At 37.2% G+C, this 72089-nt stretch overlaps 1 protein-coding gene and 1 pseudogene across 1 annotated transcript; one reads left to right on the forward strand and one right to left on the reverse strand.

Annotated features, from left to right (window-relative positions):
* Positions 1-6796: 6796 nt before the first annotated feature.
* On the reverse strand, positions 6797-44479 carry LOC118842062 (annotated as a pseudogene).
* Positions 44480-44490: 11 nt separating this feature from the next.
* On the forward strand, positions 44491-46114 carry LOC118844561 (protein RCC2-like). The gene is given in 2 exon segments (XM_036752465.1): positions 44491-45728; positions 45730-46114. Coding segments are annotated over 2 exon segments (1623 nt in total).
* The last annotated feature ends 25975 nt before the right edge of the window (positions 46115-72089 follow it).

Here is a 72089-nt window from a genome sequence, read left to right on the forward strand (position 1 = left end):
TAAACCATTTATCTATTAAGTTCAGAGTCTTACATGGACATGATTCATGGTGCCCCAGAACAATTACAATAGTAACATCAAAGATTATTGATCACAGATCACTGTAACAGATATTATAATAATGAAAAAAGTTTGAAATATTGTGAGAATTGCTGAAATGTGACACAGAGACCCAATGTGAGAACACACTCTTGGAAAAATGGTGCTTGATGCAAGGTTGCCACAAATTTTCAGTTTGTTTTAAAAATGCTTTATCTGTGAAGCACAATAAAGCAAAGTGCAATAAAATGAGGTATGCCTTTATTGTGGTCTATGAAATGATGAGCAGGATGGTTTCCAAAAAACCTGGGAAGACTTGTATGAATTGATAGAAAGTGAAGTAAGCAAAACCAGAAGAAAATTGTACACGATAATAGCAATATTGTAAGGATGAGCAATTGAGAAAGATTTATCTGTTCAGATTAAGACAGTATCCAAGATAATTCCAAAGGACTAATGATGAAAAATGCTATCTACCTCCAGAGAGAGAATGGGTGAACTCTGAATACAGATTTAAGCATACTTTTTTTCATTTTCTTTGTGTTTTTTTCTTTTTACTTAATTTATCTTTTGCATCATGGCTAATATGGAAATATGTTTTGCATGACTTCTCATGTATAATTGGTATTATATTTCTTGCCTTCTCAATGAATGGGGGAGGAGAGAAAAAAAGAAATTTGGAACTCAAAAACATATTAATGAATGTTAAAAATAAATAAAAAATTTAAAAAAAGAAAACCTTTATATATGTACAAGTGATCCCCTTTATCACCCCCACTTTCTTGCTTACCTTCAATCTCTCCATATATACTGGCTCTCTCTCTACTGCCTGCAAACATGTACATGTCTTCCCCATCTTTAAAAAGCTCTCATTGATCCATCCATCCTTACTAGCTATTGCCCCATCTTATTCCTCCTTATTGTGGCTAGACTCCTTGAGAACGCTCTCTACAATAAGATTTTTCTTTCCTCTTACTTTCTTTTCAATCCCCTCAGTCTGGCTTCAATCATCCCATTAAAACTGCTTTTCCCCAATTCACTAAAGATCTATTAGTTGCCAGATCTGATGGCCTTTTAAAATCCTAATCCTTCTTAGATTCTCTGTCACCTTTGATATTGTTGATTACCCTCTTCTCTTAGATACTTTTTTTAAAATTTCCGCCACATCCCCTACAAGTTCTATTTCTTCTTCTTACTCTCTTTTGCTGGATCTTCATGCAATTCAAATTTTGCAAGTCATTAGCCATGGGAGCTTCACAGAACTTTGTCCTAGGCCTATCTAAATTCTCTTGGTGATCTTTTCAGCTCCCATGGAATAAATTATCCTCTCCATGATGATAATCCTCAAATTTATTTATATAGCCCTAAACTCCCTGCTGACCTTCAATCATACATCTCCAAGTGTTTATTGACCATTTTGAACTAGACATCTCACAGTCATCTTAAACACAACAATTCCCTAAACTGATCTCATTTTCTTTCTTCTCAAACTCTCCCTGCTTCCAAACTTCCCTATTACTTTGGAGGGCACCACCATTTTCCCACTCAATTGGACTTGCAGTTAGGCGTCATCGTTGACTCCTCACTACCTGTCTGTCTCTCCTCACATATCCTATCTCTTACCAAGGCTTATGGATTTTCGCCTTCATTACCATATATATATATATATACCACACTTATCTCTCTGACACCGACATATCTCTGGAGTAGGCTCGCATCACCCCATGCCTAGACTACTGCAACAGCCTGCTTGTTGGTTTGCCTAGCACAAGTACTCCCCCACTTGAGTTCCTCTTATACTTCCCTGGCAAACTGATCTTCATCCAGTGCAGGTCTGACTATGTTCTCCTCCTACTCAACCAATTCCTACTGCTCCATATCCTCTCCAACATAATGTATGAAATCCTGTGACATTCCTTCCTGAAGTGCCTTCCTCCCACCTCTCCACTCCTTGCACCTTATACTCCTCCACATGCAATTCAGTGGCACTGGTCTCCTTGCTGTGCTCCATCTCCCAATTTTGGACATTTTCTCTATCTCGCATTTCTGGAATTCTCACCCTGATTTCCTTCAAGAAGTTCCACCTGAAATCTCACATTTTAAAGGAAGTTTTTCCAGATGCTTTTAAAATCTAGTGCCTTCCTTCTGTTGATTTCTTCCTATTTATCTTTATTTGTACATGGTTGTTTGCATATTGTCTCCATCATTAGATTATGAGCTCCTCAACGGCAAGGATTGCCTTTTTTCTATGTATCTCTAGCACTTAGTCCAGTGCCTGGCAAATAGAAGACACCTAGTAAATGTTTATTGAGTGAGTGAGTGAGAAGCATTGTGGGCAAGAAACAGCAAGAAGCCCAGCAGCACTTAGTTGCAGGAAGTGCATTTTCGTTTGGTCTCAGAGTACATATAAGGAACTAAGGTTTGGTTTTAGACATGTTGAGTGTAAGATGTTTGACATCTGGTTCTGTTGTGCCAAAAAAAGCGAGCAAGACCCGGATATAAATTTTGATGTGGATTTATTCAAGCACGCAACTGTTCGGAGTAAAGACTCAAATCTAACAGCCCTGAGCAGGGGTAGGGTCAGGTTATTTAAAGGGAAAAAACACAAACTGATTTCCATGGAGATGGGGGCACAAACTGCGGGCAAGCTGGGACAGAATTATTTCTGTGGATATGGGAGCACAAACTGTGGGGCGAGCTGGGGCAAGATGGAAGGTAAACTGGGGGACAGGGCACAACAGTTCAAGATATCCAAAAGGCAATTGGTGATGAGAGACTGGATGTCAGGATAAGTAGATTTGAGAATCATTAGCATAGGGAACTGTGGGACACCCATGGTTTGTGGCTACAGTAAAGATACAGTAAAGAAGACTTCATAGGAATACTTCATCAGGCAGGAGAACCAGGATAGAGTACTGTCAGAAAAACCTCAAGAGAATAGTGTGTCCAAGGATGCAGAGAGGTCAAGACTGATGAGAATTGAGTAAAGGTCATTAAGTTTCTCCATTAAGGGATCCTGGTTTTAGTTGAATGAGGAAGTCAGAACCTAGGCTATACAGTTAAGAAGAGAATCAGTCAATAAACATTTATAAAATGCCAAGTATGTCCCAGGTGTGGTGCTAAGCACTGGTAATATAAAGAAATATATTAAAAAAACTAACCCTTGCCCTCAAGGAGCTTAGAATCTAATAGAAGAATACACAAAAGGAACCTGAAAAGTAGGATTTGGGAGAAGGTAACTGTTGTGGAAGGGTTCATGATGGAGAAGTCCAGAGACATACCTCTGAATGAGAAATGAAGAGATGGCTTAAAGAAGTTCTGGGAGGAGTTCTCCACTGTCCAGGCTCTTATTAAAGTCAGGGGGGTCTCTAAAGGCATAGGGTAACAATGAGGTAAGAGTTATAGGGCTGAAGTAATTTTACAGATCAAAAGTTTCCTAGGGCATGACAGAGAAATTGAGAGTTCAGCTGTGTTGGAATTGAAGAGTGAGACAAAATGGTACGTATTATAAATGATCTTATAAAAAATTTTAGTCACCACAGGGATAAGAGATATCGGATGTTGGCTCTTGAGGATGTATAGATCAAATACAGTTGTTGTTGTTGTTGTTTTTGAGGGTAGGGAAGACGTGGAGGTGCTTGTAGGCAGTAGAGAAACAGCTATTACACAGGGAGAGATTGAAGATTAGTAAGAGCACAAATAATAGAAAACTGCTATACAAGACAGGATGAAATATGATTGCTTGTGCATGTGGAGGAGTTTGCTTTGGGGAGGAGAAGGGACATCTCTTCATTATGATATGGTTGAAGGAGGAAAAAAAGTGTTGGAAGGCATCTGAGTAATGTGGGATGAGGTAGGGGGGAGGAGGGAGCTCTCTCAGAAAATGGCCACAATTTTTTCAATATGAAACAGGGTTCTCAGCTGAGAGGGTGAAGAGAGGGAGCAATGAAAGTCTGAGGAGGGTTGGAAAGTTTTGGAAAAAAGTTCTTTGCTGAATGAAATAGTGAATCAATCAAAGAGGCTCAAAAGGATGTCATTGCTTTAGTTATGCATCAAAAATTTGTAGTGCATACATTTAGCAAAGTTTCATGATTTTTTTTCTTAATTTTTGTTTAGCAGCACATGAGTATGAGCAAAGACAGCGAATGATGAGTGTAATCCGAGACTGAGGCTTGTCAGGGAAAGATTGGCAATATTCTCCTTATCGGAGAATAGCACAGTGTAGAATTGAACTGGAGGAACTTAATAGTCAAACAGATATCATTTGCTTTTGGGATAGTCATATCATAAATCATACTGGAAGTGGATACAGGAATTGAAATCACTAAATATTCTTTTTGATTCTCCTCTCTATAAAGATTCACTATGTTTCTTGATACTTAATCTTACATTGCCTTGTGTTGTTCTCTGTTTCATGTCTATTGGTTAGTTGGTAAGCTTCTCATGGGCAGGTACTGTCTTATAATCCTTTTTTGGTGGTTTAATTGTACATTTATTTTGAAATGAAACCAAAAACAAATGCCTCACAAACACAAGTTTGTATAGAATATTAAACTTGAATCTTGCTGTCATGTCGGATACCATGATCTTCTATGTAAGCTTTTTAATTAAAGTTATTTCTTTATGCCTTTTGCAATGTGAATGTGATTAAAATAATAAATGATCCATACTATCACACTTACATAAGATATATAAAGCATCAAGGAAAAAATTTCAAAAAAGGAACATAGCTTGGTAGTACAATTTAATTTTCAATAGTTTTCTTTGTGAAATTTTGTCCTTATTGTTTCAAAATCTTCCTTTTCCTGCTTCTCAAAACACACAAAGAAAGCAAGATAGAATCCTATTTTAAAACAAAAAACTATGGACCTCATATATGCTGCAACCGCAGGCCCCACACCCTATTTATTCATTCAATGAACATCAAGTGTTTACAGTAAATATATCTTAATGAAAGACATAAAAATTCACATCTACCTAAGGATAAAGGTCTGCTGCTGCTGTTTTCTTGAAGTAGTCATTAGAGTTATTATCTAAATTTCTGATTAAGCACAGTAGTTATAAACTAAAGCTTTCATCAGTGATCCACTGGGTCATTACCACCATCTTCTTTAGAAGTGAAAGAACAAACACATGTGTCAGACATAGTCTTGCACGGACCTAGGTCCATACATTTAGGGCTGTGAAAGGTCCTGGAAGAGGACTTGGAGGTCAGCATCATATAAGTAATGTAAGTTGACCCCAGGTCCTAACTCCAGATCCCTGCACAGGTACCACTGTCTTTTACCTTAACTTACCGCTCTGTGCTTTAGTTTCCTCAGCTGTATAATGGAGACAGTAACTGTTCTGCTTCCTTTAAAGGTGCTAGATGAATTAAGTCAGATCTAGGATGCAAGAAGTATCCAAATGCTCCATTAAGATATAAGGATACTGCAGGGTCCTGTGCTAAATGAAATCATTCCTTACCCAAGTTGGCATTAGCACAACCAAATTATAAATTCTCTAAAGACGTGGTTGATTGGGGAAGCTAGGTAGAGCACAGGCCCTGGAGTCAGAAGGACCTGTGTTCAAATCTGGCCTCAGACACTTGACACACTTTCTAGCTGTGTGACCTTGGGCAGGTCACTTAACCCCAATTGCCCTGCCATCCCCCCCTCAAAAAAAGAATTGGTTGATTTAAGTCATTTGGAATAGTACCCAGTAGCTTTTTCCTTGTGACTAGCTGAGGCCAGTCCTCGAGAAAGACATGCTTACTCTTGTATTTTTGGACCCAGCCACCTGAAAGACCCTCTGAGGCCATACTTCTGAACCTCTGATCTGGAGAAACAGACATGTTGGCTTCTGTCCAAAAAGTATTGAACGTATTTTGCTATAGGCAGGAAATAGCCTGAAATAAATGTTTTTTTAAAATATATATAAAAATGAGCTCTCATAAACAATATTATCTTCAGTTGTCTTATAATTTTAGTTCAAAACTAGGTTGCTGTGGAAAGTGAAAGAAAACAAAGGGTAATGGTTTGTGCAATTTGGTCAACTAGGGAAAACACCAAATAGGGCTGTTAATCACATGAAAATATGGCCATGATAAGCATAAAGGGGGTGGCTGGGAGGGAGAGTGAGAAGGGATAAAGAAACTTCAAAAGGAATCATCTCATTCCACTAAAAGCATGGAGATTGTATTTGTCTCCCAAGAAACCAAGCCCAGTCACATAAATATATGCAAAAAATCAAATAATGACAGAAACAAAAGGATAACTGTGTTTTTTCTAAAGAAAGCTAATGAGCAAACCTTTTTTTATAATGATGCACAAGCATTTGAGAGTTCTCTAGGAGTAGCAGTATTACTCATTTTAGTCCTTTTTTAGTTAGCAGCTGCTGTTTTTTTTTCTTCTAACTTTGAGATGCAATTTGGCTTTTTAACCTCAGGACAAGACATCATAATATATGCCTTTTACAAAAATCAAGTCTTCCAGCAAAAACAGTGCATTTTTCCACATAAAAATTTAATTCTCCACTCTTAAAAACCTAGTAGTTGTCATATATGCACCCATTTCCTTCTCAGCATATCTGTGTCTATGTTGAAGTCAAAGAAATGAAGACTAACTGCTCAGGACAGACAGCGGTGCCACCCTGCAGTCACAGCAGCAGCAGCATGATTCTTGAGCTTGTGTTTTTGTGCACCAGGTGAAAATGATACTGAATAAGCTGGTCTAGGAGGAGGTAGCTTGGGCATGAGGAATAAAGTTCTCTGGAAATCTCATCTATCCAGAGAGCATTTCTAAGTGGCTTCTGAACAAACATTTCTCAAGAAATTAATTACAGATCTGGGGTCTTCTCTCCTCATGATGGCATTGTCAGACACAATCATATTAGCCCCTGCACATTTGTGAATTGGACCAGGACCTCTTCCACCATCTACCCCAATATCCAGAGAAAGGAACTAAGTCCTCATCCAATGAACCTTTGGCATCATGTCTTCTATCAACTTTTACCCCCCAAACCCAGGTTCCACTGTCATGACTAAGGCCATATCTATCTGACTGGCCCATGGTGCCAAATACTCAAGTCTAGTAGTAGGTTTAATAGCGAGATCAACTTTCATCCCATTCTCTTGAATATCTTTAATCAGTGCTCCAGGGTTCTCAGTAGCTTCCAGATGAAAGGTATATTGATTTGTTCCTGCTATAACCATTGGCTTTACCCACTGTTCAGGTCTAGAAACTACCTATCTATGAACATGCATGTCAAAGAAAAGGGTCTTGGCCAAGCTGCTTTCAAAATCTTTCTATCACAGTGTAACCAAAGGTGATTTTGGGAACAACATGCCCATCCATTACATCTAGATGCAGACAGTCAGCCCCGGAATACAAGCATCCAGGAGCACTTGGCCCCCAGGCAGGCCAAGTGTCTGTTGAGGATGGACGGGTGGATTTTGCAGCCGGATGCCACGGTGGGTGCAGGTGCCAGGGACAATCCTGGCACAGAGAACACAATGACCCTCTTCTACCACTCCTATAGTCCTTTTACAATCCACAACACTTTGTGCTCAAGGTAAATTGTATGTTCTCAAAAAACAGCAAATATAATGATGATGATGATGATGATAATTCATTTATATAGTACATGAAGGTTTAAAAAGTACCTTCCTCTCATCAAATCTTGAAGTTCTTCAATAATGTTATTGTGGTTCATTCTTCAATCTTGAAGAGGACCAATGACATCATGAGAGTTATATCTTGACTTGCATATAGACTGAATATGATTTGGGCAGAGCTGCATAAATTCATAAGCCTCACTTTATACCCCAGAGTCATTGAAATATATCTGTTCCATTTTAAAGATGAAGAAACTGAGCCTCACTATTTGCTGCTGAATAAAAATGTTAAGTATTCCTGTTTTTATTCTCATGGTTCCAGAACATCAATTTTGCAGGGTGAATATGCTTTTTCAGTATGATAATTAAATAAAGTCATCAGTCTAATAATCATATTTTTCTCACTGATGTCCCTGAGGAATATACTAAGGTTTTAATGAACTGTCACTGATAAAGTGGGATAAGCAGCTACATTTAAGGCTTAGGTTATCTTAAATGTATGTACTTGTATTAAAATACATATTTATATATCATATGCAATATATATATATATAGTGATGTATTTTACATAAAGACATATGCATATGTGTGTGTTATGAAATTCCTCGAAGCCAATCTTTCCTTACCATGAGGATCCAAAACCTGAAGTTGGAAATTGGGAAATATAATAGGACTTGAGACTCTTAGGAATCTGGTAACACTCCCACAAACCTGAACAAGATTATGTGTAGCATTATTTTCTAAATGGCATTCATATTTGAATTGACTTTTTTTTCTTTAAAGATAACTGCCTAGAGCTCTCAGTCACACTCATTTGCCAAGGTGATTTCATTTCACTCTTCATAACTGGAAAAACTAAAAGAGCTGCCAAAGAGAGAGATTTTATAGATTAAAGTAAGGGGCAACCTTATCTGGGTTAATATGTATGGCATCCAAGAATATTAAGATGAGTTATTTTTAAATGGAATGATATTCTATTCACTGTACATGTTTGTCAGAACTTAGAGTTACCAGATGTGTTTCCTACTGATGACTTTTGACTTTTATGTATCTCAAAATTACTTTCTCAGTTTAGAGTTTAGCAATTACTTGCGGAAATCTCATGGCTCAAGGAAAAGAGTATGACATTGGGAGTCAGGGGACTGAGATGACTTCTCCCTGGTCTGCCACTAAGGCATTTTATGATGGTATTACTCTGCAAAGAGTAATCTTAGACCTGAAAACCAGGTTGTGACTCCAAACACAAAATCATAGGATCATCACTGTAGAGGTGAAGCCTCCCAGAAGCTCTCTGATTCAGCTCTTTCACATTGCAGATGAGGAAATTCAGCTTCGTGGTAGTTAAATGACTTGCCTAAGGCCACACAGGGAGCAGGTGTGAAAGGTGAGCCATGAACCCAGGTCCTTTGATTCCTCAGTGTTCTTACCAGATACCACACTATAGCATTTCAAAATAACTTAAACTGCCTCCTCTGGGCCTTAGTTTCTTTATTTATAAATTGAAAAGACTAGTTATATTAAATAAGATCCATAGACTCCTTGGATTTCCATGAATAGATGTTAGTGTGTATGTGGGGATGAATTTGTTACTTTATTAAAAAAAGGGGGATATTTGCATTTCAATAAAATTGGTTTCCTTTGTAACCTTACATATCTTATTTTGTGCGTTTAAAAACATCATTCTGAGAAGGGATCCCCAGACTTTAATAGATGGACAAAGGGATCTATAACATACAAAAAAGATTAGGAACTCCCAGATAAGATGAGCTTTAAGGTCACTTATAGCTCTGACATGCTATGATTATCCTCCATAACTATATCATCTATATCTATATCTATACCTATATCTATACATCAAAATCTATATCTATAGATATAGATATATAGATGTGTGTGTATGTACATGCATATATATTTATACATACATACACATATAGATATATTCTTTAGCTTTAAGGCTATTTCTACATTTTTCAAAGTAAACATAGTTAGAAGTCAACATTTTGAAGAGATAGCTTTGAGGAAATTATCTCAGATAATCCCTTTCACATATTGCAGAAGCTAAGAATGTTGGAAATAGGTGACAGTGAGGAATGAATACAACTGAGAATGGACACCTCGAAAATAAATTCATATTGTTACAGGCAGAACAGCAAAGGGAAAAGGAGGAGTAAAAAAGGTAGAAAGAGTGAAAAAGATAGGAAGGAGACAGAATAAAATGGATGAGAAATAAGGAGAGCAGAAGAAGGGAAGAGATGAGAAAGGAAAGGTAGGAAAGAGGAAAAGTTAAAGTGAAAAGAAAAAAAATAATGATTAGGAGGGGGGAGGAGAAGAGAGAATTAATTCAAATATAGGAAAGAATGTCAGTTAATCAGAATTAAAGTAAGCAAGCAAGGAAGCACTTCCTGAAAACTTATGCTCTGCCCCAGTATGATAGGTACTGTGTTGGATACAAGAACATATAAATCCCTATATACCACACTTTCTTATCAGCTGCATAATTGCAGAGAATGGATTGTGTACAGCAGTGATACAGCACTGCAAGGGTATGTAATATATCTTCATTATCATGAAACACTGCTTCCTGCTATTCTAGGCACAGCAGATACATGTGACGTAAGTTAGAGCAGAAAGCTAGCTAAAAGGAAGGGCTCGCTTTAGATGGATCTGTGGTATTTAGGCTTGTAAGAACAGATTTTTCATAGAGATAGCTATTCACACAAGCTTTGCACAGCTGTTTTGGCTGGCAATCGATCAATCAATCAATCAGTCAATATATGTATATGTGTGTGTGTATATATATATATATATATATATATATATATATATATATATTTCTAGAGAAGGAACACTTTTTCAAAGTGAGCCCAGGTCTAAATAGAGAGAGGAGAGAAGAATTGGGCTTGGAATTTCATCAGTACAGGGAACTCCCAGATGAGAAAACTCCCTCTACCAATATGAGTTGCATCTTTCTCTTTTAAGTATAGTCTCAGAGAGTTGCCCAGGAACTATATAGGTCAATTGACACACCAGCATGTGTCAGAGGCAGGATTTGCATATAGGTCTTTCAAGGTCTGAGGCTAGCTCTCTATCGTGGTCTGCATAGCCACAGGCAAAAAGGAGTATTGGACCATGATCAATCAATCAACTAATAAACATTTGTTAAGTGTTGACTAAGTGCCAGGAGGGGCTGTTTCTATCCTCACTACATTAAACTAAAATAAGAATGAGATAGCAACAATAATTGGCTTTTTTAAAAAACCTACAACACTTTAGGGTTTCAAAGCACTTTTCATGCATTATCTCATTTGACAAGTCTTTATATGAATCTGGATGTGAAGATGGAAATCATATCCAAATTATGATTGCACTCTAGCTGTACTCCCACAGATGGAATAAAATATAAATAATATTGTACCCACTGCTCAGTCTGGAGACCAGAATGCTTGTTCCAATCCGTTCCCTGGCTAGGAATAGTCTATGTAGTTCTGTAATCCTGAAAAATTCCTTTCTCCCCCTGGGCCATAGATTCCTCATCTATACAATGACGGAGTTGGCCTACATAATCTCTGAGGTCCTTCCAGGCTTAAACTCATATTATGTCATAAATCACTGAATTAACTTTTTAAAGACTATTAAGTATTTTATTTTTCTTGAGTTACATTTAAAATAATTTTTAACATTTAACTTTGAGTTCCAAATTCTCTCCCTCCCCTCTTCCAAATTGCCCTCCCCCTCATTGAGAAGGCAAGCAATTCAATATAGTTTTATACATGTGTACTCAGGCAAAACATTTTCATATTAGTCATGCGGTGAAAGAGAACATAGAACACAAAAAACACCCTCAAGAAAAATCAAGTCGAAAAAATATGCTTCAATCTGTATTCAGACACCAGCAGTTCTTCTCTGGGGATGGAGAGCATTTTCATCATAAGTCCTTCAAAGTTTTCTTGAATCTGGATGCTGAGAATAGCTAAGTCATATACCGCTGATCATCATACAATATTGCTGTTACTGTGTACAGAGTACATTTTACTTTGTATCAGCTTGTGTAAGTCTTTCTGGGTTTTTCTGAGAGCAACCTGCTCATCATTTCTTATAGCATCATAATCTTATTCCATCATAATCACATAGCACAATTTGTTCAGCCATTCTTCAATTAATGAGCATACCTTCAATTTCCAGTCCTTTGCTGCCAGAGAAGAGTTGTTATAAATATTTTTGTCCATATTGATCCTTTTCTCTTTTTGCTTTTTTTTATCCTTTTGGGATACAGATCTAATAGTGGTATTGCTAGGTCGAAGGGTATGCCTGGTTTTGTAGCCCTTTGGGAATGGATCCAAATTGCTCTATAGAATGGTTGAATCAGTTCACAACTCCACCAACAGTATATTAATGTCTTAGTTTTCCCACATCCCCTCCAATATTTGTCAAATTCCTTTTCTGTCCTATCAGACAATCTAATAGGTATGAGGTATTGTTTTAATTTGCATTTCTCCAATCAATAGTGAGTTAGAGCATTTCTTCATGTGGCAATAGATAGCTTTGATTACTTCACCTGAAAACTTTCATATCCATTGATGATATATTAATTGTGGAATGACTCTTATTTTTTATGAATTTGACTCAGTTCTCCATAGGTTTGGGAAATGAGGCTTTTATCAGAGAAACTTGCTTCAATTTATTTTTAATAGTTACTATTGCTAACTGTATTTCCCTCCATTCTGTTCCTCCCTCCCATTTATTCTATTGTCTCTCTCCTTTCACCGTGTACCTCCTCAAAAGTGTTTTATTTCTGACAACCCTCTTCCAATCTGCCTTCCCTTCTATCACCACCCCCTTGTCTTATCCCCTTCCCCTCCTACTTTCCTGTAGGGTAAGATAGATTTCTATACACAATTGAGTGTGTACATTACTCCCTCTTTGAGCCAATTCTGAAAAGAGTAAGGTTCACTCCCTCCCGTCACCTATTTCCTCTTCCTCTGCATTGTAAAAGCTTTTCCTTGCCTCTTATATGGGAGATAATTTTTCCCATTCTGCCTTTCCCTTTCCAATTCTCCCAGTACACTCCTCTCTCTCACCTCTTAATTTTATTTTTTAACATATCATCTCTTCATATTGAACTCACAACTCTATCCATATATACTCTAACTGCCTTAATGAGAAATTTCCTATAAGTTATAAGTATCATCTTCCCATGTAGGAAGGTAAACAGTTTAACTTCATTAACATCCTTATGTTTTTGCTTTCTTAATTACCTTTTTATACTTTTCTAGGATCTTGTATTTGAAAGTCAGATTTTCTATTCAGCTCTGGTCTTTTCATCAAGAATGTTTGAAAGTTCTTTGTCTCATTGAATATCTAATTTTTCCTCTGAAGGATTATACTTAGTTTTGCTGGGTAGGTGATTTTTGGTCACTTGCAAACTTAGCTCTTCTGGCCTCCAGAATACCATATTCCAAGCTCTCCAATCCCTTAAAGTAGAAGCTGCTAAATCTTATGTTATTCTGATTATGGCTCCATGATACCTGAATTGTTTCTTTCTGACTGCTTGCAATGTTTTCCTTTTTACCTGGGAGCTCTGGAATTTGGCTATAATATTCCTGGGAATATTTATTGGGGGATCTCTTCCAGGAAGTAATCAGTGGATTCTTTCAATTTCTATTTTATCCTCTGGTTCTAGAATATCAAGGCAGTTTTTCTTGATAATTTCTTGAAAGATGATGTCTAGGCTTTTTTTGATCATGGCCTCCAAATAGCCCAATAATTTTTAAATCATATCTCCCAGATCTTTTCCCCAGGTCAGTTGTTTTTCCAGTGAGACATTTCACACTGTCTTCTATTTTTTCATTCTTTTGGTTTCATTTTTATTATTTCATGATTTCTTTTAAAGTCATTAGCTTCCATTTGCTCTATTTTAATTTGTAAGGAATTATTTTCTTCAGGAAGCCTTTGTACTTCCTTTTCCGTTTCGCCAATTCTACTTTTTAAGGAGTTTTTTTTTTTCCTTCAGTGATTTTTTTGTATATCTTTTTCCATTTGGGCACTTGTGTTTTTTAAGGCATTCTTTCCCTTATTGGCTTTTTGTATCTTTTTTACTATTTGGCCTAGTCTGTTTTTTAAGGTGTAGGTGTTATTTTCTTCAGGTTGGGTGTGTGTGTGTGTGTGTGTGTGTGTGTGTGTGTGTGTCTCCTTTACAAAGTTATTGACTTGTTTTTCATGATTTCCTTGCATTCCTCTCATTTCTCTTCCCAAATTTTCCTCTACTTCTCTTAATTTTCAAAATCCTTTTTGAGCTCTTCCATGGCCTGAGATCAATTTATATTTTTCTTGGATGCTCTGTATGTAGGAGTTTTGACTTTGTTATCTTCTTCTGAGTGTATGTTTTGATCTTCTTTGTCACCACAGTAACTTTTTATGGTCAGAATTTTTTTCTGTTCTTTGCTAAATTTCCCAGCCAATTTCTTGACTTTTAAGTCTTTTTTAAAAATAGGCCTTTCCTTCCAGGGTAAAGGGTACATTGTCCCAAGTTTTAGGGGTTTTGTCTAGCTGTTTTCAGAGATACTTCTAGGGACCTTTAAGCATTCAGCCCTTCCAAGGGGGTATAAACCAAGATGAAGTGTCTTTACTACTCTCTTGGTCTGTGTTCTGGTTTGTGAGTGACCACAAGCACTCTTTTCTGCCCTGAAAATGTGATGAGGGGCCCCCTCTATTGCAGCCACAAGCTCTGGTGTGCTAGTGCTCCTGCTCGCCCTGAGAATGCCACCCAGTACTGTAACCCTTAATCTGAGTAAGGGCAAAGCAGCAGAGTCCTGCCCTAATGACGGCAAAGAGACCTCTATAATCTCCTTCTGACCAGTTCTTTGATAACTTTACTATTGTGGGCTGAGAGCTCTGGAATCAGCTGCTGCCATTGCAGCTACAGATTCTGTCACTTCCAAGGCCTGCTTCTGGTTCACTGGGTCTGTGCTGGTGTGCTACTGCTGGCACAGGCTGTTCTGGACTGTGATCCTCTCTTACCCAGATGCCACAGACCTTTCTGGCTGACCTTTTAAGTTGTCTTTGGCTGTAATATTATTTCACCACATTCTTTTGTGGGTTCTGCTGCTTCAGGAATTGTTTTATGGCATTATTTAAATATGTCCAGAAGAGTTTTGGCAAGATGTCAGTGGAGTCACTGAATTTTATTTATCACCTTGGCTCCCCCCACCCAAGAAACTTTTTTGTAAAGATCATAGTGATCTATTGAACAGATTAAGGGAAATGAATTTTTGAAATAAATTTTCACTAGTAGTTATCCTAGGAAAAACTTTGGGAGAGAATAGGTTTCTTTTCAGATAGTTTCTTTAAGAGAAATACACACATATTATATATTTCCACAGTATATGTATATATGTTTATCCATACATACATTTACATACATGCATATATATATGTACACAAATATATGTTATGAGTTGGAGTGTGCATATACATACATAGATACGTGCTATAGCCCTTACTACTTCAGTAGTCACAGCTACTGAAGATACAGTACAGAAAATTTTTACCACCAAAGTGCATGGTAATGGGTCAGCATCAGAAATGTATGTAATCTAATTAATGGAAGTGCAATTAAAGAAGATATATGAACATCTTCTTTGCTGCCACACTCTAAGGACAACTATGGCATTCCATATTATTTGCAGCTAAAACCTCCAAATATGTTGTCTCTTCTTATTAGAATATGAACTACATGAGAGCAGGAGCTGTCTTTTCTTTTTATATTCCTAGCCTTTACCACAATGATTGCTGTATTGTAAGCAATGAATAAATACCTTGCCATTTATTCATTTATGTACATTTGTGTTTGCACATGTTACATACATATATGTCTGTATTAGTAAACATATTTTTGTATATGTTCAGTTGTTTTTCACTCAGGTCTGACTCTGTGACCCTATTTGAGGTTTTCTTGGCAAAGATACTAGAGTGTCTTGCCATTTATTTCTTTAGCTCATTTTACAGCAGAGGAAACTGAGGCAAACAGAATTGTGTGACTTGCCCAGGGTCACACAGCTAGTAGGTGTCTGAGACCAGATTTGAACTTATGAAGATGAGTCTTCCTCATTCCTAGTCCAATGCTCTATCCATTATGCCACCTACCTGCCCATGTATAGGCATACATAATAAAAAGAAAAATATGTCAGGGTTTTGGGAAGAACAATTTTTCAGAAGTGAATCAATCAATTCTTTTCTTTTTCTCCATAGAATCTGAGGGGCGGGGAGAAACAAGCAACTTGGCTGAGCTCTTTCTTGATCTGATTCTTGGTTCAGATGCTCGGTCAGAGAGCAGGGCAAAGCTGGTAGCCAAATGAAGTCATTATATTTTACAGTTGATTAATGAGAATCTAGTAGAGAAAGCTTTCTGCTCTGTAAATGTGCCACTTAAAGTCACATAACATATGGCTTAATAAAAGAGGCAAGCAGAAATGGTTACTGGATGAAAAAGGCCAGAAACTGCCAGAGAAAGGTATTTCAAGGAGAATGAGGGATGTTCTGACCCACTTCTTCCCTACTTGGCATTTTGTGTAATGAGGAGGAGGATGCTTTACCAATTGCTGATTGGTTTTACTTTGAATCTCTCAAAGAAGTCTCATAAATACAGATGTGGACTAAAATTCCCTAACACTCTAATGATACAAGCAGTATCCCTCCCAGCAGAGATGGGCTCCAGGATGGAAAGGGCCCATTTTTTTCTGACTGGCATTTTATAGCACTTAGCATGCCATGGATGTTTAATAAATAACAATTAGTGAGAAGGAAGAGCTATTAAAGCTTTCAATGACACTTCTGCACATGGGTACAGAGCTAACAGATCCTCCTGTGCTATCCTGAATACTGTCTTTATTGGTTTCAGCTTTTGATTGCCAACCCTGAAGGGGAGGACTCATCATTTAAAAACAGAAGATAATCCAAGAGTAATCACTGACTTAGGAATTAGTTTTGAGCCTGAGATTTAGAAATAATTCTGCCTGATGTTCTGATATTTCAGAACTACTCAAGCAAAATGAATTCTTTTCTTTTTTAAGTCTTTTTTTGGGGGTTTACAATCTCACTTTAATTAAACATGCCTATATCATTCACTTGGTTCAGGGGAAAAAGTCAGCACCCTGAACTTCACAGAAAACAAAAACAGAAATTACAAGCAGAGATTTTATAACACAAATCAGCAGACAGAGCTTCTAACTGTCTGTCCATAGAGAGAGAAGCACCAACATCTGAGTCTTCAAAGCCAGGAGGCTTCTTAACAGCTATCCAGAGTCTCATCTGGACAAATCACAGGAACTCTCTTCCAATAGTTAGCCCCCAAAGTGAAATGCTAACCTCAGAATATATATATATATGTGTCTTCAGGGTCAGCCCACAGAGGGTGTCACAACCATATGGCTTGAACTCTTGTGACTTGAGCTTTCTTGTGACTTAAGTGGGTCATCGAAGACTCTTGAGTAATCAAAGACTGTTAATTCAAACAGAGGCAAGTCTTTTTTTCCATTTAAATCTTTTTAATTCATTTCTTGGCTAAATTTACATACATGAGTTATAGCTATAGCTTTGTGGTACATTTTCTTTTTTTAAATAATTAAGATTTTTTATTTTTAGTTTACAACACCCAGTTCCACATAATTTTGAGTTCCAGATTTTCTTCTCCCCCATCCCCCTCCCTCCCCAAGATGGCATGGAATCTGACATATCTTCTACATATAACCTTGCATTGAACTTATTTACACAATAGTCAAGTTGTAAAGAAGAATTATGACCAACGGAATGGATCATGAGAAAGAAGAAACAAAACCAAAAAAAAAAAAAAAAACAAAGGGAAAAAAGGAGAGCTTACAGTGTGCCTCATTGTGCATTCAGACACCAAATTTCTTTCTCTGGATATAGATAGCTCTCTCTATGATGAGTCCTTTGGGGTTGTCTTTGCACCTTATATTGCTGAGAAGAGTGAAGCCTATCAGGGTTAGTCATCACAGAATCCACATACATGTGGTTGTGTATAATGTTCTCCTGGTTTTGCTCTGTTCACTAAGCATTATATCATGTAGGATTTCCCAGGTTATTATGAAGTCTGTAGCTTCCCCATTTGTTATACCACAATAATATTCCATTATCTTCATATGCCACAACTGGTTCAGTCATTCCCCAATTGATGGGCATCCCCTTGATTTCCAATTCTTTGCTACTACAAAAAGAGCTGCTATAAATATTTTTGTACATATGGGTCCTTTTCCCACTTGTGTGATCTCTTTGGGATGCAACCCTAGAAGTGGTATTGCTGGGTCAAAGGGTATGAACATTTTTATAGTCCTCTGGGCATAGTTCCAAATTGCTCTCCAGAATGGCTGGATCAGTTCACAACTCCACCAGCAATGTAACAATGTTCCAATTTTCCCACATCCTCTACAGCATTTATTATTTTCCTGTTTTGTCCTGTTAGTTAATCTGACAGGAGAGATGTGGTACCTAAGAGTTGTTTTGATTTGCATTTCTCTAATCAATAGTGATTTTGAGTGTTTTTTCATATGCTTATGGATATCTTTAATTTCTTCCCCTGAAAACAGCCTATTCATATCCTTTGACCATTTCTCAATTGGGGAATGACTTGTATTCCTACAAATTTGGCTTAGTTCCCTGTATATTTTAGAGATGAGGCCTTTATCAGAGACATTAGTCATAAAGATTTTCTCCCAATTTTTTGCTTGCCTCCTAATCTTTTTCGTACTGGCTTTTTTTGTACTAAAACATTTCAATTTAAAATAACCAAAATTATTCATTTTGCATTTTGTAATGCTCTCTATCTCTTGTTGTGTTATGAATTCTTTTCTTTTCCATAAGTCTGATAGGTAAACTATTCATTGCTTTCCCAAATTGCTTATAGTTTCAGCCTTTATTCCTAAATCATGAACCCATTTTGACTTTATTTTGGTATACAGTGTAAGATATTGGTCTATTCCCAGTTTGAGCCCTACCATTTTCCAATTTTCCTAGCAATTTTTGTGAAATAGTGAATTCATAGCCCGGAGCTAGATTCTTTGGGTTTATCAAAGAGTACCTTGCTATATTCATTGACTACTGCATCTTGTGTACCTATATTATTCCACTGATGCACAACTATGTTTCTTAGCCAGGACCAGGTAGTTTTGATGACTGCTGCTTTATAGTACAGTTTAATATCTGCTATGGCCAGGCCTCCTTCCCTAGCATTTCTTTTCATTAATTTCCTAGATATTTTAGACCTCTTGTTCTTTCAGATGAATTGTATTATTATTTTATCCAAATCTGTAAAACAAGTTTTTGGCAGTTCAGTTGGTATGGCACTGAATAGATAAATTAATTTAGGTAAAATTGTCATTTTTATTATATTGGTTTGGGCTAACCATGAGCAACTGATATTTTTCCATTTATTTAGATCTGACTTTATTCGTATGAAAAAATGTTTCATAATTCTGTTCATATAGGTCCTGGGTTTGTCTTGGCAGATAGAATCCCAAATATCTTATAGTGTCTACAGTAACTTTGAATGGAATTTCTCTTTCTATCTCTTGCTGTTGGGCTTTGTTAGCGATGTATAGGAATGTCGAGGATTTATGTGGGTTTATTTTATATCCTGCGACTTTGCTAAAGTTGTTTATTATTTCAAGTAGTGTTTTACTTGATTCTCTAGGATTCTCTAAGTAAATCATCATATCATCTGCAAAAAGTGATAATTTAGTTTCTTCTTTGCCTATTCTAATTCCTTCAATTTCTTTTTCTTCTCTTATTGCTACAGCTAACATTTCTAGTACCAAATTGAAAACTAGGGCTGAAAACAGACATACTTGTTTCACCCCTGATCTTATTGGGAATGCATCTAGCTCATCCCCATTACAAATAATGCTTGTTCATTGTTTTAGGTAGATGCTATTTATAATTTTAAACGAGGCTCTATTTATTCCTATGCTTTCTAGTGTTTTTAATAGGAATGGATGTTGTATTTTGTCAAAGGTTTTTATGCATCTATTGAAATGATCATATGGTTTCTGCTAGTTTTGTTGTTGATATGGTCAATTGTGCTGATAGTTTTCCTAATATTGAGACAGCCTTGCATTCCTGGAATAAATCCTACCTGGTGGTAGTGTATTATTCTCATGATAACTTCCTGCAATCTTTTTGATAATATTTTATTTAAAATTTTTGCATACATATTGATTAGGGAAATTGGTCTATAATTTTCTTTTTTTTTGTTTTGACTCTTCCTGGTTTGGGTATTACTACCATATTTGTGTCATAAAAAGAATTTGGTAGGACTCCTTCTTCACATATTTTCCCAAATAGTCTATAAAGTATAGGAATTAATTGTTCTTTAAATGTTTCATAAAATTTACATGTAAAACCATCTGGTCCAGGAGATTTTTTTCCTAGAGAGTTCATTGATAGCTTGCTTAATTTCTTTTTCCGAGATGGGGTTATTTAGGAATTTCACTTCCTCTTCTGTTAACCTGGGCAATTTATATTTTTGTACATAGTCATCCATATCCCTAAGATTGTCAAATTAAGGGGCATACAATTGGGCAAAATAATTCCTAACTATTGTTTTAATTTCCTCTTCGTTGGAGGTGAATCACCCTTTTCATTTTTGATACTGTTAATTTGATTTTCTTCTTTCTTTTTTTAAATCAAATTGACCAAAGTTTTATCAATTTTATTTTTTTTCCATAAAACCAGCTCTTGGTTTTATTTATTAATTGAATAGTTTTCTTGATTTCAATTTCATTCATCTCTCCTTTGATTTCCAGTAGTTCTAATTCGGTATTTAATGGGAGATTTTCAATTTGTTCTTTTTCTAGCTTTTTCAGTGGCATGCCCAATTCATTGATCTCCTTTTTCTGTATTTTACTCATGTAAGCATTTAACGATATAAAAATTCCCCTAAGAATGGCTTTTGCTGCATCCCATAAGTTTTGGTATGTTGTCTCATTATTGTCATTCTCTTGAATGAAGTTATTAATTGTTTCTATGATTTGTTCTTTGGCACACTCATTCTTGAGGATTACATTATTTAGTATACAATTAATTTTTAGTTTATTTTTCCATGGTCTTTTATTACAAATGATTTTTATTGTGTCACTATCTGAGAAGGATACATTGACTATTTCAGCCTTTCTGCCCTGGTTTGTGAGGTTTTTATTACCTAGTACATGGTCAATTTTTGAGCATGTGCCACATACCAGTGAGAAAAAAGTATATTCCTTTCTTATCTCCATGCAGTTTTCTCCAGAGATCTGTCATATCTGCCTTTTCTAAAATTTTATTTACCTCCTAAACTTCTTTCTTGTTTATTTTGAGGTTAGATTTATCAAGTTCAGAGAAGGGGAGGTTGGGGTCCCCCACTTGTATGATTTTGCTCTCTATTTCTTCCTGTAACTCCCTTAACTTCTCCTCTGAGAATCTGTGTACTATAACGCTTGGTGCACATATGTGAAATAATGTTATTGCTTCATTGTTTATGGTGCCTTTAAGCAGCATATAGTGTCCTTCCTTATCTCTTTTAATTAGATCTATCTTTGCTTTTGCTTTGTCTGAGATTAGGATTGCTACTCCTGCTTTTTTTTCTTACTTTAGCTGAAGCACAATATATTCTACTCCATCCTTTTATTTTTACCCTCTGTGTATCCCCCTTTTTCAAATGTGTTTCTTGTAAACAACATATTGTAGCATTATGGTCTTTAATCCATTCTGCTATCCTCCTCTGTTTTAGGGGAGAGCTCATCCCATTCTCATTCACAGCTATGATTACAAGCTGTGTCTTTTTCTCTATCCTGTTTTCCCCCCATTTATGCCATTATTTCTCCCTACCCCCTTCCATTCCTCAAAAGAGTTTTGCTTTTGATCACGGCCTTCCTCAATTTACCCTCCGTTTTAATTTCCCTCCCCTTGATACTTCTTACCTCCCTTCTAACCACCCCACCTTTTCTTTCCCCTTTCCTCTTCTACTGCCTGTAGGACAAATTTGATTTCTATACTTTTCAGAGTATGTTATTCTCTTCTTGGACCAAATCCAGTGAGGGTAAAGCTCACATACGACTTTTCTCCCTCCCATCTTTCACGCTACTATAATGTGTTTTTTTGCCTCTTCATTTGACATAATTTACCCTCTTCTGCTATTTCATTACGTCTTCACCCAGAACCCTCCCTTTACATCTCTTAATTATGTTTTGTATCATTATATCAGTTATTTTATATTGACAACCACAGTCTATGTGCATCCCTTTCAATTGTCATAATGGCTGTAGTATTCTCAAGATTGACATATATATGTTTTATACACACACACACACACACACACACACACACCACACACACACACACACACACACACACACACACACACACATACATATATATATATATATATATATATATATATATATATATATATATATATATATGAAACATATATAAAACAACATAATCCTATATAGGATGTAAACAATTTGCCCTTATCAATTTACAAGGTTTGTGGGGGTTTTCCCTCTGTTTCCCTTTTCATGTCTCTCTTGAATTTTGTATTTGAAGATCAAATTTTCCATTGAGTTTTGGCCTTTTCATCAATAAAGTCTGGCATTCCCTTATTTTGTTGAATGCCCATCTCCTTGCCACAAAAAGTATGCTCAATTTTGCTGGGTAGTTGATGCTTTGTTGTAGTCCAAGATCCTTTGCCTTTCGGAATATCATATTCCAATTTCTCCTGTCATTTAATGTAGAAGCTGAAAGATGATGCGAGATCCTGACTGTAGTTCCACGATATTAGAATTGTTTCTTTTTGGCTGCTTGCAGTATTTCCTCCTTGACTTTGTAATTCTGAAATTTGGCTATAATATTTCTTGGAGTTTTCAATTTGGGATCTCTTTCAGGAGGTGATTGGTGGATTCTTTTGATGACTATTTTACCTTCTGGTTCTAGGACCTCTGGGCAGTTATTTTGTTTGAAGATACTATCCAGGTTCTTTTTTCATCATGGCTTTCTGGTAGACCAATAATTCTTAAATTCTCTCTCCTGGATCTATCTTCCAGGTCAGTTGCTTTTCCAAGCAGATATTTCACGTTTTCTTCTATTTTTTTCATTGTTTACATTTTGTTTGACTATTTCTCAATGCCTCATACATTCATTAACTTCCACTTGCTCAATTCTAATTTTTAATGAGTTGCTGTCTTCATTTTGCTTTTGAATCTCCTGTTCCAATTGGTTGATTTTACCTTTCAGGGTGTCATTTTCTCTATTTAGATTCTCAATTTCCTTAGCCATTTTGCCAATTTTACTTTTTAAAGATTTGATCTCGTCTTTGATTTTTTCCCTTTTTTCTTTTACCTCCCTAATTTGGTTCTTAAAATCCTCCTTGAGTTCTTCCAGGAATGCTTTTTGGGCTTGAGACCAGTTCACATTCCATTTTGAGGTTTTAGATGTGGGTTTAGTGTCGATGCTGTCCTCTTCTGAATTGGTATTTTGATCTTCCCTGTCTCCATAAAAAGAATCAGTGGTCCTCAGTTTTTTCATGTTCTTCTTCATGTTGGTTAGCTTTTTCCTGGCTTTACAATAGATATCTGCTTTTGGGGCTCAGGAATCTCTGCCCCAGGTTTCTTGTTCTGGGAATTGTGAGCCTAGGTACTGGTTTTGTGTGTTATAGCCTTTAGTTTCCTGAGGTGTGGGGAAGGGGTCGTCTGGCTACTGGACATCTCCTCTTCCCCTGGGGCTGTTCTCCAGACCTGGGGTCTCAGCTGTTGGCTGTGCTGGAGTCTGCCACTTCTGCTGGCTCTGCAAAGGCACTTCTGGATTCCTGGTGTTGACCCTTGCTGGCTCTGCCCTTCTGGGATTCAGAAATTCCCACTGTTTGGCTACTGAAACCCCACTTCTGTCTCCTCTATTACAGCATTCTTCTTGAGGAATTCTCTGGGTCAGTGAGGGAGGGAGGGATGAGAGCCATTTACCTGGCCATTATGTCTCCCAGAAGCTCAAGAAGGTGTCAGTATGCACATTTTTACAGTCTTTTGGACAAAGTTCCAAATTGCTCTCCAAAATTGTTGGATCAGTTCACAGTTCCACCAACAACGAATTATAACTTTCCCACATTTTCTCTAACATTTATCAGTTTCCTGTTTCGTCATGTTAGCTAATCTGATAGGTGTGATATGGTACCTCAGAGTTGTTTTCACTTACATCTCTGTAATTAATAGTGTTTTAGAGCACTTTTCATAAGACGATAGATATCTTTAATTTCTTCCTCCAGAAACTTCCTGTTCATATCCTTTGACCATTTATTAATTGAGGAATGACTTATATTCTTGTAAATTTGACTCAGTTCTCTATATATTTTAGAAACGTCTTTATCAGAGACACTAGTTGTAATAATTCTTTCCCAGTTTTCTGTTTCCCTCCTAAATCTTCATTGCATTGGCTTTGTTTGTGCAAAAAATTTTCAATTTAATATAATCAAAATTATCCATTTTTCAAGAAAGACAGCTATTAAACATTTATCAGCATACCTCTATGTGTATCCCTAATCAAAATCCACTCACATTAATTCTTCAGGTAAATTTTTGCAGCAGGTTTTAGGATTCTCTGGCAGTGAAAGGAAAATATCAAGGATACTAGAAATAGGGGTGGGTGGATTCCTATGTGGAATTTATCCTTATTATTTACCTTCATAAAGAAAAACAGATTGAAAAAGTGATTAAAGGTGATATTGGTAAAAGACATGAAAACAATGGAACGTCATCCCCTCAACATTCTCTTCTGGGGGGAGTGAGGTGGGTTGGGAAGGAATCTGCCCTGAAGAGAATGAAAGTCTTGAATCATTTCTCTAAGGTTTAATACAGTTGGAGGCATTCTCTGGATGCCATATTTTAAGTGCAGACTCAGATGATTTGACTTATGGAACCATGGAATAATGAAGAACTTTAAAGATCATTGAATCCAATCTCTAATTTTACAGCTAAGGAAACTGAGAAACACAAAAGGCAAGGTCAACTAGCTGGTTTCTGCAAGGGCTAGTATCCCACTCTCCTGATGCGCAGCCCAAGCTCATGCTGTTGACCTACTCATTCTCCAAACTCAGAACCATTAGTAAATGTGAGAAATATCTCAAATTCTTTTGGCCACTCCAAAGGTACATTTTATATTCAGAGATCATTATTCCAGGTCTCCAGCTGCTGTAGAACAAGGCTGCTCTGCAAACTCCAGCATTAGCAGCTGTCTGTTAAACACTTTACTACAGCTAATTGAAATGGTAACAAAAGTACTGTAATTAGTCTACAAAGAAGACTTTTTTTTCAGTCCAACATCTTTTTGTAAGTACTTACACATGCTCATTGCACTCTGGAATTAAAGCAGTATTTTTAGAGAGTTAGTGGACAAATGAATCAAAAAGCAATCAAAACAGCATGTTTGGTTGGGGGAGAATAGTTTGATTCATTTAAGGGTCATTATCTTTTGTTCTTGGAATTTACATCAGTCCCCTACGGGAGAATATCTATAAATCTATCTATATCTGCACACACACACATATACGATATATGTGTGTATACATATATACACACATACACAAATTATATGCTTGTGTATAAATATATAAACATATATATGTGTATGTATATATGTGTGTGGGTATATGTGTACATATATATATACGCATACACATATATATATACATGCATATGTACATACATACATATGTGTGTGTGTGTGAAAACAGAGAAATAAAAGCAAGTTTTTTTTTTCCCAAAGTTACACAGGGAATAAGTAGTAAAACCAGGAGAAGTACATAGGTCTCCTGACTTTTTAACCCAATGCATTCTCCACCATACCATGTACTTTCATATAATCAAATCAAGTTAAAAATTAATTGCCATTTATTAGACAGAGAAGAGCCAAGTCATTGCTGTAACCAAGGGCACCACTAACCCGCTCTGATTCAGGCTCAAATTGCTCGACTTTTGAGTGTGAATTAATCTACCTGGCTTACTTATTCCTATCCTTAAATTGCAAACAACTAGAACTATCTCAGCCAGCTTACCATGCTAATAGACCCTGGCAATTAATAGCAAGATTCTCTATTAGGACAATGAAAGGGAATAATAATAATGAAAGGAGAATAGTATCAGTCACTATCATGAATGAGTACAGTATCCTTCCACTTCCATACATACTAAGAGGTAGTTGGGAAAGAAATTTATGCAAGACTTATAGCTCTATCAAAGGTAAAACACAGAATTGCTATTTCTCTATAGCTAGAATATACTCTTGGAATGGTACCAGGAATGAAGATATTGGTAAAGGTCAAGGTTGGGTTGCCTATGATCAACTGTTTTCTTTCTTCATTTCCTTTTATGTGCTTGGTCTATAACCTAAATTCTGACCAGTCTACACTGTATGCATTCAGTTTTAACCTGGGTTGTGTTGCCTCAGACACTCTTGACTAGCCACTCCCATCTCCATGCTGTTGAGTCACATCTCTGTCCTTTATGGCCATGAAGACAGAAAAGATGAGTATTGCTTCATAGCCTCTTTATGGGAACAAAGAAAATCTCTTTTCAGCCATTTGACAAAATATATAGAATAAAAGTTGGCCATCATAATCATTTGGCTGGGGCCAATGGATACAGGAAAGGACAAAAATTTTTGAAATAGTCCAGGCTAGAGGTGATAAGGTCCTGGTGTTTGTATGAGAGAAGGGAGTGGTTATTAGGCATGATGTGGAAGTAGAGATAACAAAATTTTGTAACTGACTAGATCTGTGGAGTTAGGGAGATTAAGAGGTTTAGAATGACTTTAAGTTTACAAAATGAGAAAAAGAGAAGTTCAGAAAGATGGATTGTGGAGAAAATGTGATGAGCCTGAAAGGGCATGTGGAGATGTGTATTGTTGTTGTTCAGTTGTTTTTAGTTATCTCTGACTCTTCATAATGCCATTTGGGTATTCTTGGCAAAGATACTGGAGTGGTTTGCCATTCCTTCTCCAGATCATTTTACAGATGAGGAAACTGAGGCAAACAGGGTTCAGTGACTTGCCCAGGGTCACACAGCTATTAAGCATCTGAGGCTGGATTTGAACTTACGAAGATGTATCTTCTTGATTTCTAGCCTGGCATTCTGTCCACTGCCCTGAGATATCTATAGGACAGCCAGTTTGAAAAGTCTAATAGGAATTTGGTGATGCAGGAGTGGAGCACAGGTGAGAGAATAGGAGATTGGCCAGGACAAATACATATATGCACTGTATATACACATAGGTACATAATTATACGTATTTATTCATGAGTCATCTGTGTAAAACTGCTTTCTGTGGGAGCTAATGAAGTTACCAACAGAGAATGTATAGAGGGAATAAAAAAATCTCTAGGACAGGTGTTGGAGTCTACCCAGAGTATGAGGATATGGTATGGATGATGATCTAACAAAGAATATTAGAGTGGTCAGATAGGTAAGTGGAGATTCAAGAGAGAGGAGTATCACAAAAGCCCAGAGAGGAGAGTGTATCCAGGAAGAATATAATCCAAAGTTTTAAATGTTTCTAAGTGGTCAAGATAGGAATTGAGAAAAAAATCATTAGATTTAACAATTAAGAAATATTTGGAAACAGCAATCTGGAAATTTTGAGTAATGAGTTGGCCTATTTTTATACTTGGCCAAGGGTATTATCCCTTTAAATATTAAAAAAAAAATCCTCAAATATTTTGAATGGGAAACTTTCTAAAATGCATTATACACTGCCATGGCTAATTTACAAGGCAAAATAAACAAAGAATCTATGATTTTGTCTATCTATAGATCCACTGTCCATGACATAGTAAATAAGTCTAATGAAGTTGGTAAGTGCATCTCTTGAGGAAATGGGTAATATTTAGTCTGGAGAAAAGGACTCAGGGTTGTGGTAGGGTAAGTGTTATGCTGTGTTATGCTACTGAAAAGGCTGTCATGTGGATGAACTTAGACTTGTTCCATTTGGCCTCAAAGAGAAAAAGTAGGAGCAATATGTGGAAGCTGTAAAGAGACCAGTTTTGGCTTGATTTCAGGAAAATCTTGCTAATAATTACAGCTGTTGAAAAATAGAATGCAGCTAGGTGGGGCCATAGTACACAAAGCACTAGGCCTGGAATCAGGAAGATTCATCTTCCTGAGTTTGAATCTGGCCTCAGACACTTACTAGCTGCATGACCCTAGACTAAAGGATCGGATGCAACTGAAATAAGTGAACAGCAATGGAAAGGACTACCTCAGGGGGTGGCAGATTTCCCTTCTTTGGAAGTCTGTAAAAAGAGACTGGAAGAGCACTTGTCTGGAATACTGTAGTGGGAATTCTCTTGGTCTGTGGGTTAAAGTAGTTGATTGTTCAATCCCCTCCAATTCAAAATTTGGGATTCCATTGTTCTGTGGTCTGAATTGTCTGAGGCACATAGCACTTTTAGATATTTGCCCAGGTCAGAGCATTAGTAAGTATCAAAGATGAAATTTGGACCTACCTCTTCTTGATTCTTTGGCAGCACTTGATCCATTAAAAAAATATATCTCAGAACACAATTTAACCTCTCTTTATGGCTCTGGGTCAGCATTATGAAGATTAAATATTGTACCGTACTATTCTGGTAATATATGGATTATTAGACCCGCAAGACCTAAACGAAATATTAGGAATTCTACAGATGGAAGATGCTGATCATGTGATCTAACTTGAACAAAAGAAAAGTTAATGAAAGTGATTCCAGATCACAAAGCTAGTAAAATGTAAAATTGGAATTCATATCTATTTTCTATAATTCCTAATTTAGTGTTCTTTCTACCACATAATCTTGACTCATTGCCTCTTCACTAACAAACCTCATGCTGTTATATTTTATTAGTTCTTACATTTATTGTTAAATATTTTTTCTATGCTCTTTGCTGTCAGCGTGTCCACTGTAATTTCTACATGTTTTCCACGTGCCTGTCTGTGGAAGTTCTTCTTCTAAGATGTTACTTCTTTCATGTTGCAAGCATAAAAATATGTCATGTAAGCTTATTAGAATGTTGTTTTGTAAAGGCAATCAGTAAATCAGAAGATCTTCCCCCCTCCATTTGAATAGGCTTCAGGTGGGGCTCCAGATGAGGCTAATAAAGGGAGGTCTGATCATTTCTTCCCTCCCAAGTAGGCCCCAAACCCCTAGCTACTAGTTGCTAAGCCTATGTGGGCATGAAGCCCTCATGGTCCTAAGGGGAGTTGCTAAGACCAGAGCCAACAGTAGGCGCCTAAATTCTGGTCGCTCAGATGACATTCTAGTCAATTGGATGATATCTAATGACTGTATAAAAAGAGAGAACACAGGTTGGAGATGGAAATGTGGCAGAAGCAGGAGAGGAGGAGTGGTGGAAGCAGAGCCAGCAGAAGCCAGAAGTAGAACAAGCTGAAGTGTGCAGATCAGAGAGTGCTTGAGGCCAGTGGGTAATCTTATCTGAGGGCCCTAGCATTAGGGGAAACACGAGTATGATTTGGCTTACTGCTATAACGTTTCTTTGTAACCTCCTGGTTACTATTGTGAGGTGGACTTATTGGGTCTGGCAGGTTTTGGCCAGGATATCAGATTGGGGACATTAGTCTGTAGGTCTGTTACTTTAGAGCTTGAAGAAATGCTTCAATTCCTCAGCCTTCTACTTAGAGAATTCCTTATATCCTGTGATCCTGAACCATTCAGGCACATTCATGATTTTCTTTGAAATCATGAATTCTGCCTTTACGTTATATCTTTCAAACAGTCTAAAGTATGCTTAATACATGTAAGAATCTAAAATGCTCACTGATGACTAAACAATATGAAGTTTATGGCATTTATTTATATTTACAATTTATTTTTGCTTATTTCTCAGTTTTTCTTTGTGTGACCAACAGGTAAGTTCTAGACAGTTGCAGTGTGTAAAATGAAATAAAATGGAAACATTACATTGGAGGAAAGGAGTAGGATTTATGGATAGGGAAGATGGTTTTGTTTCCTTGAAATACTGAGATTAAGGATCATGTTTTGAAAATAATAAATCTTTTGAAATTGGCAGCAATGAAATTAAAATTACTGAGATATGAATCTTTTCCTATTGTCCTGACTTCAGACATTTTAAGGAACATGTGGAGGCAAGAAATTAATGACAATGCAAATGTTTGTTATAATCCTTATTTTTATTATTTTTAGTATGTACTAAGTATCAAGCTAGCCTAGCCAGTCAGCTAGCACTGATTAGAGAAGCAGAGAAGAAAATGGGTGCCTTCCATTCTCATTGGACTTCTTAATAGGAAAAAAAAAACTGTTTGGGGGAACCTTAGGTTATGGGAAATAATTCAGCAAAGTAGTGTTTCTCATTAGGGCTACGATGGTCTCATTTTTCTCCATTTCTATTAATTATAAAATCTGATGGTCTATTATTTGAGATGTCATTTGGGGAATTTTGATGACCTTGAAAGGAAATCTGTAAATTCAAATGTTAACAAACAGAAAAATCAATTTGATTATTGTACGGTTTTTGTTTATTACTTAGGGTGGGGGGGTGTACTGGAAATATAGGCTTCCAAGATTTAGTGATCTTTTTATCCCTAAGGCCCAAGTGTTGATAAGTCTCCATTAGACACTTAAGATGTGATGATAGACAATCTTTCACTGAACTTCAGGTCAGGAGACTTTTCTTTGGGCTTCATGGTATAATGATCAATGAGGTATTTATGTTTGGTTAAAGATTCCTGTCATTGGTGTCATAGCAGCCTGACTGCAAAGTGAAGTATAGTACCCTCAAAAATGGCAAACCTATTGAACTGTGATTTTTTTATCCTTGGTTTTACCATTTTGGTAGCTTACAACTCTTCTGTAACTCTAAAACTAAAATGAAACAACACAAAAAATTTTAAAAAGCCCTTGTAATATAAAATTTTAAAAACCTTCTAGTTATATATAGCTCTCCAGAGACCCATATCTATTCAAATAATTGCCTGAGCCATGATTTTCTCTGTGGATTCCACCAACTCTGTAAAGGATAGAACTTTTCAATATTATTTACATTGCATTGCTTTGTAGTAGTGAAAAGGACAATTTACTTAAAATAGAATGCACCATAAAATCAGGATAGTGTATTATCTATGTTGGTAACACTATTGACTTTTTTGTTAATTTGTTTTATTTGTATGTATGTATATGTATATATATGTGTGTGTGTGTGTGTGTGCATGTATATGTATTGTCTTCTGCAATGTGGAAACAGACTAGGGGTGTTCATTGGCTTAAGTTGCTAAGATCTTTACTTTGCTTCTACTCTGGCCTGAATACAAAGGCCAGTCCATGAAAAGGTAGGAATTTATTTCCTTCAGGCTAGACTAGTCTACTATAGAGGAACTGAGTGGTTTAAGATTTAGTGACAATTATTCTGGATGGATGAAACAAAATGTTAACTTTTACTTTACTCTTCTGTTGTGTATTTATTTTTAAATAATATTGTGAAATTTACTCATTAAAGAAATTATATAAATTTTACTTCAAAATATCTTTTGGGAAGAGATGTCCAAAAGCATGAGGGAATGCTGCCAGTTTTAATATTCCTCCCTCTAAGGGGAAAAATGCTTAGATACAGAATAATGATAAAATAATAAATTTATTTCTGGGGAGTTTGTGTCTATATAGAGTATACTATTATTTTCTTTTATTTGATAAGGTTAAAGTAAAATTTATTTTCTCATTAGTCATGTAGATGAAGTATGATGGAGTAGTTTATTATACCATTTCTCTTTATATCAATTCTATGTGATTAATAAGGAAGGCCAATGACACATGGCAGTATAGTCACACCCACTGCATCTATTCCTCCAGTTGATAAATGTTGCCAGATTGACAAAGAATCCTGTGAGTGCTATACAATTGTCAACTTTCCTTTTCCTTTATTCCTGTCATCACATTCACATGAGAAGGAGTACCTAATAGCTTCATAAACCTCCTCCAAAGCTACTGGAATTTTCATTAACATTGCCATCATCTAGTAGAAAAAAAATCCCACTTTCTAAGGACAGTGATGTTCACCACTATATTAATGGCATAATGTTGAATAGTCAAGACAAAGTCCAATTGGCATATGCTAAAGCTCAGATTGTGGGCTATATAGTGGAAAAGAAGCGGCCAATCAATTCTAAGAAAATCCAGGGTCTACACTTCTTAGTAATGTGTTTTAATAATCTGACTAGTAGCTTCTGTGGGGGTGTAAGATCCACCCACAGCCAGCACCCAGGAGGCTGCCAGCATGCCGGGAATGCACCGGTTCTTTTTATCTGCTTAACCACGGAAAGCAAGGTGAAGGGGTTGACAAGCTCACTTTAATCCAGCATACAGATAGCATTCACCTAGTTCAGGGGAGCATACAGACAGCACTCAGTACAGGGGAAAAAGCCAGAACCCTGAACTTCAGAATAAATACAAACAAATTACAAATATCAACAGACAATTCATAGTTACCAACATCTAGGTTCAGCCCAGGAGCTCATAACGAGGGCAGGTCCAGAGTCACTTGCGCCACCACTGCTGTTAGTAGGAAAAGCTGCTGGGACATTGAGAAAAGAGTACACTGTTGGCCACACCCCCCATGACCCCCCCCCCCCACCCCAGTTGTGGAGTCAGTGCACCTCTGAGGCCGCTTACAGAGCTGTAGCTGCAGTTGCTTCTGGCCCCAGGCCCACATGGTGGGAGGAATTAAGTGGTGGATCTGAGGGGGAGTGCAGAGCCTGCTTAGATCCGAGTCAGCATTCCTGGATTGGCACTTCTTGGGGGAGGGGGATCACTGATGTGGCAGAGCTTGCTGTGTAGAAATAGCTCTGAAAGCAACAGTGCAGCCCCTCAAGCTTGGGACAAAATACTCTCTACTCTACAAGCAGTCATACCCTGCTGAAAAACTCAAGGGTCAAGTAGTTGGCTGGGAATATGGCCAGGTGGTGAAAACAGACTCAGACTCAGAATCAGACTTTGGAATCTTTCTTTGGTGACAAAGAAGACCAAAACATACAGACAGAAGAACTCAACAACGTCAAAGAGCCTACATCAAAAGCCTCCAAGAAAAACATGAACTGGTCTCAGGCCATGGAGGAGCTCAAAAAGGATTTGGAAAAGCCAGTTAGAGAAGTAGAGGAAAAATTGGGAAGAGAAATGAGAGTGATGTGAGAATACTATGAAAAACAAGTCCATGACTGGCTAAAGCAGACCCCCTAAAATATTGAAGAAAAGAACACCTTAAAAATAGACTAACTCAAATGGCAAAAGAGCTCCAAAAAGCCAATGAGGAGAAGAATGCCTTGAAAGGCAGGATTAACCAAATGGAAAAGGAGGTCCAAAAGACCACTGAAGAAAATACTACCTTAAAAGTTAGATTGGAGCAAGTGGAAGCTAGTGACTTGATGAGAAATCAAGATGTTAAAAAACAGAACCAAAGGAATTAAAACATAGAAGATTATGTGAAATATCTCATTGGAAAAGCCAATGACCTGGAAAATAGATCCAGGAGGGATAATTTAAAAATCATTGGAATACCTGAAAGCCATGATCAAAAAAAAGAGCCTATTTTGCCCTACAAGAAAGTAAGGTAACACGGGATGGGGGGAGTGGGGTGACAGAAGGGAGAGATGACTGAGGAATGAGGCAATCAGACTATATGCCATCTTGGAGTGGGGGGGAGGGTAGAAATGGGGAGAAAATTTGAAATTCAAACTTGAAGAAATCAATGCTGAAAACTGAAAATATTAAATAAATAAATAATAAAGAAATGACCAGCAGTATGATTTTAGAAAAACCTGGAAAGACATGACTTAATGCAAAGTGAAGTGAGCAGAACCAGGAGAACATTGTACACAGTAATAGCAACATTGTATGATGAAAAACTGTGAATGACTTGGCTATTCTCAGCAATATAATGATTCAAAACAGTCCCAAAGGCCTCAAAATCATATACCACAGCTTATTTAGCCATTCCCCAACTGATTGGCATCCTTTCAATATCCAATTTTCAGCCATCACAAAAAAGCTTCTATAAATATTTTTGTACAAATGAGCCAAAGCAGTAGTTAGGGGAAAATTTATATCTCTAACAGTTTACATTGATAAAATAGAGAAAGCAGATCAATAAATTGGGCATGCAAATAAAAAAAAAAACCTAGAAAAAGAACAAATTAAAAATCTCCAATTAAACACTAAATTAGAAATCCTGAAAATCAAAGGAGAAATGAATAAAATCAAAATCAAGAAAACCACTGAACTAATAAAAAAGCAGAAGTTAGTTTTATGATAAAAAATAAAATATATCATTGATTAATTTGATTTAAAAAAAGGAAAGAAGAAAAATCAGTAGTATCAAAAAGGAAAGGGGTGAATCCACCACTAATAAAGAGGAAATGGAAATACATATTGGAGCTATTTTGCCCAATTATATACAAATAAATTTGACAATCTAAATGAAATTGACAAGTATCTAAAACAACACAAATTACCCAGATTAACAGAAGAAATAAAGTACTTAAATAACCCCAACTTAGAAAAAGAAATTGAACAAGCCACTAATGAACTTCCTAAGAAAAAATCCCCAGGGACAGAAGGATTCACAAATGAATTCCACCAAACAATGAAAGAACAATTAAACCCAATACTACATAAGTTACTTGGAAAAAAAAACATATGAAGGAGTCCTACCAAATTCCTTTTATGATGCAAATATGATGATGATGGCTAAAACAGGAGGAACCAAAACAGAGAAAAAAAATAATAGACCAATTTTCCTAATGAGTATTGATGCAAAGTTTTTAATTCATTTTTTATTTTTAGCTTTCACCACTCAGTTCACAAGTTGAGTTCCAAATTTTATCTCCCTCCCTCACCTCCCTCCTCCCTCCCAAGACAGCATGTAATCCGATATAAATTCTACATATACCTTCGCATTGGAATTATTTACATAATAGTCCAATTATAAAGAATTATAACCAATGGAACAAAACATGAGAAAGAAGAAACAGAGCCAAAAAAGAAGGGAAAAAAGGAGAGCAAATATTTCCCTCAATCTGCATTCAGACTCCATAATTCTTTCTCTGGATGTGCATATCTTTTTCCATCATGAGTCTTTGAACCTTGCATTGATGAGAAGAGCTAAGTCTATCAAAGTTAATCCTTACAGATCCTGTATGTCTGTAATCATGTATAGTGTTCTCCTGGTTATGCTCCCCTCACTCACCATCAGTTCATATAAATCTTTCCAGGTTATAATGAAGTCTGTCTGCTCCTCATTTCTTATAGCACAATAGTATTCCATTACATTCATATACCACAATGTGTTTAGCAATTCCCCAATTGATGGGTATCCACTTGATTTCGAATTCTTTGCCACCAAAAAAGAGCTGCTATAAATATTTTTGTACATATTGGTCCATTTCCCACTTGTGTGATCTCTTTGGGATAGAGCCGTAGTACTGGGTCAAAGGGTATGCACATTTTTATAGCCCTTTAGGAATAGTTCTAAATTGCTCTCCAGAATGGCTGGATTAGTTCACAACTCCATCAACAATGTAACAATGTTCCAATTTTCCCACATCCTGTCCAGCATTTATCATTTTCTTGTTTTATCATGTTAGCTAATCTGACAGGAGAAATGTGGTACCTAAGAGTTGTTTTGATTTGCATTTCTCTAATCAATAGAGATTTGGAGCATTTTTTCATATGCTTATGGATATCTTTAATTTCTTCCTCTGAAAACTGCCTGTTCATATCCTTTGGCTACTTCTCAATTGGGGGATGACTTCTATTCCTATACATTTGACTCAATTCCCCATATATTTTACATATGAGGCCTTTAACAGAAACACTGGTTGCAAAAATTCTTCCTCAATTTTCTGCTTCCCTCCTAATCTTTGTTTCATTGGCTTTGTTTGTACAAAATCTTTTCAATTTGACACAATCAAAATTATCCATTTTGCATTTTGTAATGCTCTGTATCTCTTGTTTGGTCAATGCAATAAAATTTTAAGAAAATACTAGCAAAGAGATTACAACAGTATATTGCAAGGATCATACACTATGACCAGGTAGGATTCATGAAGAAACGAAGGGCTGTTTCAATAGTAGGAAAACTATCAGCATAATTGACCATATCAATAGCAAAACCAACAGAAATCATATGATTATCTCAATAGAAGCAGAAAAAGCATTTGACAAAATACAGTACTCATTCTTATGAAAAATATTAGAGAACATAAGAATAAATGGAGGTTACCTTAAAATGATAAGTAATAGAGCCAAGATGGCGGCTGGTAAGCAGGGACTAGAGTGAGCTCTGTATTTGAGTCCCTCCAAAAACCTATAAAAATGGCTCTGAACCAATTCTAGAACGGCAGAACCCACAGAACAGCAGAGGGAAGCAGGGCTACAGCCCACGACAGCCTGGATGGTCTCTGGGTGAGGTTTATTCCACACGGAGCTGGGAGCTGGAAGCTGGGAGCTGGGAACGGAGTGGAGCAGAGCCCAGCCTGAGCGGCGTAGACCATCCAGACCAGAAACCAGGCGGAGGGAGCCCTAGCGCCCTGAATATGTGAGCTGCGGCAGTTACCAGACCTCTTGACCCACAAACACCAAAGACTGTGGAGAAGGTTAGTGGGAAAAGCTGCGGGAGTGGAAGGAGTTCACAGTTCGGCTTCCAGCCCCAGGGGCAGCGGAGGTGGGGCAGCTACAGCTGTTGTTACTTCTGGCTCCAGGCCCACCTGGTGGGAGGAATTAAGTGGTGGATCAGAGCAGGAGTGCAACAGCCTGCTGAAGATCTAAGCCCAGTCTGGACTGGGGGTTCTTGGGGAAGGAGTAGTGCGGGTCTGACAGAGCTGGCACCTCCCCCCCAAACATGGAACATAGAACTCATTAGTCTACAAGCAGTCATACCCCACTGAAAAACTCAAGGGTCAAGTTAGTTGGTTGGGAATATGGCCAGGCAGCGAAAAAACATCCAGATTCAGTCTCAGACTTTGGATTCTTTCTTTGATGACAAAGAAGACCAAAACATACAGCCTAAAGAAGACAACAAAGTCATAGAGCCTACAACAAAAGCCTCCAAGAAAAACATGAACTGGCCCCAGGCCATAGAAGAACTCAAAAAGGATTTGGAAAAGCAAGTTAGAGAAGTAGAGGAAAAATTGGGAAGAGAAATGAGAAGGATGCGAGAAAACCATGAAAAACAAGTCAATGACTTGCTAAAGGAGACCCAAAAAAATACTGAAAAATACACTGAAGAAAACAACACCTTAAAAAACAGACTAACTCAAATGGCAAAAGAGCTCCAAAAAGCCAATGAGGAGAAGAATGCCTTGAAAGGCAGAGTTAGCCAAATGGAAAAGGAGGTCCAAAAGACCACTGAAGAAAATACTACTTTAAAAATTAGATTGGAGCAAGTGGAAGCTAGTGCCTTTATGAGAAATCAAGATATTATAAAACAGAACCAAAGGAATGAAAAAATGGAAGACAATGTGAAATATCTCCTTGGAAAAACCACTGACCTGGAAAATAGATCCAGGAGAGATAATTTAAAAATTATTGGACTACCTGAAAGCCATGATCAAAAAAAGAGCCTAGATACCATCTTTCAAGAAATTATCAAGGAGAACTGCCCTGATATTCTAGAGCCACAGGGCAAAATAGAAATTGAAAGAATCCATCGATCACCTCCTCAAATAGATTCCAAAAAGAAATCTCCTAGGAATATTGTCGCCAAATTCCAGAGCTCCCAGATCAAGGAGAAAATACTGCAAGCAGCCAGAAAGGAACAATTTGATATTGTGGAAACCCAATCAAAATAACCCAAGATCTGGCAGCTTCTACATTAAGAGATAGAAGAGCTTGGAATGCGATATTCCGGAGGTCAATGGAGCTAGGATTGTGGAAACCCAATCAGAATAACCCAAGATCTGGCAGCTTCTACGTTAAGAGATAGAAGAGCTTGGAATGCGATATTCCGGAGGTCAATGGAGCTAGGATTAAAACCTAGAATCACTACCCAGCAAAACTGAGTATCATGTTCCAAGGCAAAATATGGATTTTCAATAAAATAGAGGACTTTCAAGCTTTCTCAGTGAAAAGACAAGAGCTGAATAGAAAATTTGACTTTCAAACACAAGAATCAAGAGAAGCATGAAAAGGTAATCAAGAAACGGAAATTGCAAGGGACTTACTAAAGTTGAACTGTTTTGTTTACATTCCTACATGGAAATATGATGTGTATGATTCATGAGACCTCAGTTTTAGGGTAGTTGAAGGGAATATGCATATATATATGTTTATATATATATATAAGTGAATGTGTATGTATGTATATATCTATGTGTATATGTATGTATGTGTATGTATGTGTATATATATATGTGTGTGTATATATATATATGTGTGTGTGTGTGTGTGTGTGTGTGTGTGTGTGTGTGTGTGTGTAAAAGAGAGAGAGCAGACACAGGGTGAGTTGAAGATGAAGGGAAGATATCTAAAAGAAATAAAATGAAATTAAGGGATGAGAGAGCAACATACTGAGAGAGGGAGATAGGGAGAGATAGAATGGGGTGGATTATCTCGCATAAAGGTGGCAAGAGGAAGCAGTTCTGTGGGAGGAGGGGAGAGGGCAGGTGAGGGGGGAATGAGTGAACCTTGCTCTCATCTGATTTGGCGTGAGGGGGAATACCATACATACTCAGTTGGGTATCTTACCCCACAGGAAAGAAGAGGGAGGAAGATAAAAAAAATAAAAGGGGGGGGATGATGGAGGGGAGGGCAGATGGGGGTGTAGGTAATCAAAACAGACACTTTGGAAAGGGGACAGGGTCAAGGGAGAAAATTCAATAAAGCAGAATGGGTTGGGAAGGAGCAAAATGTAGTTAGCCTTTCACAACATGAGTATTGTGGAAGGGTTATACATAACGATACATGCGTGGCTTAGGTTGAATTCCTTGACTTCTTAAGGAGGGTGGGTGGGAAGGGAAGATAGAGGGGAGGGCTGACTGGGGAACAGGGCAACCAGAATATAAGCCATCTTGGAGTGGGGGGGAGGGTAGAAATGGGGAGAAAATTTGTAATTCAAACTGTTGTGAAAATCAATGCTGAAAACCAAATATGTTAAATAAATAAATTTAAATTTAAAAAAATGATAAGTAATATATATCCAAGACCATCAACCAGCTTTATCTGTATTAGGGATAAGATAGAAGCCTTCCAAATAAAATCAGGAATGAAACAAGAACAACCATTACTAACTATAGCAACAAGAGAAGAAAAAGAAATTGAAGAAATTAGAATAGGAAATGAGGAAACAAAACTATCATAGATGATATAATGTTTTACCTAGAGAATCCTAGAGAATCAACTTAAAACCAAGTTGAAATAATTAATTTTAAGCAAAGTTTCAGGATACAAAATAAACACACATAAATTAACAGCATTCTATATATTAGCAACAAAATCCAGCAGGAAGAGCTAGAAATAAAAATTCCATTTAAAATAAATGTAGACAATATAAAATACTTGAGAGTCTACCTGCTAAGAAAAACACAGGATATATATCAACACAACTACAAAATACTTTTTACACAAATAAAGTCAGATCTAAATCATTGGAAGAATATCAGTTGCTCATGGGTAGGCCAAGCTAATATAATAAAAATGGCAACTGTCAGTAAATTTATTTATTCAGTGCCATACTGGTCAAATTATCAAAACATTTACACTTCAGTCTTGTACAGCATGTCAAACACTCAACTGAATCAATGGCATATCCTTGTCCATCATCATGATTACAGAAAATTAGTAAGAGGTCCTCATTATTCACCTCAAGAAAGGATCGGGAAATATTCTGGAGATAAGAAAATAAATTTAAAAAAAATAAAGTAAGGATATGTGTTGGTAAGCAAAATGGGCTCCCAGCACTTAGTTCAACAAGTGCCCTTGAAAATTTGGTTTTTTTCCTTTGAGTAATGCAATGTATTCCCCTATTAGGTGTAAAACCTATGTGGGTGTGGATTGGTAACTACGGTGGGGCCCAAGGTAGGGCTAACTCAGGGGAGGGCCTAGTTTTCAAATGAGTTTGAGTGATAGGTTTGGGACATCAGAGGCTCTTAGACCACGTGGGTTTAAGTCACCTCTTTGTGACGATTTTAAATCATGTGGGTGAGTCACATGTCAAATGTGTGACTCACCCCTGATGCTGAAAAAGATATAAAACCAGGGGTTGGCTTCCTGTTCTTTGGAGCTCTTTCCCACAGCAGTGGTGGCATGAGTGACTCTGGGCCAGCCCACATTATGAGCTCCCAGGCCAAACCTAGATGTTGGTAACTATGAATTGTATTTGGTCTGTCTGTTTGTAATTTGTTTAGGGCTTTCACTCATGGTGGTGCTGATGCAGAGACTCTGGGCAGCTGTAGCTAAGGAGCCCTCCAGCTCATAAACCCGGATGCTGAGACTTTGTTCAACTCTGGTAACTATGTATTGGGATTTGAATCAGACAAGGTCTGACTGTCGATGTTTGTAATTTGTTTGTATTTTGTTCTGAAGTTCAGGGTGCTGCCTTTTCCCCCTGAACTAAGTGAATGATATTTGTATGCTGAATTAAAGTAAGCTTGTCAAACCCTTTAACGTAGCATTCCTTAGTTAAGCAGATCAAAAGAACTTGTGCTTTTGCAGCATGCTGGTAGCATTTTTGTTGTTGGTCTTTCACCCCCACAGCAGCTACTAGCTGGATTGTTGAAACAGGATAAAAATTTATATTAAAACTCTGGCAGATATAGAAGCTCTCAAAGAGTGAAAAAAAAAACAAAAAAGTTGATGTAAGTTAGATCATAAAACATAGAATTTGTCCAAGATAGTCTAAAAAATTGACTGTTCCACACAATTATTTAACATAATTCTCGGAGCATTAGCTATAACAATAAAAATAGAACAAAATGAAGGCTATAAATACTGATAAAGCAGAGAAACAATCATCTCTATTTTCTGTTGACTCTGAAAATCAGCAAATTAATTAAATGAACTAATTAATAGCTTCAGTAGAGTAAAAGAATTTTTTAGAAGTCTACAAATATTCATCAGCTTTTCTACACATTATTTTAAAAAAAATAATCTTTTTATTAATTAATTTATTTGGGGTTTTCAACATTCCCTTCTATAACATTTTGAGTTCCAAATTTTCTCCCCATCTCTCCCCTCCCCCACCCTAAGAAAGTATGCATTCTGATTACCAGTTTCTCTAACCTACCTTCCCTTCTATCATTCCCCCTACCGCCACTTCTCCTATCCCCTTCTCTTCTAGATTTCTGTTCACCATTGTCTGAATATCTTATGTTCAGTTGCATGTATAAATAACTTTTAACAGTCCTTTTTAAAACTTTGAGTTCCACATTCTCTCCCTCCCTCCCTCCACACCCACTCTCATTGAGAAGGCAAGCAATTCAATATAGGTTATACATGGGTAGTCATGCAAAACACTTCCATAATAGTCATGCTGTGACTCTATTTCCCTCCATCCTATCCCACTCCCATTTCTTCTGTTCTCTCCTGTGACCCTGTCTCCTGTCAAAAATGTTTGCTTCTGATTACAAGTCCTGCAATCTGCCCTCTTTTCTATCATATAGCCTTCTCCTTACTTTCTTGTAGGGTAAGATAGATTTCCATATGCAATGAAATGTGTATGTTATTCTCACCTTAAGACTAATCCAATGAGGGTAAGGTTCGCTCATTCTTTTACCTACCCTCCACTGTAAAAGTTTTTCTTTTATGTGAGATAATTTACCCCATGCTACCTTTCCTTTCACTTTCTCCCAGGGCATTCCTCTCTCACTCCTTAATTTTATTTTTCAGTTATTTCTTCATATTCAAGCCACCCTATGCATCTCTCTCTCTCTCTCTCTCTCTCTCTCTCTCTCTCTCTCTCTCTCCCTCCACACACACACACACACACACACACATATATACATATATATGCATGTTTATATGTATGTATATGTGTATATGTATATATGTGTATATATGCTTATCTATGTTTATATCAGTATCGATATCTGTGTGTGTGTGTATTCCCTTCAACTACCCTAAAACTGGGAAAGGTCTCATGAGTTACAAATATCATCTTTCTTTCCATGTATGAATGTAAACAGTTCAACTTTAATAAGTCTCTTATGATTTCTTTTTCCTGTTTACCTTTTCATGTTTCTCTTGAGTCTGGTATTTGAAAGTCAAATTTTATATTCAGCTCTGGTCCTTTCATCAAGAATGCTTGAAAGTCCTCTATTTCATTGAATATCCATTTTTTCACCTGCAGGATTATATTCAGTTTTGCTGGGTATGTGATTCTTGGTATTAATCCTACCTTCTTTGACCTCCAGAATTTTATATTCCAAGCCCTCCAATCCTTTAATGTAGAAGCTGCTAAATCTTGGGTTATATTGATTGTTTTTCCACAATACTTGAATTGTTTCCTTCTGGCTGCTCTCAGTATTTTCACCTTGACTTGGGAACTCTAGAAATTGGCTACAATATTCCCAGGAGGATTCCTTTTGGGATGTCTTTGAGGACGTGATTAGTGGATTCTTTCAATTTCTATTTTACTCTTTGAATCTAGAATATCAGGGTAGCTTTCCTTGATAATTCCTTGAAAGATGTTGTCTAGGCTCTTTTTTTTGGTCATGACTTTCAGATAGTCCAATAATTTTTAAATTATCTCTCCTGTATCTATTTTCCAGGTCAGATGTTTTTCCAATGACATATTTCACATTGTTTTTTATTTCTTTTTATTTTTTTATTTTCTTTTATAATTTATTGATTTCTTATAGAGTCATTATCTTCCATTTGCTTTATTCTAATTTTTAAGGAATTATTTTCTTCAGTGAGCTTTAGTATCTTCTTTTCCATTTGGCCAGTTCTGCTTTTCAAGACATTCTTCTACTCATTGGCTTTTTGGACCTCTTTTGCCATTTGGGTTAGTCTATTTTTTAGGTGTTATTTTCTTCAGTATAATTTTTGGCTCTTCTTTAGCAAGATCTTGACTCATTTTTCATGATTTTCTTGTATCACTCTCATTTCTTTTCCAATTTTTTCCTCTACTTCTCTTATTTGATTTTCAAAATCTTTTTGAGCTCTTTCATGGCCTGCAACAAATTCATATTTTTCTTGGAGGCTTTGTATGTAGGAGTTTGACTTTGTTCTCTTCTTCTGGTTGTACATTTTGATCATTGTCACCAAAGCAATATTCTGTAGTCTGATTTCCCCCCTCCCCCCACTGTTTGCTCATTTTCTCAGCCAATTACTTGACTTTTATTCTCTTTTTTAAGGTAGGATTCTGTTTCCAGTATGAAGGGTGTAATGTCCTAAGCCTCAGGGGTTTTGTGAAGCTATTTTCAGAGATACTTCTAGGGACCTGTAAATTTTCAGTTCTTCCAAAGTGGTATAATCAAAGGAGTGGTATTTACTTCCCTCCTAGCCTGTGCTTTGGTCTCGTTTCTGCCTTGAAACTGTGAAGAGGATTCCCTTTCCACCACTGCCACAAGCTACATCATGCCAATGATTCTCCTTGCCACAGGACTGCCACCCAAGACTGCAACACAGATAGAAGCACCACGAAAGTAAGAGAATCCTGCCTCAGCGCCAACAAAGAGATCCCTGAAAGTCCCTCTGACAAGCCACTCAATCTCCATCCCCTTCTGGGCCAAGAGCTCCAGAAACAGCTGCAGCCACTGCTTCCACTGTTGCCACCATTGCCACCATGGGGCTGGGGCTAGACTATATTCTTCTCTCACCCAGGTCAACAGATCTTTCCTATTGACCTTCTAAGTTGTCTTTGGCTTTTGTGGGTTGAGAAATCTGGAAACTGTCACAGCTGCTAGTGATTCAGTCCCCTTGTGGCCTGCTTTTGGTTTCCTGGACCAGTCTATGTTGGGGTCTTTTGAGCTGGACTGTGCTCTTCTCTCAGACTGCTGCAACAGATCTTTCCTGTCAACCTTCCATGTTGTCTTGGGCTGGAAATTTGTTTCACTCTGTCATTTTGTGTGTTCTGCTTTTCCAAGAATTTGTTTAGAGTAATTTTTACAGGTATTTGGAGGGGTTGGGGGAGAGCCCAAGCAAGTCCCTGCTTTTACTCTGCCATTTTGGCTCCACCCCTTTCTATACATTATTCAGAAAAAAAACCAGAATACATGACATAAGAAAATCAATTAAAAATAATAACAAATCTGGCTTTTCTTTGCTGGGATGGGGACGGGGGGGATGTGGGGAGGGGGGGGCGGTTTAGAAGCCAGAGCGGTCCAATTATTTTTTGTAAATGGGAGGGGGGGTAGTTTTTTCATCACTTTCAGTCCAGGTGGGAGGGGGATGGGGGGGCTGAAATTGAAGAGCGATCAGTTCTGAGGGCTGGGGGAAAGTTTGAAGTTTCCTTCTCTTTAAAGAGAAAAGGTTAAAAAAAAAAAAACACCACCCAACCTGGGGAAAAGGAGGAAGGCGGGGCTAGGGGGAGGTTTGAATGAATAAAAAAGGGAAGGAAGGCGGATCCACGTGGTTTAATCGGAGACAGACAGAGATCCCATTGTTCAAAATCAATTAAAAAAAAAAAAAGGCAGACAGAGCAAAAGAAAAGAGAAGTGCCGGAGGAAGGCGAGGGTAGCCCAGCGAGATCTGCAACCTGGGATCTGAGAGGGAGGAAGCCGCCCCGAGGGGCTCCCGCCGAGGGGAGCGAGGCAGAGTTGGGGGCACCTAGTAAACCGGGAGACCCAGCGCGGCCGGAGCGGGAGCAAGACGCCCATCGGGGACCAGGATGCCCAGGAAGAAGGTCGGCGCCGGGCTCGGAGCCGGGGCCAACGTGGCGGCGGCCTGGGAGCAGCAGAGCTCGGGCAACTGGACGACGGCGGCTGGTGCGGCTGGGGCCCGGGGCGGCCCCCCGAGGAAGGCGTGGGGCGGCGCGGCCGCGGGCAGGAAGCGGGAGCGGCCCGAGTGGGGCAGCTCCAGCGGCGGCGGCAGCAGCGGCGACGAGGACGGTCTGGCTGAGCTGGACGGCGGCAGCCTCGGCCCCGGGGCCAAGCGGGCGGCCAAGCCGGCGCCGCTGGGCAAGGCGGGGGCGGGACAGGCCGTCATCATTGCGGAGCCAGAGCACACCAAGGAGCGGATAATACTTGAAGGCTCTAAGTGCAGAGGGCAGCTTTTGATTTTGGGGGCCACCAGCTGGGACCTCATTGGTCGGAAGGAAGTGCCTAAACAGCAAGCTGCTTACCGCAACCTGGGGCAGAACTTGTGGGGGCCTCACAGGTACGGCTGTCTCTCCAGGGTTCAGGTGCCGACGGTGGTCTCTGGGCCCTGTGCTGCTCATAGTCTGCTCATCACCACGGAACGGAAGCTGTGGAGCTGGGGTCGAAATGAGAAGGGGCAGCTTGGACATGGTGATACCAAGAGAGTGGAGGCCCCCAAACTCATCAAAGTCCTCAGCAAGGAAGTAATTGTGTCCGCCGCATGTGGGAGGAACCACACTCTGGCTTTGACAGAAACTGGCTCTGTGTTTGCATTTGGAGAGCACAAGATGGGGCAGCTTGGCCTTGGCAACCAGACCGATGCAATCCCCAGCCCTGCACAGATAATGTACAATGGCCAGCCAATTACCAAAATGGCTTGTGGGGCTGAATTCAGCATGATAATGGACTGCAAAGGAAACCTCTACTCCTTTGGGTGCCCTGAATATGGTCAGCTGGGACACAAATCTGACGGGAAATTCATTGCCCGGGCTCAGAGGATAGAATATGACTGTGAGCTGGTCCCACGCCGAGTAGCCATCTTCATTGAAAAGACAAAAGATGGACAGATTTTGCCAGTCCCCAACGTGGTGGTCCGAGATGTTGCCTGTGGCACCAATCACACGCTGGTTCTAGACTCTCAGAAACGTGTATTTTCTTGGGGGTTTGGAGGATATGGCCGACTGGGCCACGCAGAGCACAAGGATGAGATGGTCCCTCGCCTGGTGAAGCTCTTTGATTTCCCGGGCCGTGGAGCAGCGCAAATCTATGCTGTTCGCCGTCAGTGAAGTTGGTGGCCTGTTTTTCTGGGGTGCTACCAACACTTCTCGGGATTCCACCATGTATCCCAAAGCTGTTCAAGACCTCCGTGGCTGGAAAATTAGAAGCTTAGCTTGTGGGAAAAGCAGTATTATTGTGGCTGCGGATGAGAGCACCATCAGCTGGGGCCCATCTCCAACCTTCGGTGAATTGGGCTACGGCGATCACAAGCCCAAGTCTTCCACCGCAGCCCAAGAAGTGAAAACCTTGGATGGCATTTACACAGAGCAGGTTGCCATGGGCTACTCACAGTCCTTGGTGATCCCAAGGGACGAGAGCGAGACTGAAAAAGAAAAGCTAAAAAAACTCCCTGAGTATAATCCTGGCACCCTCTCCTGATGCCAGGGGCAGCGAGGCTGCTGGAGGGCTCTCCAGGCTGCTCCAGGCAGCTGTCATTTCCAAAGTGCACTGGGACACAAAGAAGGCAGATGAGAAGAGATGACACAGTGAAAAGGTGGCCCGAAGCTCCTATTTGTTAGTCTTCCCGAGGTTCCGTTTTATAAGCAAATTCAACGTTTTCTACCATTTTACTGTACGATTTCCAAAGCGTTCCTCGCTCCCTTCCCCTACCCCAAATGTTAATTAAAATATTTGCTCGTAGTTGACGAGTTAGCATTCCTATGAAAATGGCAGGAAAAAAAAAAATAACAAATCTGATGCTGGGTGAGAGGAACAGAACCAGGAGAACATTGTATACAACAACAGACATATTGATTCTATGATGACTAACTTTGATAGACTTGACTCTCCTCAACAATACAAGGCTCAAAGACAGCTCCAAAGGATTCATGATGAAAAAAGCTAGCTACATTCAGACAAAGACCTGTGGCATCTGAATGCAGATTGAGACAAACTATGTGCATTCTTTTTTTCCCCTCTTTTTTTTTTTGGTTTTGTTTCTTCTTTCTCATGATTCATTCCATTAGTCATAATTCTTCTTTGCCACTTGACTATTGTGTAAATAAGTTTAATGCAAAGGTTTATGTAGAATCTATATCCAACTGTATGCCATCTTGGGGGTGAGGAGGGGGGCAAGGGAAGGGAAGGAAATTTTAAACTCAAGAACGTATAAAACTGAGTGTTGTAAACTAAAAATAAAAAATCTAATTAAAAAATGAAAATAAAAATTACATTATATTAATTTATATATTCAGTGCTAGTTCAATTCATTTTCAAAGTAGAAAATTTATAGAATTATATAAAATTTAAAAAATTTGAAACAAAAGTTCTTCAATCCCAAAGGAAATAATGAAAGAGGTAGAAATGAAAGGACATAGAATTACCAGAAATTAAAGAAGATTATAAAGCAACAATCATCAAAACTATCTGGTACTGGTTAGAAAATACAACAGTGGAATATATCTGAAAATTAAGAAACAAACAAACAGATGATAAAAAACTGTTGTCTACATTTTATAAATAAATTGCGAGATGGCAATATACATATGACATATAAATAGAGGAAAGAACTCCTTAATAGATTTTGATTAATATTTTAGAGCATATGCTACCATAGCATCTCAATGGACATGGAACCTGAATATAAAAGCTCACACAATAAATTAGGGAAATATAGTTGGAAGTACTTTCACAACTACAGCTAAGGGGTAGGTTTATTATCAAATAAGGAATATATATATATATATATATATGTTAAATATTAGAGCTTGATCAAGATATTAATTTCAAATATTATTTCCTAGTGAATCATTTTCCTTTGTGCAAAAACTTTACAATTTTAAAAATTCAAAATTTTCCATTTTATTTCCTGTGATTTTTCTCTATCTCTTTGGTCAGGGGAACATCTATATATCTATATCTATATCTATATCTATATCTATATCTATATCTATATCTATATCTATATCTATATCTATATCTATATCTATATCTATATCTATATCTATATCTTTATCTATGTCTATATATATCTATGTCTATCTTTATCTCTTTCTCTATCTCTCTATCTCTATCTCTGTCTCTATATCCATATCTATATCTATATCTATACCTATATCTATATCTATCTATATGTGTGAAAGTGTGTATTTATATGTATGTGTATGTGTGTATATATGTATATACATGTGTATACACATATATGCATATATACATATACACAAGTATATCTATGTGTGTATGCATGTACACATGTATGTATACACACACATATATACATATATATGTATATATATACAGATTTTAAAAGAAATTACATTTGAAAGATAAATGATGTTTTTTGAATGGAAATATACACATTTTCAGAATTATATGGTACATTAACAAAAATAGTCTATCTGCTGGGGTACAGAGAAATCATAAATTAATTTAAAAAGGCAGAAATATTCTTTGTACACAATAATGTGACAAACTAATAGTAAATACTGGGAATGTGAGAAAAACAGACCTAAAAGAAAATTCAAAGATAAGAATGCTGAATAATAATTAGGTTAAAGAACAAATTGTAGAAAACATAACAATCATATAAACAGAGAATGATTGCAATAAGAAAACATACCAAATTATTTTGATGCAGCTAGTGCAATCTCAAAGGAAAACAATGTATCTCTGAAAATACACCTTCCTGCAATTAAAAAAAAAATACAACTAAAGAAACAAACAAAAAATTAAGAAACCCCAAATAAGCACAAAACAAAAAATTCATGGAGATAAAATGGCAAAAGTACACTATTTTTATAGTGATAAACAAAGCTAAAACTCTGGTCCTTTGAAAAGACAAACAAAATCAATAAACATTTAAGTTAGATAACTAAAATAAAAAATGAAAAATGTGAATTCACAGCAGAGAGGGAAAAATTATGTTAGAACCCAACACACACAGTTTTATATTACCAAAATATCAAAAGAAATGTAAAGAAATGAATAATTACCTATAGTTGGTAATATAATAAATGCCTATAATAAGAAATGAATAATTACCTATAAAGAAATAAAATACCTAAATCAACAAAATAAGAAATAGACATATTAAACATGTTGGTTTGCCAAGAGAAACTGATCAATTCATAAAGGAATTATCAAATAGAAAAACTTTGACTTGTACCATTTATGGATACAAATGAAGTCTAAGCAATGTTTAAAGAGACACCATTACCTCAACTACACAAAATACTCTCAGTTTGTGAGGGGAAAAAACCAAACACTCTGTTAAACTGTTTTTGAAAAAAATATCCCATTATCAAAACCAGTGTAGGGTAAAATTTAAAAAAATATTTAAAAACCTATTTACGATCTTTTTAAAGCAAAACATTAAATAAAATCCTAAGAATAAAGGTATGTCCAAAAATATGTCAAAAATACATCTAAAATATTAATTATGACAAAGTTGGAATTGTACCAGTGATACAATGATTTTTCACCACTAGGAAAACAATTTTTTACAATTAGTTACAGTGAAAACAAAACCAATCAAATTCATAATTTTAAAAACAGATAAACTATTGACAAAATATAGCACTTATTTTTACTTTAACTGTAATAAATATCTAACAAATGTAATGAATATATAACAAATATAACAAAAGCAGATATTTTATTACGATAAAATTGTACATACAAATGAAAATTTGAGCTTTCTTTGCAATTATGAAACACTGGAAATTTTTCCAATAAATGTAAAGATGGAACAATGATGACACTTTTGCCTTGTTTGATATAATTCTAGAGGTGATATGTATTATAATAATAAGTCAAAATAATGATAAAAGTTATAACTATAAAATATAACATGTATGATATAATACAAATATATAATTAATGTAGATTACATAATAAGGAATAATAAAGACAATTAGACAAGAGCAGTAAATTAAGGGCATTAATATCAATGTATGGGACAGAAAATCTTTACACATTGCTGAACAAAGTTTGCCTAGAAAACACCAGAAATTAAGAGCCAGGCACACAAAACAGAGGTGGAGACAGTACACCAGTTTGTATTGACCATTATGTATTTGGAGGGGAACTAATATCAGGTAAGTTTGGAAAATTAGGGTGATACCACTTTATGTAGGGAAATGAATAACATTGATAGGAACAGAGAGGCAGCATAGTACAATAGAAAAGGTGCTGATTATAATCTAGATGACCTTGGTTCAAATCCAGATTCTGATGCTTACTACTAGCATGACCTTGGACAAGTCCAAAGCTCACTGAGACTCAGTTTCCTCATCTATAAAATGATGTGGGCTTGGACTTGATATACTCTGAGATCTCTCACTCTTATGATTTTGTGGATTTTAACATATATTTGGTTCCTTTGTAAAATAGTATGCATATTATTTTCCATACTTAGCAGGCAAAAAATTTAAAAAAAAACAACAAAGATTAAGGAATTGGTCCATGGTCACAGAGATACGTAATGGCAGAGGCATAGTGGAACCTGAACATTCTGACTCTCCTTAATTAGTCCACTGAGTGTCCTGCCAAACTGCTCTCTAAATTACCCAGCTTATGATATAGAATATAAACAAAGAGCAAACTAGTTCTAGAAGTCTTTGAGTACTATGTATATGTCTGGACAACTTCCCATGTGACTTCAAGCATATTCTCTAAGACATTTAATTTCCATAAAGCAGCATAAAAGGAAGAGGCAGGGGAAGAAAAGAGGAGGAGGAAGAAAAGGAGGAGAAAGGTGAGGAGAAGGAGAAGGAAAAGGAGGAAGAAGAGGCAAAAGGGGGAGGAGAAGGAAGAGGAGGAGGAAACCCTTGTCAATGTCTTCCTGCACTTAGCATTATCTGATCATTTCCAATTCACAATTACTTTGAAAAAGAAGTGGGACTTGTATAAAATGTGATTAGATTATTTTGCATTTTAACTAAAAGTTGTATTTAGATTATTCATTATTTTCTTTGAACTTCATGAAATTCCTGTATGGTACAGTAAGAAAGGAATTAATCTCATCTGAAAAGTCATGTGATCAGGGACTTTGAACAAAAATGAACCATAGAGATCATATAGCCAGAAAGAAGGCAACTGCATTTGGAATCACAGGATGTGGGCTTTGCATCCAGCTCTGCCACATCTTAGATACATGGCCCTAGGCAACTCACTTAATGTCTCTATACCACAGCTTCCTAATCAATAATATGTAGGGTTGTGCAAAATGAAACACAATTCTGCAAGGTGGATTTCAACAATATGTGAACCAAGAATTATCAGAAGAGCAGGCTGGTTTTTGAAGAGACGGAGGAACTAGAGAACAAATTGCCAACATTCATTGTATTATGGAAAAAAGTAAAGGGATTCCAGAAAAACAAAAACAAAAACAAAACAAAATATACATCTGCTTCTGCTTCATTGACTACACTAAATACTGTTACTATGTGGATAACAACAAAATGTGGCACTCTCCTCAAAAAGATGGAAGTACCAAGTAATCTTACTTGTCTCCTGAAGAACATGTGTATCAGCCAAGAAGCAACAATTAAACCAAACATGGAATAACTGATCGGTTTAAGATTGGAAAAGGAGTCTGATAGGTCTGTATATTGCTATTTATTTAACTTATATGCAGATTGCATCTTGTGAAATTCCCAGATGGATGACTCAAAATTCAAAATTAAGGTTGCCAAGAGAAATACAAAAATATCAGATATGCAGACAATACCACTCTGATGGCAGAAGGTAAAGAATTAAGGAGTTTCTTGATGAGGGTTAAAGAGGAGTGTGGAAAAGCTGTCTAAAAGCTTAGCATAAAAAACAGACAAACAAAAAAACAACCCACTAAGATCTTGGCAAGTGGTCCCATCACTTCCTGGCAAATGGAGAAATGGGAATATTGGAAGCATTGTCAGATTTCATGTTCTTGGGCTTAAAGATCACTGCAGATGGCAACTTCAGTCGTCAAATTAAGATTATTCTTCCTTGGAAGTAAAGCTATTGCAAATCTGGACAGAATAATAAAAAAAAAATGGAGACCGCACCTTGCCAACAAAGGTCATTATGGTTAAAACTATGATGTTTCTGGTAGTAAAGTTTAGTTGTGAGAGTGAGAATATAGGGAAAGCTGCACAGAATTGACACTTTCTAATTGTGGTGCTAAAAATGGTTTTTGAAAGTCTCTTGGACAGTAAGGAAGCCAAGTCAGTCAGTACTTCAGGATATTAATTCACACTATTCACTGCAAAGTCAGATACTGAAAGCTGAAGCTTAAGTATTTTGGCCACCTAACAAGAAGACAATACTCATTGGAAAAAAAAAAAACATGATGTTGGGAAAAATGGAAGGCGAAAAGAACAGGTGATGGCAGAGGATGTAATGGATGGATAGTGTCATGGAAGCAATGAACATGAGCTTGGATGAACTTCAGAAGCTAGGAGATGATGGAAGAGCCTGTTATGCTGTAGTCTATGAGGTCACAAAGAGTCATACATTACTGTATTACTGAACAACAACAACAAAGATGAAATCCAAGGTCATTTCCAAACCTAAATGACCCTATGAGTACCTCTAATTTTATAGTTAGAGGAACTGGGACCCAAAAAGTTTAAATGGTTTATTATTCAATTTGGAACTGGCAGAGTTCCAGTTCCAATATTCTTTCCACCACATGGCACTATAAGAAAGTTCCAGGGTCCTCTGAGGATTTTAATGAGTTCCTTAGTTGGTACCTCATTATTACATTATTACATTAATGCCAACTGTGGGGAATTATCTGAGAGCCAAGAACACCTGAGTTCAAATATAGCTTCTGACACATTGGCTGTGTGATTTTAAGCAAGACACTTAATATCTAGGTACTCTGGGTAACTTTCTATGATTATTACTAGCAGAGAAGGTATTGACATGAATCAGTAGAGAGAATTTCCTCATCTAGAACATCCCTATGCTAATGAAATCTCAGCTCAAGTCTAAACCTTTTCCTGCTACTGTTCCCATAGCATAAAAATGGCACCTTACCTTACTTTACTTTTAAACAAAATTACTCAGTTTCTAAAGGGTCCCATTACACTTATGGATTGGTACAGGAAAACTATGTGACTAAGATTAATTACCAATGCAAGCAGTTCTAGTTATCGTTATGCTATTAATTAGTTTAATGAGGCATTCATTTAGATTGAAAATATGATACCAGTAAGGTTTTAATTTCAAAAATCAATATCTCATTAACAAGTTATTGCTGTACCCATGGAACTCCACAGATTAATCTCCTGATGTTGGAAAAGCAGTGTTCTGCATAGAAACAGCAAGATTTACACCCTTGGAGCTCTTTTATTTCAAAAAAATACTGTGGTTCTCCTGGGACTGTAAGATCACTAAGGGAGAAGTTTCCTTTCATAGACTCTTGGATCACTCTAGAGCATGTCCTCTTGAGTTCTTAGGCCCAGTGGAAATGCAAAATTCTGCAACAAATTGCCTATTGCAGTTTTAGGTGAAGATAAATGGGCAGAGAAACCTAGCATACATTTAGTTCTGTTTTTATCTGCACAGGAAACAATTGGTGTTTGAATCCATTAATTAACCATTACTCCTTGGGAGTGAGTCCAAGACTTTTTGTCAATAGGGGGATATATCACATCTTTCTTTTCAAAAAGATTCAAAGCAATCAATCAACAACCCAAGAGGCATCGATTAAGCACCTGCTATGTGCCAGGCATTGTGCAAGGCATTGAAAATACAAAAACAAAAGTGAAACAATCTCTCCCTCAACAAGCTTGCAATCTAGCAAGGGAAGAATCCATTTAATACAACTTATTAAAAATACTCGATGTGCTAAGAATTATGTTCAAAGAATATTAAGGCATCCCCTACTATCTGGAAGCTTAACGTACAGTAGAGGACTATGACAATCACACAAATAATTGTAGTGAAAAGCAGGATCTCGTAAAAGCATCAACGACGTTCACAAAGGACTGTGCATACAAAAGTGTTGGAGGTAGGAAAGAACATACTCAGATAAAGGGATAAGGGAAGAGAAGAACTTAAAAAGTGAGTAGAATTTCAGCAGGAGTAAAAATAAGAGGGGTTTCATCCAGGAAGAATATTTGGTAACTGAAGTTTCCCTAAATGCAGCATTAAGTCTTAGAAGCATAGGCTGACATAGACTCTCTGCCAATCTATTAACTGAAAAAATGAAGAAACTGAGGCCCAGAGAAGGAAAGAAGCTTGTCCAGTTGTTATTGCTAGCCAGTACTAGGAACCAGGTTTCTTGATTGTGAATCTAGTAGTCTTTCCATTTTGATATGCTCTTATCCCATTTAAAAATGATTTTTGAATAAGGTCAGGACCCTAATTTATAATTGTATCCAATGCTTTTCCCTGCTTGGAATAGACTATACCACCTCCTACTTTTCCCTCTCCCCCAAAAAATCCTCTTTCATGTTATATCTATCTTCACGTGAACATTTGTAGATGCTAATAATCCCCAAATCCTGTTTTTCCCCTCTTTTCAACATTTTAGTCCTGGGTATATTGACTTCAAAAATTTTATTGATTTTTGTTATTTAAAGCCAATCCAACTGAGAAGGACTTATTTAGTTTCCTCCTGTTATAGACAATGGTTGCCTTCTCTGTTTTTAACTGATTGCCTACATCACCACCAATGCCCTAACCCCCTCTACTTCAAGCTTTGAGTGTCTCCCACTGGGCTTGACTGTGGGGTTTTGTTCAAATAATGTGTAAGCAAACTGCAGCATCCCCCTGTAAAGTAACCAACAGGTTTTTTTTAAAAAGTAATTCAGACTATTTTATATCTTCCAGGGTCCCCTTAAATGACTAAATCCCTACAGCTCTCCTGTCTCTTTAAAGGCAAAAGTTATTTGGATAAACAAGGCACAAAGAAAGTGATTGAGTCATAGGACGTCACACTGTATTTCATGCAGGAATAGAAAGGAAATCTGTTGCTCCACTGTTCTTTCTATCACCCTATACCTATAAGATTAGCAAGGCACAGAATGGCCCATAAATGGAATAATGATGATGATAATAATAATAATTGTAATAACAATAATAATAATAATAGCTAGCATTTATATAGTACTTGCTATGTGTCAGGCACTGTGCTAAAGTGCATTACAGATATTGTCTCATTTGATCTTCAAAAAAATCTTGGGAGGTAGGTGAAACTGAGGCAAACAGAGGTTAAATGATTGATCAAAGTCACACAATTGGCAAGTGTCTGAGGCTAATTTGAATTCAAATCTTCCTGATTGCAGATTCAGCACTCTATCCGCTAAACCACTTAGCTGCCTATAGGTTGGGATCAGAAAGTATTTATTAAGTGTCTACTATTATAGAAGGAGATTCATTATTGAGGCTAAAATGAGATGATGCAGATAAACCACTTTGCCAATGTTAAAGAACTGTATAAATGTCAAGTACTGTTTTCACTATTGGTCGATCATTGGGTTATGAGTCATGTGAGATGTCATTATAGCTCTTACTCATGAAGCACTTTACAATTTACAGTGTGTTTTGCTTAAAACCTTTTGAGGCAGCATAAAAACAATGCTACTTGCAGCTGCTGTGCGGGTTTAAGACCAATGTTACCAGTACACAGGAGGGCTGCTAGCACAGGTTCTTTGATCTGCTTTCCTAAAGGAATACAACTTAAAAGGGGTCAACAATGTTACTTTAATCGAATACATATATTATATATATATATATATGGATATACATGCATACACGCATATGTATATGCATATATACACACATACATATGCATATATATACATGCATAATATACATACACATATACACACATGCATATATGTATGTATGTGTGTGTGTGTGTGTGTGTGTGTGTGTGTGTATACAATATATATGTTCCCTTAGTTCAGGGGAAAAGTCAGCACCCTGAACTTCAGAGAAAATACAAACATAAATTACAAGTAGAAATTATATAAATAGAGTAAATACAAATGGCAAAGACAAACAGACAGGGCTTCCAACTGTCTGACCCAAAGCAATACATACATAGTTACCTGAAAAAGAAGCAGTAACATCTGGGTTTTTCAAAGCTGGAGTGTTCCTTAATGGCTACCCAGAGTCTCATCTGACTAAATCACATGAACACTCTTCCCATGAGTAAGCCTCAAAGCCAAATGCTAACCCCCAGTGTATATATACCTTTCTTCAGGGCCAGAGTACTTCACAATAATCATGACCCAGGCTTATGTGACTCAGGCTTCCATGGGACTCAGTTTCAAAGCAGGCCACATATGCCTATTAAGAGGCATGGAAGATCTTCAAATTGTATTAACATTACAGGCAGGTAGTACAAGTATTTATCTCAATTTACAGATAAGACTACTAAGACTAAAAAAGAGGGAACTAAAAAGTTTTCCCATGGTCACATGGCTTGTACCAAGATTTTTCTGACCCCTCTGCCTGTGCTTTATGTTATGCTAATGAAACATTGGTTCCCACTGTTTCAATGACAGAGAAGTTACATTTCAACCCACCCACAGGGTTTGGTAACCTTAAAGGGGTTAGGGGTGTCTAAGTTCTTTGGCAATGGTTCCAGCTCTCAACAACAGTCTTTTCTTAAGTGTAGGGAATAGAGGGAAATGTTTTTTTTTTTTTTTTTTTTTTTTTTTTTTTTTTTTTTACCTCTAGGAAATAATCATTTAGTGAGGGAGGAAAGATTTATCCATTTGAATTGTAGAAAGTTAAGTATAGGATTTTGTGGCACAGACTGTAAGAATGAGAGGATTTCAGAGAAAGGAAAGAATTTTGTTGTCTATAATTCCTCTCAGTTCTGATATTCTGTTGGTGAATGCCATGAGAACAGGCACCATTGGCTCCATGGGGTTGCTTCTCTCCCAAAGTTTAATATGGTGCAATACATATAGCAGACTTTAAAATGTGGAATCACTGAATGAGTGAACCCAGGAATCAATCTTGCTCAGGTTTAGAGGACCATAGCTCTGGAGTAGAAAGAGACCCCAAAGGTCATCCATTTCAACCTCTTTATTGCTCTTGTATAGAATATAAGCCATTTATTTTCCTTTTCATTTCCACTGCCTAGTGTAGTGTCTAGCACATAGTAGGAACTTAATGAATGAATATTGATTGATTGGTTGATAAAAATGAAGAAACTGAAGTGAATTGACTTGCCTAAGATAAACCACACAGTAAGCATAAGCTTTATTTTATTCCCAGAATCCTAAACTCTCCCCATTCTACAACTTCCCAATTCACTGAATTTTGGGAAACTGATGTTTTATATGCTGCTGTCTCTTATTCAGAACAGCTTCTCCTGTCTTTCCAGTATAGAGTTAAAAGCCATGGAGCTCAGCTTTCATAATGTCTAAGTGGCATGTTAAATTGCAAGTGTTCCAACCTTCCATAAATAATTGTTTAGGACAGAAAATGTAGTCCTGTAATATTGATTCAGGAGCTTGGGCTTTTTAAGTACAATATAAGAAACCGAAAGGGAATCAAAACCAATTGCTTTAGAAGGAGAAATTGTTACTTGCCTTGTCATTATGGAGCATTTCGAAAGGATTGAAAAGGCATTTTCCAGGCAATGGTAGAGTATTCAGTTCAAAAATAATTTACCACCAAAAAGCAAATTTCTCTAAATGAACATCTAATTTGCAGGGGAAAATGGACCCCTGGTGAAGCTGTTGTCCTGACTTCCTGAAACCAGGCTGCTGCTTCAAGCATTTTCACAATGGTGCTCAGTCCATAAAAGCTGATGCTTGTAGTACAGCTTTTCTTACTGTTCTGAATGACTTCTCAAAATAGGCAATAAACAGAAATTGCACTTACCGGATGGGGAGGCTTCAAACACGTTTTCAGAAAGCCCACACAATTTTGCCCAAAGTCAAGATGCTGAGGGAGAAGGCCATGAAAAACACAATCAGGGGCTTACAGTAATGATGCCACTCCCCTTTCCCTGATGGGCGTTTTGTTTTTTTTTTTTTTTGCTAGGGAAAAGAATATTGCTGCCGGGGCATTTGTTGTGTCTGACTTCATACATACGCACACACACATACATACATATTCCAATATATATTCATATATATGTATTCCAATTTATATTCATATATATTCCAATAAAATTTCCCCTTTCTCTTCCTTTATGTATATATGTATGTCTGTGTACACATACATACACACACACACACACACACACACACATATATATATACATACATACATACATATGAAAGGTTTCAGTTTGCTGAAGTGAAAGGTGAGGAAAGTTCCAAGGGTACAAAGCATAATGTTATAGACATGTTTCAGAGAGATTTAAGGGGTAACAAAGGGAAGTTTTTAACCCAGAAAATTAAAATAAGTGGAGTTCACAAAGTCTAGTGTGATCAGCAATTGTGGTGTATATATGTTGAATCAAATTGAATTTTGGCTTATCCTTTGTACACAGGAGATTTCATCCTCTTGAATTTGGAGAAAAAAAACCACATGCTCGACTACACATGTCAAAAAATAATATTCATTATACTTTGAAACTTATGACATAAAATAAATCACATGTATATTGTATTACACAGGTAATTGGTAGTGTTTGACTTGGGTTTTGTACAGTCTTGGCTGAGAAGGAGAAATGCTCTTTAGGAAGGCCAGCATCTCGGGAGGAGAAAGAAGTATCTGGCCATTGGCGATAAGGTGAAATAGGATGGATGGAACCTATTACATTCAAATATAGAAAATTCTGGAGAAATAAAAGATAAATTTTGACTTGGAAAGGATCTTTTCTGGAGTTTTCTATCTTGCAAAAAACACCCTGAAGATGCTACGCAATGATTTTGGACATTTGAGTAAAGAGAAATCCCTAAAGATGTTAAGAAACCAATTTTACTGTCTCATGTTGCAAAGAGATGTAACTAAAAAGGATGAGAGTTATGTCCATTTTTTTCAAAGGAAAGAACTGCCAAAATGTACTGCTTACTTAGAGAGCATAAGAACCAGAGATATGCTAGAACTGTTGTTTATTGAGATTCTAATTACTGGAAGGATATAGGAATAAAATAAGCAACATATTAATTGAAGGAAACCATTTTACCAAGTACATATAGTCATATTCATTCAAGAATGAGAGATCTCTGGCTAAAATGATGTGGGAGAAATAATTCTCTGCATATGGATTCTTTGCTAAATTATTTTGACCAAAATAATGACTTTGAAAGCAAACTATTAAAGGAACTGTTGGCTTTAGCAGTACACATAGAGTCGAGGAGGTGAAAAGCCTTACTATTTTAATTATGCATTGCTGAACATGCTAGGGACACTGAGTTTTAAATAGAAAGCCATGTTGTTATTGTTTAGTCATTTCCACTTATGTACAATTCTTCTTTGGGGGTTTTCTTGGTAAAGATACTAGAGTGGTTTGCAATTTCCTTCTCCAGTTCATTTTACAGATGGGGAAACTGAGGGAAACAGGGTTAAGTGATTTGCCCAGGGTCACATACCTAATAAGTCTCTGAGATCAGATTCGATCTCAGCACCCCCTGACTCCAGAGCTGGCATTTCATCCACTGTACCACCTAGCTGTCCTAAGCGGAAGGCCTACTGGATTCAATATGTGGCATTTCTAGTACATGACAAAAATGCTCCCAGGAATACCAAAGGCTTTAGTCTACACATATTGACATTTGGGAAAGAGCCGAGATGTCTTATTGACTGATACTTAATAGTGTCAAATGAATGGAGAGGATGAAGAGACATATAACTAGAATATGTATGTGCTGAGAGATAGATCGAAGGAAGTCTACCAACTAACCATGATTTCAGCTTAGGATTCTTGTAATCCAGGGAAGACAAAACAGAACAGCCGAGAGAATATATTATTTGATAACAAGTAGTTGAGAGATTGTACAACCTGCTTGCACTACCACCAGCCCCTGCCTCTCCAAAAAAACAAAAAAAAATAGAGTGACAGAAGCTCTAGAAAGACAATCACTATCACCTATTGCCTGGTGGGGAGTTAGCTGGACTCTAATCATCAGGATGAAAAGAGTGAAAGACTATCAGTCAAATCAAAAAGAAGAGACTTGTCAACAATCACCAAGTGATCTCTGAACTAGATAATAACATAATAAGCAACAATTCAGATAAGGAAGGCTCTATCTACACTACTGTCACCTACAATGAACTGAAGTGTTTCTGCCGTGACTTGAAAAGAAAAGTCAGATCCAGAAGTTTGTCCTATATTTTCTGCTGTTTCAGTAGTGCAGAAACAAGGGCAGAAACAAACCATATCATGTGAATATGCTTATATCTGTGCTCCATTAGCCTGCACTGCCAAGTAGCTCTGAGGATGCTGACTGTCAATCTATACAATTAGCTTATTAAAGAAAGTTGTAGAAATGTCATGAAGTCAACCTCTATCTGGCCAGTGACCAAACTAACACCATACTGCAGTTGAAATAAAAGAATGGTCATACCTACTTCAAAGATAATGCCAATAATACATGTTTATACAATGAACTGTATATGTTGTTTATGATTCCCCTGTCACTTAAATTCTGTTACAATGGATGTAGTATTTTTTGTTTTGTTTTTGCTATTTATATTTACTTGCCTTTGAGCTAACAGTATGCATGTACTTTTGATATATATATATATATATATATATATATATATATATATGCATACACATACATGTGTGTGCTACGTTTTATATATTGATTACTGGAATAGTTTTGTCAAGTTACACTACATGGTACTATGCTAATATCTGGCAATAGTGATATGCATGTAAAAAGAAAAAGGAAAATTAATTGGAATGTAGGAATAATTACAGCAGATTCTTGAATTCACATGCTTATGATGATTATGAGGATGTTCAAGTTTTCTCATTAAATTTTGCAGGGATCTGAAAACCTTTCACTGAGAGAGGGAACGTAATACTGTTACAATATCCCCTGATGCATCTAGTACATATTTACCTTTCTTCCCTACTCTACTCCTCCCACCCCCACCCATTTTCTATTAGACATCAAAGATAGAACAACAGGTAGAAAATGCTCAGGCCAAGCATAAAAGGCATTCTCAGGGGTTATAGACAAGATAAATAGTGAGAACTGGGGGAAGGATTACTAAAAAAAATACGATATTGTGTTTCCTTTACCTCCCACTCTCTTTCTCTCCCTTGTTTATTTTTTCAATTTTTATCTCTTCTGTGAGTTGAGATTAGAATGTGTAGTACTCTAGTCTTCAATTTTTCAGTTTGCCTGAGACCCAGAAAGAATGACTATAACATTGGAGAAGATGGTTTGAACAACCTGAGGTGGAGATTCCTCTTGGAATCAGCTTATGGGTACCAAGTAGTATACTTATGTATAGGCTTCCAGTCATAATGGGCACAAATTAGGAAGAGAGGAAAGATGACTGAATGTGCTGCCCGTCAGAAGGTAAGGATCATTCACTATCATCCATTGAAAGGGACAGAGGGAGCCAGATTACAATGAGATGGTTTTTCACCCTTTCTCTTGTGACTTTAAAACTAGGATGCTGAAAGTGCTTTTCCCAAAGGCTTTTGTGTGAATTTCTAAAAGCAGAGCATAGGATAGAGAGATTTTAAAATACATATTTTAAGAAGAGTTACTGTTAGCAGCTTAGGAGTGAAAAGCCTCAATTATTACTTTGTTTTCACTACAGCAACAATTCTATTTAATCTATAAATGAATGAGTGATTCTTTCAATCAATCTAAGAAGGGAGGAAAAGAAAAGAATACTATTCATTTGGATATATGAAAAAAGAATTCAAAATGTTTTAATTTTATTTGAATATTCATATCCTTGTCTGAGAATTGATGGGGAGAAATTTTATTGATGCTTTCAGTTGCACAGAAAGGGCAATGCTGGTAGGTCAATGTGATCACCAGCTAGTGCTTTGTTTAGATGGCTAACTTCCTTGAAGGGAGAGATTATTTCATTTCAATCTTTGATTCCACTCTCTTTGATCCTTTGGATGAGTATTTGGCACATAGTAGATGTTTAATACATACATGCTGATTGACTGATTGATATAGCCAGCTTGCTATACCAATGGAATCCATTTCTGCCCAGCTGAGTGGACTAGGACAGCTTCTCAATAGCTTCTCCTTATATAATACTCTAAATAGTAGCTATCTCAATGCATTGCCTTGGAATGTGTCTAATGAGCAGTGCTTCATACATGTATTACATTTGGGAAATCAATAGTCATCTAAGAAGTTGGTCTCAACTCCAAAAGACTCATGATTGTAATTGCTGTCCACATCCCGAAAAAGAACTATGGAGTCTGAGTGCAGATTGAAGCATATTATTTGCTCTCTCTCTGTTTTTTTTTTTTTTGTTTGTTTCTTCCTTTTTTCCCTTAGTTTCTCCCATTGGATCTGATCCTTCTTTACAACATGACTAATGTGAAAATAGGATTAACATGAATGTATATGTAGATCCTATATCAAATTACAAGCCTTCTTGGTGTGGGGGGAGGGGAGAGATGGGGCGAAAATTTGAAACTTAAAATCTTGTAGAAGTGAATGTTGAAATAAATAAATAAATTTAAAAAAATAAAAAGTAGGAAGTTAGTCTCTAGTCTCAGGATAGTGATTTCTGGAGTACAGCTTAAAATATGGAAATAATGGACTCTTAGCAAGGATTGTAGTATACCTCAAAAGGGTTGATAAAAACATATGTGCCTGGAATATTGCCTAGAATTTTCTTGTTCATGATCATGGCTTACCTTTCTAATTACTCCCAAGTTATGCTTTTATAATGTCTTCTATAACACTACCATAAGTCAAGCTTACTGGTTACATTGGAAGACAATGATGTAAGTGAATTTGCAACTGGTGAATGACTTAATCCAAAGAATAGTCATTAGTGAGTCACTGTTAACTCACATAAAAGTCTTCAGGTTAGCACCTCTGAGAACTGTCATTGACCTTATTCTGCTCTGTAAGTCATAGAGTCTGAACTTTCTTTTCTTCTCAAAATTAAGTTATTTATCTTTCTTCAATCATATTCTCAACAAAATATTAGCACTAACATTTGTCAGTTATTTCAGTATTTGAGGATATATTTCTTCTGACCCTTGTGATTTGAACTCTTTGACACCAGTCAGATGTTATCTAGTTATCTCAACTGATTGAAGTTTTGAATTCCCTGATAATGTGTCATATCCTTCACAATCCAAAGATGACTCTTTTCAGAAGACAGAAAAAAAATAAGAATCCAGTCATTCAGCCTTCTTATCAATACTCGTTATTATTTTCCTATCCATCCTCACCTCCCCCCAGGCAATATAGGCTCAATCTTTCTTTATATGGTCCTAAACATTTATCTTCAGTTTCAGTTTAGAGTAGGCTGTTGGGGAATTAGTTGAACATCTTCTTGGAGATTGTATTAGCAAGGCAATAATCACAATATAAACAATAATTGTCAATATGCCTATGTAGTTCTGCATTGCAAAATATAAGAGACTTTCCGTATAGAAGGCAGAAGAACTAAACTATTTTTTTCAGATACCAGAGAACCAGATCCCAAAACCAATAAGCCCAATCCTTCATAGCAGGAAAGAAATCAATACCAACTATTGGGGCCCTGCCACCAACAATCACTTACGGCACAGCTAGGACATGTCTGCTCTCTCCCTCGGCTCTAACAGCTCTCTCAGAATTTCCTGTGGCACACTTTCCTTTTTCTCTTAGCAAGTTCCTCCAAACCCATGTGACTTAGGTTTCCAGTGATGTAAGCAGGTCGCATGGCCTGTTAATGGGTGGGAAAGATCTTCAAATCTAAATCATCATTAGAGAGATGTACTTACAAGTTGCATACAAACACACTGACATGTATGTGTATATGTGTATGTAGGTATGTAGGTATACACATATATTATATCACCCATGCGATATCCACAGTGGCTGCTATGAATATGCAGGTGCATTCCCAGGTTTGAATCACAAGATATAACAGATTCTCTTCATTGAAGACAAAACCAAGACATTTATTCAAACACCAGAAAGCCAAATCCATCATAGTAATACAGAATCTATACACATTACCAATGCAGGTGGCACCACCATCCCCAAGCCTCCTGTCTGTCAGGCCTCCCCAGAAACAAGCTCCCTTAAGCAAAATCACTCCTTCTCTAACTCACACTAGCTGCTCTTCCTGTCTCTCTTTCTCCCAGCTCTGACTGCTCTGTCTCACCCACTCACTTTCTGTTCCACTCTTCCTGCTCCACCTGTTCTGCAAGTTCCTCCCACCACAGGCTCATACAACTCAGTCTTCCATGTGACTCAGGGCCGCAAAATAGGTCACATAGGCCTATTAATGGATGGGAAAGATATTACTATTCCCATTAACATAACGCACTTATACATATGTATATATGTATATGTGTATATGTGTATATATTCTTTGTAAAGGATGACCAGGTCAGATCACAGGATAATAGAGTATAAGGACAGAGGGTCATTAACATAGGGACAGAAGGGAACTCAGAGGCATTATCTCAAGACTAGATGATTTGTAAAGTTTTTTAGAGCACTAAATCTATTACTTAGTTCCCTTTCAGGAAGAATAATTAACTTGTCCCAGGTCACACATTTAATAAGTGGCAGAGGTTGAAATTGAACCCAGCTCCTCCAGCTCCAAATATACCACATTTCTATTGTACCATTTGTAATGGCAAGCAAAGTGGGACTTTTTGTTTTGCTCTTTTATTCTTTTGAGGTTCCAGTTCTTCTCAGTACTCAGGCAATCAAGTACTTTTGATTGAGTCTTGCCTTTGTTTGAATCGAGAGTCTTTGATTGAATCAAGAGTTTTTGATGACCTGTTTAAGTCACAAGAAGGCCTAAGTCACATGAGTGTGAGTCACATTGTTGAGACGCCCTCTGTGGGCTGACCCTGAAGAAGTGTATGTATACTCTGAGGTTAGTATTTTGCTTGGGGCTCACTCATTGGAAGGGAGTTCCTATGATTCTACCAGATGAAACTCTGGATAGCCATTAAGGATCCCCCCCCAGTTTTGAAAACCCTGATGTTGGTGCTTCCCTCTCTGATAACTATGTATGTATTGCTACGGACAGACAGAAACCCTGTCTGGTGATTTGCATTATTTGCTCTGTTTATATTATTTCTGCTTGTAATTTCTGTTTGTGTTTTCTCTGAAGTTCAGGGTGCTGACTTTTTCCCCTGAACTAAGTGAATGATATGTGTATGTTTAATTAAAGTAAGATTGTAAATCCCTTAAAGTTGTTTTCCTTAGAAAAGCAGATCAAAGGACCTGTGCTTCTTAGCCCTGCTGTGTGTTGGTGTTGTTGCTCTCACACCTCCACACACCTCTGACCTCATATTTATCAGCATGAGGAAGAAGGGAGTTGCTTTTCAACAAACCACCAGGAAGCATACAAAAATATTTAATTAATAAAGATTCATATTTGAATGAGAATCATAACTGTAGAATTGTAAAGGATCTCAGAGCCAATCTAATACAACCCACTCATTGTGTAGTTGTGAAAATTGAGAACCAGAGAGAAAAGTGATATGTCTAAGGTCATCCCTGTAGTGTTTAGGTTCTCTGACTCCAAAACCATCTTTCTTTCCACTGTAACACAATCTTTTGATGATGTAATTTGTCTTCCCTTGGTTATTTTGATAATAACTATCTTATTGCTGGGCAACTTTGTTGCCCATGGGTTGATGATGATGAGGGCCCTCTGTGGATATGAGTAGTCAGATGTTTTTGAAGGCTTAGAAAACCAACTGAGTTAAAATGTTGCTGGGCTCAGTCAGTCTCATTTACAAATCATCCTTAAAAGCCCCATTACTTAAACAAGTTGCCATTGTTAATGCTGTTATGTCCTTTCCAGAGATGCTGCCGCTCCTAATTTGAAACAAATGTTTCCTTTAGGGCTAATTAAGCTGATGAATGACACTTTAAAGAAACACATACTTAAAATGCTCAATATATAGCAAGACTAGGGACTCTGAGTATGATAACTTTGAATTTGTACGAAGGAATGCAATAGGGTTTCACTGCAGAATAATGCTTATTGGGGATGAAAAGAAAAAAGATGCCATTATCATCTGTAATCTGTATGATGCTCAGGCAAACACATAATATTAATAAATAGATATGTATACATACATATTGAGGTACATATATGTATATATGTGTATGTGTATACATACACATACATACATACATATGTAGGTATATGCATATAATGTGTGTTTCAATCCAATCAGTGATATAATTGGTATACAGAACTCCTGGTAAGGCATTTCTTCTATCAATGGTAGACTAGCACCTTCTCTCCAACTTTTATTCTTAAAGAATTTATATTTGGCACGAAAAGGTTACATGAATATCCCAGGGTCACACAATCAGTATGTATCTAAGTGAGAAACTAAATCCAGGTTTTGACTCTAAGGTCAACTCTCTATCAATTATGCTGTATTAACATAAGTGAATCATGTTGTATTATGAAATATACATTGGCCTTAGGACTTGCAAAGACACTATTATTGAGGGATAAGATTCCATAGAATATAGAGTGATAGACTTAAATCAAAAAGATATGGATTCAGTTATTGCATCTGATACTGTGATTATGATCAAGTCACTTGACATCTTTGAACCTCAGTTTCTACTTCTACAAAATGGGGATAATATTACTTGTATTCATACTAATAACACCGGCTAGGTTTTTTGAGGATAAAAAGAGATGATGTTTGTAAAGTGTTTTGCAAACTTTAATGAACTATATCAATGGTAGTTATTATTGTTAGCTATTACTATTTCTTTATAGAATTTGCTTCCAGAAAAAAAAATTCAAGGCTGAAATTCCAAAGCACATAGTGGTTAATTTTAACTATTCAATTCAGAAACAACAAGTTCTGTAAAAGATCAGGATAAACACTTCAAGTGTAAAGGGAAAAATACACTAAAAAACAAAAGACTAGTCTGTACCCACTAGAAAAAGGAGGAAGGAATGGAATAATGTGTTTTAAAGGGCAATGAAGTGGATGATGTAGCCCATGGTTAACTAGCTAGCAAATCTGAGCCAACTATATATTTCAAAATATGGATATTCAATAATAAAGAAGATTTGAAAGATTTTTAGAAGGGTATATATGCAAAATCTGCTTCAGGAGGTCCAAAAGGCATATGGGTATGTAAGACAAAATCCTAAGAGACAGGTTGAGGCCAGATAAATTCATATGAAAACTGTCTGTATAGAGACGAAAACTGAATCCAAGGGAACTGATGAGATCACCAAGCAAAAATAATATAGAGCAGAAAGTATGCCATCCAAGAGTAGAGCTCTAGGGGGACACCGGTGGTTAATAAGCATGACTTAGATGAAGATTTAGTAAAGGGGGAAGAAGGAGTGGACTTTAGTGAACTGAAGGCTCCATGTGAGTCAACACTATGCTATTGCCACCAAAAAAGCTAATGTGGTTCTTGGTTTCCTTTAAGAAAGAGGCAGTTTCCTGCTTTAAGAAGGATTTAGATCTTTTGTATTCTGTCTTTCAAACTCAGACCACATCGATTATGTGTTTAGTTCTAGGCACCACAGTTTAGTTCAGATGTTGATAAACTGAAGAATGTCCAGCAGAAGGCAACATGAATATTAATGAGTCTAAAGCCTTTCCCTTAAAAGCAGCGGGAGAGGGGCCTGGAGATATTTAACCTGGAGAAAAGAAGAATCAAGAATATGTTAACTGATGATAAATGTCTTTACGTTCTTGCAAAACTATCATGGGGAAGAGGTGTTGAGCTTACTTCTTGACACCCAGAGAAGGGTACTAAGAGTAGTGACTGGGAGTTGAAAAGAGGCAAATTAAGGCATCATGTAAAGAAAAAATTTCCTAAAAATTAGTTGTTCACAAATTGAATGGAATTAGTAGTGTTCTCCTCCTTCCCTGTCCCCTCCACTGGTCTTCAAGGAAAGGCTGGGAAACATGTTTGGTGCATTGAAGACATTATTTTTTAGCTATAGTCCGACCTACTTGCCCCCTAAGGTTTCTTCCAGATCTGAAATCCTCTGATTCCTTGATTTCCTGATTCTAATGAGCTGGTTCTCAGGAGGAAGCTTCCCAAGGGAAGAAGATGGAGTTGCTTAATCATGCTTTTTATGGGCAACGTGAAAAATGCCTAGTCCTAGTTTCCTTTCATTGGATCTAAAGCTCACTAATAGTTTGCTGTCCTAGAAAAGGCAATTTCTCTTTAGCCTGTAGATAGCAGCACAGAGCAATCACAGCTGGAGTCCTCTTGGTTCGTGGGACTCTAGTGGATTACTCATGGTCCATTATACCCTTAAATCACATAATTTGGATTTGCATATAAAGTCTGTTGACAGCTTGGATACCCATTCCCAACCCCCAACTTAGGACTTTATCAAGGATAAAGGATTGACACATTACATCTTTTCCCCTCTATAATGAAAATACTGACTATTGTTAGTTCAACATAACATCAAGAGAGTGATGGTATTTCAAATACACATAAATTTGCATAATGCTTAGCATATCTCTTTCTTTGATTTGCTAGACTTTTCCCCTTATTTGTTGTTCCTTTTAGAGACTGAGTCCCTGGGTGGCTCATTCAGCATGCTAAAGAAATTAACAAACTCAGAGGAGACAAGTAAAAGGCAGGCAAAATGTGGCCATTCAGCAGTGAAATTCCTAATGTGAAAAGCTTTAAGACTGTGTTGTATTGGAGCAACCAGATGTTCTCCTTGGCTTACCAGAACATTGCCTGATTCTGTATTTATGGAGAAGATGGGCCTCCTCTCACCCTGTGCATTGTTTATTTACTTTCACTGGAAAATCTCTTGGAGGCTTTAAAAAAAATCTTAAATAAGCCTTTCAATAATTTTTGGCTTGGATATCTGCTGCTACCATGCTGAAGCAGAGAATGTCTGTTCCTATTCCTCCTGGACTGAAATCTTTTCCAGTCTTGGCATCTATACTACCCATCTTATAGTTGTAGTTTGTTGTTTTTCCTTGAGGTAGTTTTGAAGATTAGCGGAAATGTGCTCATGAACTTGAAACCCTTTTGCTTCTCTAAATCTCTTTCCACCCTGTGAGGTTATGGAGCTTATTTGTGAGCCCCTGGAAAAGAGGCCCAGACTGGCATGCAGAAACACAGGGAATGGGTAAGGTTAGAGATTTAATTCAATTCAATCCAAGAACTTGTTAAACACCCATTAAGTACCAGGAACTGTGCAAGGCATAAGAAATGAGGAAGATGAAATATTTCCTACCTTTAAGGAACCAATATTCTATAGGTACATAAGCACATAATTTGAGGAAAGAGAACATGTCAGTATAGTACTCTCCCTTTCTCTTGAAATTACTGATGTAGTTAGCTATAAAGAGGCACTGAGAAGCAGTGTGGAATAGATAGTCATCCTTGGAACCAGGATAAATTACTCAATTTCTTCCTTTAGCTATTTAAAAGCAAAACAAAACAAAACTTTATTGCTGAGAAGGTATGAACCTGTCATTTTAGGGGGAACTTCTTCATCTGAGTTTCCCCTATATCATTGAAATCATAGGTCCTGTCCCTCTCTTCCTTATTTGTTTGCATAGTGTGCCACTGAAAACCAGAATAAGATCTTTGAAGACAGGGATTTTCACTTTTTCTTTTACATTTCTAGTGCCTAGAACTTACACATAGACAACCTAATATATATGTCTTGAGTTAATTTGAGTTCAATTCATTCGGGGGTATCAGAAAAGAATTGAAAAGGAGGTAGCTCCTGAGGTGAGTCTTGAAAGAAGATAAAGATTATAGGGGAAGAATGAAAAAGGAATACCTTCCAGACCTGGAGACAACTTGTACAATTGTAAGGAGGTAGGATATCAAACACCAAATTCTGAGTCTGAAGAACAGCTAGCCATACAATATGGCTGGAACAAAGAATGCATAAGGGAGAGGAATGTGGAATAGCCTCGGGAGAGCCAAAGAGTAAAGGACCTTAAATTGCATTTTGCAGAATTTGAATTTTTAGTGATTACAGAAATATTTCAGACCTGTGCCAGAGGAAGACTATTTTTGTGATTCTGGAGAGGATGGATTGGAGAGAAGGGGAGAAAGAAAGCAGGGGATTTTAACATTGTGCTACTGGGATCATGGTGGTTACATCGACAGATACAGGGGATTTGGTAAAAGGGATGGATTGGGGGATGATACTGTCCAATATCTCTTCTTTTCTTGAAGAAATTTCTAGGAAAAGCTGTCAGTATTCATTATTTCCACTTCCCAGCATCTCATTTATTTCTCAGTCCTTTACAGTCTGTCTTCCAACTTCATCACTCAATTAGAACTCATCTTTCCTTAGTTACCCACAATTTCTTAATTGTCAAATCTGTTGATCTTTTTGCAGTCTTCATCCTTCTTGCTCTCTCGGCAGCATTTGACATTGCTGATGATTGTTTCCTGGGTATTTTCTCTTCTCTGAACTATAATGATACTACTCCATCTAGATTCCCCTTTTACTTGTTTGACCAATCCTTTTCAGTCTCCTTTTCTGTCTCTTTCACTATAATTATATCTCCTAACTGTCAGGATACCCCAAGGTTTTGCCTTGGCTTCCTTTTCGTTTCTCTCTATTTTCTGACTTCATCAGCTCCTATTGGTTTGATTTATAATCTCTATGTAAAAGACTTAGAAATTTATATATCAAGCTTTAGTCTCTCTTTAGAACTCAAGTCTCACATCACAAATTGTCAACTGAACATTGAAAACCAGTAGTCCCATTGACATTTCAAACTCATCATGTCCAAATCATAGCTTATTATATTTCTGCTTAAATACACTTCCCTTTCTGGCTGGGAGAAAGCTGGGCGCCCAAAACCGGCGGAGATCCCCAGGGCTCCCAACACAGGACGGCAATCTGTGGAAGTCATGAGAGGCAGCGCAATGCCACCGGCCGTGAAACATCAACTCCTGAGGCTTGCAGCCCAAAGGTATTCTTGAACTTCGGAGAGACATAATGGCCAGGTAAATGGCTCTAATTCCTCCCCTCCTCACCCAGAGAATTCCTCGGAAAAAAGAATGCTGGAACACAGGAGATAGAAGTGGGGCTTCAGGAGCCAAATAGTAGAAGTTCATTAGTCCCAGAGGGGCAGAGCCAGCAGGGGTCAACACCAGGAGCCCAGATGTAATCTTGCACCTCCAGGGGAAGTGCCAATACCAGCTCAAACAACAAAGAGCTGAGACCATTGCTGAAGAGCAACAGTGTTGGAGAGCAACCATAGGGAAAGAGATATCAGGGAGCCAGACCCCTCCCCCACACCTCAGGAAACTGAAGGCTATAATTCACAAAGCCAACAACTAGACTCACAATCCCCAGAATAAGAAAGCTGGGACAGAGAGCCCTGAGCCCCAAAAGCAGAAATTTATTGTAAAGCCAGGAAAAGGCTAACCAACATGAAGAAGAAAACATAAATACGCTTCCCTTTCTAAACTCCTTTTTCTTTTCTGTAGAGTTCACCACCCTCTTTCCAGTGTTCCAGGCTCAAAACCACTGAATTATCTTCAATTCTTTGTTCTCCTTCACTTCATATTCAGTTACTCACTACATTTTGCCATTTTTCTTTTCATAATGTATCTTGTATCACCCTCTACTCACGCAGCTACCATATTATTTCAGGTCATTATTGCTCATTGCTTATACCAATCATAATAACTCTTTAACTTACCTTTCTGATCCTCTTCAATCTATCCGAATTTCATCACTCCAATCCATGTATTACATAAATCATCCTTTTACACTTCCCTAATTAACTCACATCTCACTCACCACAGTAGCTCTTCCAAACCTTTTCACCTCCTCTCACCAAACCTTCATGGTACCCCTCCCCACATCTTCTTACATAAGAACATTGCCTTATGTTTTACTGAAAGAATTGAGTTCATTAGTTAAATGCTCCCATTTCTTCCATCCTTTTCACCTTATTTCATTCAGATGCCTTCTGCTACTATCTCTTCTTTCACCTTTGCCTCACATGATGAGAGAGCCATTTTGCTATCTCTAAGGCCAACTTCTCTACATGCACAAGTGATTTCACTCCATGCTGTCTCCTCCAGCAGATTGTTCCCACTATTATCCCTGCTTTATAACTTCAATCTTTCTTTATTTACTGGTTGTTTCCCCACTGCCCACAAACATACCTATGGCTCTCCCATCCTCAAAAACCCCTCACTCTAACCTTCCATTCAAATCTCTCATGAAATTTGTGAGTGAACTGAAGAAGGCCATTTACAATAGGTACTTTCACTTCTCCTCTCATCATCTTAACTCTCTAAAGTTTGGTTTCTGACCTTATCTTTCAACCAAACTTTTGTCTCCAATGTTAACAGTGATTTTAATAGTCTTA

The sequence above is a fragment of the Trichosurus vulpecula genome, chromosome 3 (genome assembly GCF_011100635.1).
Source record: "Trichosurus vulpecula isolate mTriVul1 chromosome 3, mTriVul1.pri, whole genome shotgun sequence".
NCBI classification, from domain to species: domain Eukaryota; kingdom Metazoa; phylum Chordata; class Mammalia; order Diprotodontia; family Phalangeridae; genus Trichosurus; species Trichosurus vulpecula.